At 46.2% G+C, this 66,399-nt stretch overlaps 19 protein-coding genes across 19 annotated transcripts in view; 6 read left to right on the top strand and 13 right to left on the bottom strand.

Annotated features, from left to right (window-relative positions):
- The window catches only part of AGABI2DRAFT_193494 (hypothetical protein), a 1,481-nt gene extending 629 nt beyond the window's left edge, over window positions 1–852 (bottom strand). The window contains exons 1-2 of the mRNA XM_006462195.1: window positions 650–852; window positions 1–598 (exon numbers count right to left, since the gene is read on the bottom strand). The exon at window positions 1–598 is cut by the window's left edge and continues 208 nt beyond it. Of these exons, the coding sequence (XP_006462258.1) occupies window positions 1–429 (429 nt within the window). The 5' untranslated portion in view covers window positions 430–598; window positions 650–852. The remainder of the gene's footprint in view (window positions 599–649) is intronic.
- A 672-nt stretch (window positions 853–1,524) lies between these two features.
- On the top strand, window positions 1,525–4,095 carry AGABI2DRAFT_119116 (hypothetical protein; the record flags this gene model as incomplete). Its single annotated transcript, XM_006462194.1, has 1 exon — window positions 1,525–4,095. One exon carries the CDS (start codon window positions 1,525–1,527, stop codon window positions 4,093–4,095), a length of 2,571 nt encoding a protein of 856 aa, XP_006462257.1.
- A 249-nt stretch (window positions 4,096–4,344) lies between these two features.
- On the top strand, window positions 4,345–7,080 carry AGABI2DRAFT_119115 (hypothetical protein; the record flags this gene model as incomplete). The annotated part of the gene is made up of 7 exons (XM_006462193.1): window positions 4,345–4,465; window positions 4,528–4,682; window positions 4,744–4,851; window positions 5,064–5,346; window positions 5,403–5,674; window positions 5,734–6,341; window positions 6,390–7,080. 7 exons carry the CDS (start codon window positions 4,345–4,347, stop codon window positions 7,078–7,080), a joined length of 2,238 nt encoding a protein of 745 aa, XP_006462256.1.
- Window positions 7,081–7,696: 616 nt separating this feature from the next.
- AGABI2DRAFT_119114 (hypothetical protein) lies at window positions 7,697–9,888 on the bottom strand (the record flags this gene model as incomplete). The annotated part of the gene is made up of 16 exons (XM_006462192.1): window positions 7,697–7,907; window positions 7,958–8,109; window positions 8,168–8,189; window positions 8,246–8,350; window positions 8,409–8,547; window positions 8,604–8,631; window positions 8,694–8,912; window positions 8,968–8,991; window positions 9,047–9,066; window positions 9,123–9,128; window positions 9,190–9,199; window positions 9,252–9,346; window positions 9,422–9,536; window positions 9,589–9,661; window positions 9,723–9,804; window positions 9,855–9,888. The coding sequence occupies 16 exons, from the start codon at window positions 9,886–9,888 to the stop codon at window positions 7,697–7,699; spliced, it is 1,335 nt and encodes a 444-aa protein (XP_006462255.1).
- Window positions 9,889–11,208: 1,320 nt separating this feature from the next.
- Window positions 11,209–12,212, top strand: AGABI2DRAFT_193492 (hypothetical protein). Its single transcript, XM_006462191.1, has 5 exons — window positions 11,209–11,287; window positions 11,527–11,533; window positions 11,599–11,745; window positions 11,801–11,939; window positions 11,998–12,212. The coding sequence occupies exons 1-5, from the start codon at window positions 11,285–11,287 to the stop codon at window positions 12,044–12,046; spliced, it is 345 nt and encodes a 114-aa protein (XP_006462254.1). The 5' UTR covers window positions 11,209–11,284; the 3' UTR covers window positions 12,047–12,212.
- A 101-nt stretch (window positions 12,213–12,313) lies between these two features.
- Window positions 12,314–13,682, top strand: AGABI2DRAFT_137035 (hypothetical protein). The gene is made up of 3 exons (XM_006462190.1): window positions 12,314–12,377; window positions 12,431–12,777; window positions 12,833–13,682. The coding sequence occupies exon 3, from the start codon at window positions 13,233–13,235 to the stop codon at window positions 13,614–13,616; it is 384 nt and encodes a 127-aa protein (XP_006462253.1). The 5' UTR covers window positions 12,314–12,377; window positions 12,431–12,777; window positions 12,833–13,232; the 3' UTR covers window positions 13,617–13,682.
- A 391-nt stretch (window positions 13,683–14,073) lies between these two features.
- AGABI2DRAFT_143900 (hypothetical protein) lies at window positions 14,074–18,332 on the bottom strand (the record flags this gene model as incomplete). The annotated part of the gene is made up of 8 exons (XM_006462189.1): window positions 14,074–14,707; window positions 15,237–15,355; window positions 15,395–15,413; window positions 15,586–16,550; window positions 16,942–17,767; window positions 17,822–17,895; window positions 17,948–18,137; window positions 18,163–18,332. The coding sequence occupies 8 exons, from the start codon at window positions 18,330–18,332 to the stop codon at window positions 14,074–14,076; spliced, it is 2,997 nt and encodes a 998-aa protein (XP_006462252.1).
- Window positions 18,333–20,596: 2,264 nt separating this feature from the next.
- Window positions 20,597–22,449, bottom strand: AGABI2DRAFT_186255 (hypothetical protein; the record flags this gene model as incomplete). Its single annotated transcript, XM_006462188.1, has 3 exons — window positions 21,781–22,449; window positions 21,541–21,630; window positions 20,597–21,492 (listed from the first exon to the last, which is right to left on the bottom strand). The coding sequence occupies exons 1-3, from the start codon at window positions 22,112–22,114 to the stop codon at window positions 20,597–20,599; spliced, it is 1,320 nt and encodes a 439-aa protein (XP_006462251.1). The 5' UTR covers window positions 22,115–22,449.
- A 376-nt stretch (window positions 22,450–22,825) lies between these two features.
- On the bottom strand, window positions 22,826–23,273 carry AGABI2DRAFT_70769 (hypothetical protein; the record flags this gene model as incomplete). The annotated part of the gene is made up of 2 exons (XM_006462187.1): window positions 22,826–23,067; window positions 23,147–23,273. The coding sequence occupies 2 exons, from the start codon at window positions 23,271–23,273 to the stop codon at window positions 22,826–22,828; spliced, it is 369 nt and encodes a 122-aa protein (XP_006462250.1).
- Window positions 23,274–29,186: 5,913 nt separating this feature from the next.
- Window positions 29,187–30,670, bottom strand: AGABI2DRAFT_206525 (hypothetical protein; the record flags this gene model as incomplete). The annotated part of the gene is made up of 4 exons (XM_006462186.1): window positions 30,358–30,670; window positions 30,024–30,302; window positions 29,855–29,968; window positions 29,187–29,800 (listed from the first exon to the last, which is right to left on the bottom strand). The coding sequence occupies exons 1-4, from the start codon at window positions 30,428–30,430 to the stop codon at window positions 29,187–29,189; spliced, it is 1,080 nt and encodes a 359-aa protein (XP_006462249.1). The 5' UTR covers window positions 30,431–30,670.
- A 1,814-nt stretch (window positions 30,671–32,484) lies between these two features.
- Window positions 32,485–33,337, bottom strand: AGABI2DRAFT_206522 (hypothetical protein; the record flags this gene model as incomplete). Its single annotated transcript, XM_006462185.1, has 3 exons — window positions 32,485–32,746; window positions 32,798–32,949; window positions 33,002–33,337. 3 exons carry the CDS (start codon window positions 33,335–33,337, stop codon window positions 32,485–32,487), a joined length of 750 nt encoding a protein of 249 aa, XP_006462248.1.
- A 706-nt stretch (window positions 33,338–34,043) lies between these two features.
- AGABI2DRAFT_193487 (hypothetical protein) lies at window positions 34,044–35,852 on the top strand. The gene is made up of 4 exons (XM_006462184.1): window positions 34,044–35,058; window positions 35,129–35,220; window positions 35,344–35,617; window positions 35,674–35,852. Exons 1-4 carry the CDS (start codon window positions 34,051–34,053, stop codon window positions 35,707–35,709), a joined length of 1,410 nt encoding a protein of 469 aa, XP_006462247.1. The 5' UTR covers window positions 34,044–34,050; the 3' UTR covers window positions 35,710–35,852.
- A 545-nt stretch (window positions 35,853–36,397) lies between these two features.
- On the bottom strand, window positions 36,398–37,438 carry AGABI2DRAFT_119105 (hypothetical protein; the record flags this gene model as incomplete). Its single annotated transcript, XM_006462183.1, has 3 exons — window positions 36,398–36,659; window positions 36,711–36,862; window positions 36,914–37,438. The coding sequence occupies 3 exons, from the start codon at window positions 37,436–37,438 to the stop codon at window positions 36,398–36,400; spliced, it is 939 nt and encodes a 312-aa protein (XP_006462246.1).
- A 1,655-nt stretch (window positions 37,439–39,093) lies between these two features.
- AGABI2DRAFT_179086 (hypothetical protein) lies at window positions 39,094–41,609 on the bottom strand. Its single transcript, XM_006462182.1, has 14 exons — window positions 41,487–41,609; window positions 41,295–41,409; window positions 41,091–41,239; window positions 40,967–41,041; window positions 40,852–40,912; window positions 40,679–40,795; window positions 40,572–40,624; window positions 40,464–40,519; window positions 40,362–40,413; window positions 40,178–40,308; window positions 39,917–40,123; window positions 39,573–39,860; window positions 39,354–39,525; window positions 39,094–39,288 (listed from the first exon to the last, which is right to left on the bottom strand). The coding sequence occupies exons 2-14, from the start codon at window positions 41,389–41,391 to the stop codon at window positions 39,157–39,159; spliced, it is 1,590 nt and encodes a 529-aa protein (XP_006462245.1). The 5' UTR covers window positions 41,392–41,409; window positions 41,487–41,609; the 3' UTR covers window positions 39,094–39,156.
- A 306-nt stretch (window positions 41,610–41,915) lies between these two features.
- AGABI2DRAFT_119103 (hypothetical protein) lies at window positions 41,916–42,968 on the bottom strand (the record flags this gene model as incomplete). Its single annotated transcript, XM_006462181.1, has 4 exons — window positions 41,916–41,924; window positions 41,987–42,648; window positions 42,704–42,813; window positions 42,874–42,968. 4 exons carry the CDS (start codon window positions 42,966–42,968, stop codon window positions 41,916–41,918), a joined length of 876 nt encoding a protein of 291 aa, XP_006462244.1.
- An 819-nt stretch (window positions 42,969–43,787) lies between these two features.
- On the top strand, window positions 43,788–47,162 carry AGABI2DRAFT_119102 (hypothetical protein; the record flags this gene model as incomplete). Its single annotated transcript, XM_006462180.1, has 7 exons — window positions 43,788–43,879; window positions 43,931–44,028; window positions 44,077–44,507; window positions 44,558–45,059; window positions 45,107–45,706; window positions 45,757–46,187; window positions 46,245–47,162. 7 exons carry the CDS (start codon window positions 43,788–43,790, stop codon window positions 47,160–47,162), a joined length of 3,072 nt encoding a protein of 1,023 aa, XP_006462243.1.
- Window positions 47,163–47,965: 803 nt separating this feature from the next.
- On the bottom strand, window positions 47,966–50,112 carry AGABI2DRAFT_223509 (hypothetical protein; the record flags this gene model as incomplete). The annotated part of the gene is made up of 8 exons (XM_006462179.1): window positions 47,966–48,151; window positions 48,212–48,333; window positions 48,393–48,778; window positions 48,835–48,961; window positions 49,015–49,219; window positions 49,276–49,576; window positions 49,632–49,854; window positions 49,906–50,112. The coding sequence occupies 8 exons, from the start codon at window positions 50,110–50,112 to the stop codon at window positions 48,139–48,141; spliced, it is 1,584 nt and encodes a 527-aa protein (XP_006462242.1). The 3' UTR covers window positions 47,966–48,138.
- Window positions 50,113–52,857: 2,745 nt separating this feature from the next.
- Window positions 52,858–53,068, bottom strand: AGABI2DRAFT_119100 (hypothetical protein; the record flags this gene model as incomplete). The annotated part of the gene is made up of 2 exons (XM_006462178.1): window positions 52,858–52,965; window positions 53,021–53,068. 2 exons carry the CDS (start codon window positions 53,066–53,068, stop codon window positions 52,858–52,860), a joined length of 156 nt encoding a protein of 51 aa, XP_006462241.1.
- A 7,651-nt stretch (window positions 53,069–60,719) lies between these two features.
- AGABI2DRAFT_206507 (hypothetical protein) lies at window positions 60,720–62,665 on the bottom strand. The gene is made up of 3 exons (XM_006462177.1): window positions 62,289–62,665; window positions 62,177–62,229; window positions 60,720–62,121 (listed from the first exon to the last, which is right to left on the bottom strand). Exons 1-3 carry the CDS (start codon window positions 62,653–62,655, stop codon window positions 61,942–61,944), a joined length of 600 nt encoding a protein of 199 aa, XP_006462240.1. The 5' UTR covers window positions 62,656–62,665; the 3' UTR covers window positions 60,720–61,941.
- Between the last annotated feature and the right edge of the window lie 3,734 nt (window positions 62,666–66,399).

Below are 66,399 nucleotides of genomic sequence, written 5' to 3'. Positions count from 1 at the left end.
CGACATCAAAACCATGCTTGTCACATTGATCTCCAGTCCCTTTGCCCATTTGACTGGATCAACCTCAACTGCGGTCCCTTCCGGTCCACCAACTCCAACATTATTGATGAGAATATCGAGACGACCATAAGTAGCGAGGGCGGTGTCAACGATACGTTTGCAATCGTCCTCTTTTGATACGTCGGCCTCGACAGCAATAGCCTTCTCGCCAAATTCGCGAGCGATCATCTTAACTGTGATCTCTGCCCAGGAGATATTCAGGTCGACGCAGACAACCTTTGCACCTGCTTCAGCGAGAAGAACTGAAGCCGCGCGGCCGTTGCCTATCCCATTGGCCCTCGATCCTGCCCCGGTGACGATCGCCACTCTTCCCTCAAGAGATCTAGAAGGTCGGGGAGGATTCTCTGGGTCGTAGGTTGGTGCAGACATAGGGAAAGTGGCGGTTATTGGACCTGCTTGATTGCCGGAAATATATACTCCCACTGAATCAAATCAGGTGAACTCAACTTTGAGTCGAGTCAAATGCCTGATTGAGTATATGTGAGTCTATGGTGATTCGCACCGAGTCAGTGATATGGGTCAGAAAACGTCAAAGGGACTTCGAGGAATATCAGCCAGGGTCAGGAGCTAAAAGCTGACTTCACTTCACCTCGAAGCCTTCAGTAGCTTTTGTTTCTACACGTGCCACGCAGGACGGGAAAAAATCTCAATCTTCGGAATGTCAGACCACGGAGGAACTTCCCGGGATAAGCTTGGTACACTAGCTATGGTTGATGGTAGAAGTTGAGTTGACCTATCGAATAAGTTCTTCAGCACCATAGATACGTCAGCTGGCAACGTAATGTACGGGACTGAACCAGGAAGAAAAGTGGTTATGTAATACAAATTTGGGCTAGTGATCCGGTCCACGGTTTTTCCTTCCACTCCATGACCAAAGAACTTACTCGGGGAGGACCTCAGTAGCCTCTGCCTGTGTTGCAGCCCGCCTGGTTGCCGCCACGGAATGATTCTCGAACTACATTCTAGTGCGGGCTTGTCTGTCTAGCGTTACATCGTCTCGGTCGGATAACCCGAATCTGTTGAGTCGGAAAGGAACAATCAGTCAACGTTCAAAAATCGCCTCCAAATTATTTCGTTGCACCAGTTTGATTCCGCTCCAAGGCCGGGACGAAATGGCGTAGGGAGCGCTGATGATATATATAATGTTCATCATTTGAACGCAGGCTGAGGTTGACACTATTGCGGTGACTGCTAACAGATACTGCCTGCTCTCTCTTCGTCTCTTTCTCCCTGGGATACTTTATTCACATTTCGCTGCTGGCCTCTCCGCGCCTGAAATCGGCCGCTCTTTGCTTCTTGACTCTCACAGGTGTCCTTCGAAATTTTAGCCTCAGATCTTTCTGTGCATCATCCTTCGACTATCTAAGGCTCTCGTCTTGGATTCGTTTCATTTCTACTTCAATAGTCTCGGTTTTCTCTTGAAAGGATACTTCTCGCCCTCATACTTCGGACTACGGGGTCGTGATGCGGGCCGATAATGAGAATTCTCGTCCACCCCCACCGAATTTGGTTTCTACGCATGCGCTTACACCTGTGACTACAGCTTTGTCCAACGATCAACATTCTTCAGGCTACGATCAACATTCTTCGGGCTACGATCCTCAGTATTCTGGATCTTCTATGTCGGTCGACGGGGATAGTATTCGTGCACATACGAGTCTAGATTCCGCTGAATCAAGATTGAATCAATCGATAGTCACTGCTTACAGCAATACGAGTACCACAAGCACAACAAGTACGAAGAGTACCACGAGCACTAAGAGTACCACGAGCACCTCGAGTTTGAAAAAATCTCGTGACGAAGAGGAAGAGGAGGAAAGACTTGAATACGCGAGCGCGAACGGATCTGGAGTGGATGGCGATAGAAGTGGTAGTGCGATGGATTTAGACGACTTCAATCAACTTTTCGGACTCGGAATCGATCTTGACATCAATGATGTTGGTGCTGGCGGTATCGGTCAGCCACTTCCAATCCAAAATACATCTACTATTACTCCCGCTCAATTACATCTCAACTCCAACTCGGACTCGAATCAATCGAATGACGTACACGATTTCAGTCATGATATGAGTGGAATTTCACTTCCCTCTCAAGGATCAATGGATCACCTCCATTTATTGGATCAATATCTCGATCTTGCGCTTCATAATTCGAAACCTTTCGGCTCTTTTTCGGATTTTTCGAGCCCATTTGCTGGTCTGGCCGGGGACGAAAGTGCAGGGCTTAATCGATCGATAGAGATGAACAGTGCGAACATGCAGATGCGTGGAAGGACATTAACGGGGACGAATATTTTTTTGGGAGAACGCCACCAACAGGATGGTGGTATCGCTATCGCATATCCTCTGTCTTATTATCAACATCGATCTCAACCTCTCGCTACTACTTCTTCACCTGCCGTACCTCCGATACTAGAAGCTCATTCCCTCACAAATTATCGTTCGACAAGCCTACTCGGATATCCATGTAATACAAGTGGATCAAGCATTGGTGTCTCTAGTATTAACGGAGGAGGAACTTCGACCACACCGTCAACAAACTCGTTTGTACAGAGTTCGCCTGAATTTGTACCGCCCTCCTCCGTTTCGCCGTTGACGTTGCAGTATGATAGCAAGGGAAGGGTGGTTGTTGACCCGAATGGGAGCGCTAGTGGTGGGACTGGGGAAGGGAGTTTGAGCCTTTCGAATGTGGGGTCAGACGGATTGTCATTTGCGTTTTCTGAATTGAATGGCTCGGGTGGTGTTACGAGTGCATCTAGGCCGCCTTGGATCTTTCAGGGTGACGGTGGTGGGAAACTGAGTCGTAGTCCAGCGAGCGGGACTGGGGCGTCTAATCTTATAATGAGGAGGGCGACTAGCACTTTGGTTGGGTCATCGAGCAAGTTGGGGTCAGGACGGGGAATGAGGAAAGGTGCGAGAAGAGGAAAGCAACAACAAGTGATGGAGATGTCAATACCTTTACCGATACCGACGAGGAGCAAGAAACCTTCTTTGATTGGTTGGGAAGGTAATAGTTTGGCGACGATGGTCACAAGTACACCTGCTTCTCCTCCTCGAACGGCTTCTACTCGAGATATTCTTCCCGTACCGCCTTACGTAGTCTCACAAACGTCATCAGAGAGTAGAAAGAGAAAGCGAAGTCCCGAGTTGGATTCTGATGACGATGTGATAGTGAATGTTGAAAAGGTTTCGAGAAGGGAATTGTTAGGGTTGAGAAAGATTAGTAAAGATACGGAGAAGAAATGGGGAGAAGAGGAAGAAATGTCGGGAGGTGAAAGAAAGAGAAAGCGGAGGAGAATTGGGTCATTGTCGGGTCCGCAGAAGAAGGAAAAGGGAAAGGAAAAAAGGAAGATTGTATGGACCAGTGATGACGATGGTTCTGATGATTCTGACGATGAGGATGCGTATTTTCCGTCGAGTGATCCGTCTTCTCCTGGCATCAATGACGAACCTGGCCCTTCATCTCGTCCGCTCAAATCCATGAGTAGACTCACAAGCCTCAGCAGCTCATGTACCAAGAGCACTTATAGACGAAGCTCAAGCGCAGTAACCCTCAAGACTCCCGATTCAGAGATTACGAGCATATCCCCGGATAGTAGCAAGGATGAAGACGATACGAAGCCTTATGGAGTGGACAAGCACAATAAAGGGAAAGCGAGGGGTAGCGCGGCACTTGCTTTGGCTAAAGTGACGATGTTGAGTGGGAAACCACCGACGAGTGTTTGGGGAACCTACGTGCCTTTCCCGTTAGATGATGATCCTGGTGAAGTTATTATTCGTTCAGGACGGACACGAAGAAATGGTCATATCCCCCTTCCTGTGCCAGTACCCGATTTGATCAAGAAGAGTCGTGGACGAAAGGTCCCTCATCAAGAATCGAAGAAGAAGTTGGACTACGATGATTCTAAGAGAGAGTTTATATGTGAGGTCCTTGGATGTGGCAAATGTTTCGTTAGAGGAGAACACTTGAAGAGACATGTACGAAGTATTCATACTCATGACAAGCGTAGGCTTTTGCTTTTATTCTTTGTTTAACAATGCGACTGACTGATTTGCGCAGCCCACCCATGTCCTTACGAGGGCTGTGATAAGTCATTCAGTCGTCGAGACAATCTGGGCCAGCATGTGCGGATTCATCTGCAGTCGAGCTCGAGTTGATGTATTTTTGGATTGCTGATTGTCAGGTGGATATTTGTAGATATTTGTTCTTGATGTAAAATATCACATGGAACACGGATTCTTTCATGTGCAAGTCGTCGTCGCAATCTCCCTTCAACACCCACCATGTCCAGCACAAAAGACCCCGTCCTCGGCGCCACACACGACGACGAGAGCGCCCGTGTCGATATCGCCGTAAAAGCCCTCGGCGACATGCGGTCTCGTGCGGCCGCCCCTGCAACCGAAGGTAGATTGCTCTTATGTTCCCCCGAATTCACGGATCACGGTCTTAACATTTGACTATTTAAGCCCGAGCCTCGTCACAGAGCAGTCGAGGACCAGACCAGGATGATCTACAGCAATCATCATCAGCAGGACTTGTCGCCCGGATGACTTCGTTTCCACTTGTTGGAACGGCCATACGAGCTTACGAACACGGGAAAGCCTCATCACGGGTTGTTAAAGTGCGTGTCTTTGTTACCTTGTGATTTTTTTGTATTGATAATGATGATGAATCATAAATAGTATAGTGCAGAGATGGTCGAATCAAGTGTGAAGACGATATCGAAACCTGTTATCAATCGACTACCTGTCAACCAGCTTGATGAATTTGCTTGTCGACAACTGGATAGAGTGAGTCATCAAATTTTTTATGAAAGGCGCTCGTAGTTTCCCGCCAGCGTTACAGCGGCTCCAGCCCAATTTCACATGTTTGCCCTGTGCAGCGTGATTTTTCGACTCCGCCACTTCCTCCATTTTGCTGTTATCTGATATCCATCGTGTTGCCTCAACGTTTTACCCTTTGCCACTTACATCTCCATTAGTACTAATTTTTTATCCCCAAGCTCGATAGGTACAGACGGCCTTCTATTGGGCCGGAGCCCGTCTCGCCTCGATCACCCGATTTCGAACAACCCTCCTCACGGTGGCGATCACCAGACGTTACCGCTGCGGGTTCATCAACAACTCTGCTCGAACAAGACTCCGATAGGGGTCGATTAAGGTTGAGAACAAAAACACTGGATGGATCTATCGCGCCCGAAGGCGAGAAAGCATACCTGGAAGACGAGGAGATGAAGGAGCGGTGTTCTGCCGGCATTGATCAAAGCGTTCCTCTCTGGATCAAATGTGGGTATTGATCTTGTCTATTTTTATACGACCTCTCCCCGACCTTCTTCTATTAGCCACACATTCTTGTTCGTCTTCGGCCGCACCGTCATCCCCAGACTCTAGAATTGGTTCTCCTTTACCTCTTGATGAACGGTATGCTCAGCAGTCGAGCCCATCCGTTTCTCTCCGACATCGACATTCCAACGCAGAGGTTTCTCAAGATCCTGAGCGACAAGTAGCTCAGCGGAGTCGATGGCAAGCCATGTTACTCGAAGCCGGCGGACTAGGGGTAGCCCTGAGTGATGAAAACATGCGGCGGTTGAAGTATTGCCTCAATTGGTTACAAGTGTGTGATCATTTGCACACCCTCTTTTGATTGATTGCTCATTTACACACATAATATAGTTTGCCACAGCACACATCGATGCTCAGATTCTGGTTCTCCGAGATTTCATTGAATGCTTTCAGCCCATTCCACGAGATGCCCATCCTCGTCGCCCGCCAATCTCAGAAGAACAACTGAGAAAGTTGACCGAGGTCAGAAAGGACATCGTTTCCACCATTCGACAAATGGTGAACGTCGTAAGTAAATATGCGGGAGGAGCGTTACCTGAACCTGCTCGTGGCAGGGTTCGAGGATTCATCTTAAAATTGCCTCATCGTTGGGCTTCCAAGACCGCTGCCTCGGGGGTTCCTACGAGTGCTATCACTGCACCGAGTAGTGCAGCCGCTGGAAACGGCGAACGTGAGCGCGAAACTGTAGCGGCTGCTGGAAGCAGTACCGGTACACTTCGAAGAGGTCAAGGAAGGGAACGGCGTGCGGCACAACGCGAAAGGGGTAATGCTTCTCGAGCAACATCGCCCACACCTTCGGAAGTACATCTGCAACAGCCAATATCTCATTCCCACGCTTCCGCCACAGCACAACGTATCTTGAATCTTGCAACTGAGAGTTTGGATATGATGCGTAATGTTACGGGAGTGGTAAAAGACAGTTTAGACTGTGCAGATGCGTACGTATCTCCTCATTTTTGTGGCTAAAACTGACAAATCATTGATAGTTGGGTCAACCGCCTCCGTATGGTCGGAGTTCAACGTGGTTCAGGAGGAAATCGGGAAGAAGAATCACTGAACCAGGACCTGGGACTTCCACCTGTTGGATCATCCTTCGAAGGTTCCCGACACACTGGTAGCAAGTCTGCCGACTACGGGTCTCCCTTCCAAATACACCGCCGCACCGGAAGCTCATCTTCTGTTCCTGGTGAAGACGAAACATTATTTTCAATATCAAGTTCGGCCCCAGAATCGCCGTTTACGACTGCGACTACTCTCAGCTATCTATCCAATTCTTCATCACAACCGACTGTGCCTTCTAGTAGTATGCCGTCTACTCCTACAAATATCTCGTTCGTTTCGCCATCAATATCATCGTCGTCATTATCACAAAATCATCCACATTCGCATCGTCACCATCCTCATTCATACGCGCTACCGCCGTTATCAACATCGATATCGATGAACAGAGATGTATGTGGCAGTGAAGGTGGTGTTGCGAATGCACCTAGTCCCGGAGGTATCTCATTTTCGTCGATGCATATTACTTCCCGATTCAATACGCCTAAAATGGCTGCTGCTGGACTTCCGGAGGAAGATAACGACTCGAGGAATATCCTTGACGATAAATCAGGCGTTTTAGGAAAGAGGAGATCGAGTTTACAAGTTCATCAGCAGATGGATGTTGATTCATCGTGACACCCCCCTCTCATTGATTGATTTTCTTTTCCATTCATCCGATTCATTGGGCTTTTCGTGTGTAAATATTATGCAGTTTGGGTTCTTGCGTTTGCCATGCTTACTTCTCGCTATTACTCATTCAGGTTACTACTATCCCCCGTTCCTTGTTTAAGCGATAATATACCTTCGTTTTGCTTTGTACTATTAATACATCCCGACCTCTTTCATTATTTTCCAAGAGTGATAGGTTATATCAGATAATAAGCGTGTTAAATCGAGGCGAATGATATGTTGCGATTCAGCGTAGATAGGAGAGGTTGAAGATTTGAACACCGGACGATCTTTAAGTTTTGCGTACCCGTGGATATTGCGTCTCGCTGTCAGTCACATCTAGAATTTTCCAAGGTTTTTGAGAAAGATTGAATGATCCTCTCTTTGATATAGAGGGCTGATATTATGCGGAACGAAGACAAACAAAAGTTGACAGGGACTCGAATGAGTATCTACTAAAGCTTTTAATAGTTTCGTTCAGTATCCATCATTGTCATATTCATTAATTTTTCCTATCTCCCTAAGTTCTACTATCTCGGTCTTTATTAATTATTAGTCATTGTTTTGTATCTCGCATAAAACATTATTTAGTGACGTCGTCCCAGCTATAGCTTTCCCAGAGTTCGAGTTCTCTCTCTGCATCAATGGCATGCTCGAGAATCATGGAGCGAGTGATTTCCCTTCTCGGTACCAGCTTATAGGGTGGTGGCGCTGGTGATCCAGGTCCTCTATGCATCTGGCTTGATGGCTTCGTGATACTTTCGAGCGGAACAATATCGAACGCCCATAACATACTGATTTGATTATGAACCCAAATTCATCTCCCATCATAAAACACACTCACCGAGAAACGAATAAGAAGAGTTGATCAGAAGCGATATGTTGTCCAGGACAGATCCGACGACCAAAGCCAAATGTTAGATTATAATTCTTGAATATTGGATCGGTATTGTCAATGAATCTTTCAGGCTTGAATTCTTCAGGCTCCGGGAAGACCTAAAGCACCGTTACGGCATCAGTATATAGGCGTTTCAAAGGTGGGTGGTTATTCTACCTCAGTATCTCGTGTGATTGCACTGAAATGCGAGTGTCACTAGGGCCGTGGCATCAATTCGATTTGGAAAATACTCACTAAATGTTCCCTATGACTGTGCTCCCAGCCGGAATGAACATCCCTTCATAGACATCATCTTCTGTTGTAGCATGCGCAATACCAAGAGCGATAGATGGACGCCAGCTACCACATACATCATACTTGTAAGAAATAGCTTTCAGTAAATTAGATGTGAACATACCGTAAAGTTTCTTTTACAATAGCGCGGATGTAAGGTAACGAATGAGAGTCCTCAAAATTGGGCATTGTGTCATCGCCAACAACGGAATCAATTTCTGCTTGTGCTTTCTTCATGACTTCAGGTTTCAAGAGAACCGCCGCTTTATACAAAAACATGAGATCTATATCAGTATATATATCAAAAATAATGGCTCACAAATGAATGCGTCAAAGGATCCACGTGTCTTAAGTCAAGCAAGTTAGTTGGTTCTAGAGAATCCAGTGTAAGGTACCAGAAGGAACATACTGTTGATACACCAGCAATGTAGGGAGACGAAAGTATTCCTGCAATTTCGCTATTACTCCAGCCGAATCTCTCTTGTTTCCCGAGGGCAGGGGTTATGGCTCCCAGTACGCTTTGACCCCTATCAATCGCTTCCTTCGATCGGTTAAAGCAATCTGAGAAGAATCGCTCTTCCTTCTCGCCTTGTTTTCTCGCCTTCATTCGGAACCATTGTAACAGTTTCTGAAGCATAATGATATGAGTATTGCTTCATGTATTTTGATAGGAAAAGCAATACCGGCAGTCGAAGGAGGATTGGGAACTAATGATCAACCTTGATTAGTTTGTAATCGAGAAGGGATGCTGGGCATGCTTACATGGTCAACGAGATCTCCGCCTGGCAATCTGAAGCGCATTTTAATGGGGTTATGTTGGGTTGAAAATAGTACTTACGAGTATCTAAAAGAAAGAAGGGTCGTTCACTGCCAATTTTAATTGATATATATAAGAAAGAACCTACTGAAGGAAAACTAAAAATAAATCGATTAGCATCAGAGGATTCAGCAGCCTGGATACGCCTACATTTTTCTGAGCTGGTGGAAAATGCAAGATGCTTTGGACCCAAGTGATCGACGCGTGTACCAAAAGCGGAACATAAGGCAACCGAATGCAAGGCCCTGTAGCAGTTATCGGCAAAGACTCTTTTTAATGGGACCACGTCCTAAGGCTCTCTCACCTCTGCATAAAAGAACTATGCTTTCCACTGTCATCTTCCAATATTAAGTCGCGCAACATTAATTTGTTCTCAAAATCCTCTAGCGATCTGAAGCTTTTGGAAGCTTCGACGCCCAAAGCAGTGTTCATGATCTAGAAAAAAAAATTGGAGTTAAAAATTCAAAGATTGGGAATCATTGCTCACAGTTCGAAATTTCCTGAAGCGATCTCCTGCGGGTTGAAGAGGTCCTTTGAATCCCCGATAACAAATTTCGCCTCTATAACAAGAGTCACATCGATACAATTCTGATGAATAGTCTATTAATATAGATTACTTACGCAAGGATATTCCTTGGTCGGCTGGAGTATATACTTCCTTTCTTGTCGAGTAAATCCAAGGCAGCACGTACTGTGCTTAGCACTAGGGATATTGTTAGGAACGCTTCGTACATTGAATGTGTTCAGCCAAACCGATTGTTGGTTCCCCGAAGTGTGCAAAGTCCATTATTGACATTATCCCCCCTTGTAAACCTCATCAGCACATTGTTCTATGAGCAACAGGGACGGTGCTCTCACCATAAGTTTGACTCCATCGTCTCAATTTGACCGCCATTGGCTCGTTACTTTGTCTGTCAAGTATTCTGGTAAGAGTAGATGGACCAGGGGGCAGTTTTTGCTTGAATAAGAGGGAAAACCGCGCAGCGATGAATTTGCTGACAATCAAAGCACATAGAATAAGTGGTAGAGCTGTGGCTAGTACCATAGTGTCAACGGTAGTAGAGAGCAGAGATGAAAGAGGTATTTCGTTGTCTAAGGCAGGAAAAGTGAAGAAAGCCAGCTTTGCTTAAGCTCTCTTATAAGTCGACTCAGCGTGTGAGCTGGTTGTCTCTCATCCGGCGGCAGAAACTTTGGGCCCGAGAGTTCGGATAGCCGGTAAGATTTAACAATGGCCCCACAGTGCTTTACTCATCCCTTATTAGCGGGGTAACTTCCTAACTTCCACGCTCGTTAATATCTTCGGTCATCCCATGCGCGTGAAGGCTCGATGGGGAAGGACTATCAACGAGTTGATTCCGAACTGATTTCCATTCGGAAATTTAGATGCCAGATCCTGGATTAGTCAGCTAATGAAATCGAATTCTCCCTTTTCAAGTGTAGCGCCTCCTTAATCTACTTACCTTGTCCGCGTGGCTACTAAGACTAGGATTTGTTGCTGGATATCAGACGTGACTAGGCTATAGAAGCCGGACTGTGCCTCTCAATGGCATACTAATGTCATTGACAGTTTCCTCAGTATTCCTAAATGGAGCTTCCGTACTCCGAGTCCTCATTGTCGTCATATATATTACGAAAGTTATTCTTCTTCGCCAACAAGCAGCACACATCACTAGGGTGTACGATGTACTTTACTTCACATGACATAAAGCCTCTCTGAAAAAGTTTCGCTAACTCGGGTGCATTTAGTTTGTTTCCCTTCAAAAAGATATTACTGTACAGCTTCCATACGTTTCTAGAGTCAAATTTCAATTAGAAAGTTTACATGGGCCTTATTAAAGCTGTACTTGTGCCAGGAAAGTTATCGACTCATTTTGGCTCTTCCGTCTCAGTTTCTTCTCCGTCTCTTTAGGCTATATTGAATAGCGTCTACAGTAGTATTTGGTGTAAAAATGTACAAGCAGTGAAAAAAATTACCGCCGTTCGCCTCCACAAAAACACGCCTGGAGTGATATAAATATAGGCAAGATCGAGATACGTTACATAAGTGAGCCAGGTTGCTTTGCCGATTAACGATGCTATCATTCTCACGGTTGGCATTGGGACCTAATAGGTATCAACAAAGACAGAACACACACGCCAGTCAACACCGTCCCCGACAGCAACATCCTCAAGATAACGACGAGATGGTGAGTCTGAATCTATGCCAGATTACTTCGAGAGAGGGTCCATGGGCGTCTTGGAAAGCTTTTTGGCAGAGATAGTCGCTGTTCTAGTTGGATGCAGTTGGATGGCGTTGGATGATGCGGTTTTTAATGGAGAGATATCTGGTCTGGGGATTTGCGTGTACCCCATTTTCAACCTTTTGTTTATCAAGACTGGTTGCTGACTATGTTCTCTCTATCCTGCATGAATAATTCTCCAATAGACAAAAGGTGCGATCAGATACTGTCCTCGGACTGTGCAAGCATTAGTTCTAATAAGTCATATCCTTACACAGGTACCTCGTCCTTTGGGTGCGTCAATCGGAGACTTCGGTCTATCACCCGCGAATTAACTTCGTTATTTGCCAACAGTAAGCGACGCACCAAGTCCCACACCCTCTGCACCCGTTGCGGAAAACGTGCCTTCCACCGGCAACACAAAAGTATACATCTATCTATGGTACATTTCTACGAGGAAGGCTAATTTTTATTATTCAGCTTGCGCCTCTTGCGGCTACCCCTCGGCTAAAATGCGCTCCTATGAGTGGGGACAAAAGGCGAAGCGCAGAAAAACTACTGGTACCGGCAGGATGAAGTACTTAAAGCATGTGTCAAGGAGATTCAAGAACGGATTCAGGTAAACATTATCTTTTGTGTTCCCATTCAGTTTGATGAGGCTGACTTCTGTACCAAAGAGAGAACACTGTAGCAAAGAAGAGGACTCCGAAGGCAACAGAGGCATAAATAATTACACCCCTTTACCCCCTGCTCCTTTCAGTGATAATGCAGTCCATGCTTTCCTCCTTCGCATCATATAAGACATATTGGTGATCAATGAACTCATGCCCCATGCAATTGCGCTTATGCTTACCTGTGACCTTTTTAACAATGAGAATGCCTCGTCATTCCTCGCGTAGTCGGTGTGAGGGTGTCGCCATTGACTTTTTGATCAACGATGCCGCAATGAGGTTGCAGGGAGGTCAGGACAACCTTAATTCTACTCCCTTTCAGCATGACCACCATCACAGACCTTCCCGTGGAAATCATTGACAAATTTGCTGACGATTTTGCGAAGGTGGGCGCAAGCCAAGTGATCACCTCCGGACCTTGATTCTGAAGCCACAATAGGTCCAAGATTTGTGCAATGCTCGCTTGACCTGTAGACTTTTTGGCAATATTTTTCGCCATCGAGTCTTCAGGACTATCGTACTCGACTTCTCTGACCTAAAAAACATCCCTCGTCTTATCGAATTGGCCAATGGGCCTAGTGATATACACTTTTACGCTAGAACGCTCAAAATACGATGTCTTGCGCCTGCTGGCAGCGGATTTGTTCTTCAAATCCGTTTCGAAGCAAGAGGATCTTGGGGCTACCCGCAAGGGTCAATGCAAAATGATATCCACCGAGCACTGCGAACTATTACTCGATATTTACCAAATGGACTTCGACACTTCCACCACTTGGAGAACGTATCGTTGAGTCATCCTTCTTTCTTTAATTCGGCAAAAGTTCTCATGTGGTTCGAGCAGATGGCGAACCACTGGCATTGACATGAATTGCATGTATGCACCAATTATGGATCTCCTTTGTTCGCAAGAAAATCTCTACAAAGTCCATATTGACATGGCCTCGGACCTTAGAGTACCTTATCCCGATTTCAGTCGGCTCTCCAAGCTTACGGAATTCTCCGTCGTTTTCCCCCGACGCCTTATCCCATCTGGGCCATTGTTTCGTGGAGTGGCACAAGTTTTAACTAATTCCCCTGGCCTCACTTCTCTGCGACTCGAGATACAACCGAATCCTACCCATCCCGATTCGATCGAATTCGATCATGTCTATGAATCGATGCGCTCACTCTGCAACCTCGAAACACTCTCACTCGTCATACCCACTATAACCAGCTTGAACGAGTTCGCAGTTTTCGATAATATGGCTCGATTAACTACGTTGGAGCTACACCCGACAAACCATACGAACGGGTGGGATGAAGTGTGGAAATATCTACGAGACCGCCAAATTCATCTGAAAGTGATCGCCTTCAACATCGTATTCATGGAGATGAATTTCATCGATTATCTTGAATCCTATTCTGGAGCCGAGGAGCTGAGGCTCTCTAATAATGAAAAGCTCTGGGTGGATGATTCGATAGATCGAACGGCATTAGGGATCGCATTTTTTGAAGTGGTCGAGGAGAAACATCGGGACAGCATTCTTGTACTGGAAACATCGTTCCATTTGAAGCTCGATCCTTGGAGGAGTGTGAAGCGTTCATACGCTAGATTCCCCAATCTAGAAATCATGTCCCCGATGTAGTGGCATCTTTTGGAGTTGGCATTTTTTTTCTTTCTTTCGTTCTTTGAACTTGGAACGTGTATGTGTATCGAACGATCTTTCGCAGTCACTGTGATTCTTTCTCACGATTTATCACGTCCTGACTATACCCGCACTCATGTAAGGCCGCAGCTTACAGAGTCCACAAAGCAGTTCCGCGCGCTCTTTCTTAGTGTGGTAGTCCTTAGTTGGCGACTTTCAACTCATCTTTCTTGGCGAATGTTTTTTTCGGACACTCAAGCTTTGTAATGGTTGTATTTTACTTAAAAATCTAGGACAATGGCATGAAATGTGTCGTCGAGTCTGTGATATTGTAGCCAGCTATAATTACAGATTTTCAAAGATACAATGCGTTCAAATGTTACAGTCATATACTCCTTCCGATCGACCCTACTTGGCACTTGAAAAGTTCAAAAGTTTTGCCATGGACCAAAACGGCCTATATTTCCAGTTCCCAATTTGCGTTCATCGTTCCGTTTGTGTCTGTGTCCATTCTATACTCCTCTGGTCTGAACTCCAAATTTATTTCCGAGTTTGACCGGTTAGCATTTGGTGGTTGTGATAAAGGTATATCATGGTCGGTAACGTGCGTTTGTGGATTGCTATTCCCGCCTGACTGGAATGATCGTTCGCCGGAAGTTTCGACATTATCAATCTGCGATTCGAGCTTTGATTTTATAAGAGGGACAACTTGTATATCGGGAGCTGGCGGAGGATGCGTCGCGATCACAGCGGCGGGGGGAGCGCAAAAGTGAGCTTCGTTACGCGTGATGGGAGGGTCGGTGGTCGGAGTCGAACCTGTCCAAGTATCATGACTGCTTGAAGAACCGATTGCTTCGTAACGACGACTGAACGATGGGGGTATCCGCTCATTTGTTTTTCCTGGGGATGACGGAAGGCTTTTCAAGGGAGGAGGAATAGCTTCAGGTGACTGAGATTCGTTCATGGGGGGTGTAGTATAATGTGACGAAGGGTCGATATAGCTGTTCGCGGAAGATTGTAGTTGGGTGGGCGTAGGCGGTATAACGGTGGGTGTTGGAATATCCACCGATGATTGGGGTCGATGGTGGGGGCTGGAAATTTCCATCGGCAAGTATGAATTCTCAGGAGACAGATGAAGAGGAGCTGGGGAGGTAGAAACAAGTGTAGGTGAGGTGGGAGCCAGCGGAGAGGCCGAAGCAGGGGGAACTGAGAGTCGCTCAAAAGCATGTACGTGAGTCTGAGGTGGCATCGGAGAAGGAGAAGGGCAAAAATCATAGGGCTTCGAATTGCTTGTTGTTTTTGGTTGTTTCTCTCTTTGAGAACCTTTGCCGCATGTACGACGGTCCCAAAACTCTCTCATACGACGATTCCACGCCTTGTCCATTTCCGCACCATAGTGTCTCAAGGTACTGATGATGAGCACAGCGTAGGCCAACCCGAGACCGAGTACGAGGCAAACGAAGAGTCGGAATGTCAAATCCAAATTCGGGCTCACGTCAGGTATGTCGTGACCAGGTCGAACTCGCCACATGAACGCCATTATAGAAATTAAAAATGCAATAATGGACCTGCCACCTAATCATGAGAGTGTTGTTGTTTAATTTCCTCTAGACTACGCACCAGATCAACCAAATGATGGGCATTGCCAACAAGACGTATACATTCCATATAAGAGATTGATCACTGCATGACGCCTCCAAAGGGATTCGTAAGTGACTTTGCCTCAGATTTTTGCAATGCTGGATACATACAAATGCCCACTCAACTCCTCTACTTACCCTACGCATGCTCCCAAACCTGATGATGAAGAAACAACCGTATATCAAACTAATTAACGCGCAAACCAGCGAGCATAATGCTGCGTAACGCGTGATTGGTTCAGAGTTAGCTCCCTCTGCTTGGAAGATACTCAGGATGCCACTGATTTCATATTAGCCTCTGTAATATCGAGCGGTGACTATTAACTTACGAAAGCAAAAGGCCAGAAATAATATTGAACGTTTTCCATTCTCGCATAAGGCCGTCAATAAACATTTCCCAATTCGCTTTCATCCTTGCATATGACTGTTTGGACGAGTCACTGAAATCGGACATGCTTCCATTCGCTCCAGGTTCAGCGCCGTCCATGAGCGTCAGATTCTCGAAATCTTTCAGGGTGATAGTCGAATCCTGAAAGATTTCATGTACCCGGGAGAGATACAGGTAGGGAACGCGGAGAAGACCATGGAGGTAAATTTGAGGAAGAATGACGCGGACGATCAAAATGTAAATACGTATTTTGAGGGGCTCTTCCTTAGGAATTGTTGTAGGGGTGAAGAAGAACTGGGGGTCCTCCTTATGTTGAGGAAGGAAGGACCTCGAGGGAACCCCACCTGGAACAGTAAATGGGAATGGCTGCCGGACAGCAGAAGGAGAACGGCTATTTGGGGGCGTTGAGCGAGGACTTGCAGAAGTCGTGGACGACGCGTAAGCATTTTTTAAGGCAGGAACATTTCCGCTCTGCCCAGCCAGGTAATCACCGTGGTTTAGAGCTGTATCGTGTTGAGCTTCGTCTCCCCTCGGCCAGCTCGCCCTGTTATACCTTCCTGGTGGATGCAGAAATTGATTTCTTTCTGGGCGTCTACCCCGAGCAGTCACCACCGGCGCTTCGCCACAACTTTGATGGTGGTTACCAGCATCCCCTTCACAGCACCCCCACGACTGCCTATTAGAAGGAAAAGCAGCCTCCAAGTCGGTTTCTCCTTGAGGAGGTCCTTCCTGAATGAACTGAGATTCATTAACAGGATTGTCACCAACAGAGCGTGTCTTCTTTAGTCGTTGGCGTTGGTAGTTCTTGATCTGAACAGTAAGTGAGGGAGAAAAAGGATCGATGAGTTCGGGAAAACAAGTTTCTTCATCGTTTTGTGGAGTTTCTTCGTCTACGGAATTGATATTCTGATGCAGAAAGACAGGCATGGCCGAGAGGGGGTGAAAGTAAGAATACAAGCAACGTCTGGGCGCTTTTTCGAATTTTGATCTCACGTCGGAAAAAGCAGAAAAAGTTCACAGGATGATCATGAGAGAGACTTCTTCTGCACGATTATGAATTGCTTCCGGGCGAACAAAGGATCGTGTTTTGCACATGCTATGATATTTTTGATCCAGATAAATGTTAAAATTGGATTAGAAGAAAATGGGCATAATGGGATTTTCGTCGTAAGTCATGAAAGTCACTGAAACTGGGCCGCAATTGGTGGGGAGCTTGTCACGATGAGGGGTGAGAGGTGGTGGATAGGATAGGATGAAAGTCTTCTCTCAACTGAGATCTCGGCTGATCTCGGTCAACCTCCACAACTTCATTATAGTCCGCGGGACCACCATTCCGGGAATAGCCTGCCTGAACCACTATAGTACTATCGGAATTGGCTTCCGTTGTTGCACTATCAACAACACGTTGCCTCAAGTTACTTTCAGGTCTTCCATCTAATCCAGATGATGATATCGCCTCCTCCGGATTTTCGCCATCTACATCGAAAATTAGACCCAAGGTTCCGGCACGTGTTTCCGGTGTACCAGGAGCCACTTCTAGAGGACGATTGCGTGGACTTTGGTTGGGAGTCGATTCTTCAGGCGTCATAGGAACGGGCGATGCAGAAAATGTGCGGTGTGCGTTAAAATGGCCAAAATTACCCCTCGGAGATGGCGGATTAGAAGAGCCTCGTGGGTCGAGAGTTGGCGGCGGTCTGGGAGGGATGAAAGGTGCTTGCTGATTAGCCAAGTCCGCAAATGACGATTGATTCGCTGTTGCTGGAGGTGAGGATCGGGGTGCTTGCCACGGAAGGGAAGATGTTAAACGATGCAGTGTCTGAGGCGGAGTGGGTCCGACAACCTGCATATCAAATACAGGCGACAAGGGATGTGTTTGCGGCGTCTTCAGCGCCTGTTCCGAACGAAATTGAGCAATACGAGTTCGCCAACTCTTATCCATCTTGGATCCATATTGTCGAAGGGTGTTTACGATGAGGAGAGCATAAAGGACCCCAATGCCCAACACACAACAAATGAAGGCTTTGAAAACGGTTTCTGTGTGGGGTCCGAGTGTGGGTTTTTCAATATCCGGATGTACGCGCCACATGAAGGACATGATACAAGCGATATATGCCAAGATGGACCTGGGGTCAGGTTGTCAGCTGTGGAAAAATTCACGTGTAGTCGTAAGTACTTACCATACTAGCCAGACCGCCGGCATTGCTAGCATGATCCATACATTCCAAAACAAGGCCTGATTTCGCTGAGCTTCCTACAAAATCAGATTCAGACGAGCATTGACCAAGCGGACAAACAAAACTCACTATTGCCCACTCAGTCGCCTGGTACACTCTTCGCATACCAGAAAACCGGATAATGAATATACATCCGTATAATAAACTGAGAAGAGCAGATATAAGGGACCAGAATGCCATATAACGCGTCACAGGATCTTTCTGTGTCCCTTCAATTTGAAAAATTGTTAAAATACCCCTTCCAGAAGTTAGTTTTTCGCTATAATTCATTCGAAATCACTTACGAAAGCAATAAACCAGAAATGATATTCAACGTCTTCCATTCCCTCAACAAACTATCAATAAACCTTTCCCAAGTCTTCTTCAAACGTGAATACCCCTTTGGTATCTCCGGCGTCACCTTCCCATCATCGTCATCTCCACCACCGCCATGCACACTAATTTGTAACGCCATATGTTTCATTTGTTCAAGCGTCAAATTCGCACTATCGAATATTTGTTCCACTCTCGAGAAATAGAGGTATGGGAGTCGAAGCAAACAATGGAGGTAAGCTTGATGAGGCAAAACATCCGTGAGGAAAGTCCAGATCTCGTCACGTACCGTAGAGTTTTCCTCTAGAGCTGCTCTTCCTCCTATGCGTGGGGAACGAAGCGATTTAGATGGTGATGAAGCGCAGGTAGTTGGTTCAGCTGTTTCTTCGTCAAAAGGAGCGTGAAGGAATGAATCAGAGGAGCCAGGTCGGTGACGGAGCGTCATAAATGAATACAATGCATTTGATCGTTGATGGGTATCTGCCGCTGGTCCCGGAGGATGATGAGCAGAACCATAGTTTTCACGGTTAATTGATGGATATTCATAAGGAATCCGAGTTTCCTGCATAAAAGTCGATTCTTCATGTTGAGTCGATTGGTTATGATGAGAAAAACCACGTCGATGCCTCGTCCTCGTCTCCAGTTCAATTGCACTCCCAAGAGGCCCGCTACTTTGACCATAATTTTGGATTTCGGTGCGAGTCTCCATTGCTACACCAACTCGACTCCTCCCACTCTCCAAAGAAGACCTTATCCGCATCCTTCCATCCAAAGTCTTCCCATCCTCCCCCCTCTTTGAAGCTCGATGCGAAAGGGAAGGTGGCAACGAAATATCCTCAACGCTATTAACCGTACTCTGCCTCCGGCTATTCCGAATTTGAAGCGAAATTGAAGGAGCGAAAGGATCTAAGGACATGTATGGATGCATTCCTTCTCCATGGCGCTGAACACTAGTGGAATGAACTTCAGGAAGGCTATTCTGCCTGGTCGGCATAAGTGAGAAGGGGAAGGAGAAGGGTTGAGCTTGATTCTCTCACGGAAGCTTTCTTTAGACACAGAGAAGCGCTGGTGGACCCTTTCGTGTGGAAGTGAGTGCCGTCTGTGTCAATGAAAAGCCCGCGCAACATGCTGAACTTCTTATGGCCAAGTTAATAACTATGTCAAATGTACATTGTAGGAGCATACTCACAAGAAAAACCTGTCTTCATCGTAGAAGTGGCAAATGACCGCGCACCGAGCTGCAGCCACACATACAAGTATATCCCGATGAAGGCGGAGACTAGGGTGAAATTAAAATCTGCGCATGTGACACCAGTGAACATATCTTCATGATCATCTGTTACATCGTCGAAGTCCCGAGAGCAATTACTGATGAAGGTTTGACGCGATGATCATTGATCATAATCATGAACTGCCGGATTAACGTGTGGATCGAACATTTGTAATCAGCTTGTAATCATGAATGTCACAATCTCCTGCATTTAAAATCCTATTTCAATCTTCACCATCCTCTTGTTCACAAACATGATTTCTTTACCAAATCCACCTAATGGGTGAGGTTACATTTAAACATCGGTACAGCAACCTAATACCCTTACCCTTATCCACTTTTGACAGCGTTGTCCCCGACGTTTTCTAAACAATTTTTTCTTTAACAAGAGGGCGGAGCCATCATCGGCAACATTTGAAGCTTGAACATTTGAATAACGATGATGCCGTGAATCTTATCAAACACAACGAGATTTTTCTAGGTAGAAACCGCGCACCCGTAAAGTGCAACGGGCATATACATTAACTAGAAGCGGTGTTCTACACAACCTCGAGATACAATATGTAGTGTAAGATATCACCAATAGAAACGGTCCCAGAAAGACCAGAATAATAAGTGAGTAGGGGGGTGGAAGGAGGAGGAAAAATAGGTGAGAGACAAGGGAAAGGGAAGAACGGAGTAGAAGGAAGAAGTATAGGTCAAAGGGGTAGTATCTCTAAGGGAAGTAAATAAAGTGAGGAGTAGAACGCGAGTACAAAGTATAGTCATCGAAAGCAAGCAAGTAGACAAAACATCGAATGGAAAGAGCAGAAAGAGATGGGAAAATAGATAAAACAAAGCGAAAAGTTAATAGAATGACTCGACCTTTGCTCTCGAATATGTCAGCGAAGAGCGCAAACAAATCGCGAAACAAGGCCAGCAATCGAAACCCAAGTCGTACGATAGCATATCCAGCAAAAAAAAAAAACCAAAACCGATAATAGGAAGTCAGGCCAACGCACATAGGATATAATCGCAGATGATGCGAGAACCAAGGAGAAGGCATATTAAACTATACAAAACGCGTGAAAAACCAAAATGTGGTCCATAGACAAGGGCCGAACAAACAAGTGAGCGGGAACCGCCCTTCACGCCAATTAATCACGAGAGGTTTCTTCGACGATAGGCCACACGCTCGCGCGAGCGCGTTCTGGCTCACTAGAAGCTACAACAGCCTCCGGCTGGGGAGCAGATTGAGCTTCGGGCTGAGTGGCACGCTCTTCACGAGCCGCTTCAGGTTCCCGGGCGGGAGCATCTTGAGGGGCGGAAGGTTGCGCAGGGGGTGCCATGGGTGGTGGTGCTTGTTGCTGAGCGCTTCCACCGCGCATCTCGTCAATTCCTCTTTTCAAACCAGCCATAACACGATCAGTCCGTTCTAACAACTCCTCCATCCGTCGTTTTTGTTCGCCAAGTTCTATATAGTGGCGCTCAAGCTCGGGAAGTGTTGGCACGCCCATACTCATAAGATTGCCGACTGCCAAACTGAAGTTAATCATTCCCATATCAGGGGGATAGAACGGAGCACCAGGTGGAAGAGGATAACCCGTGGCGCCGTGGCCAAGCGGTGAATGGGTGCGGCTGGGTGCATTCGACCCCGAGCGCATGTAACTCGATTGCGCATTCAGAAGCGCGGCGGCAGCTGCAGAATTACCGAGAACTGCAAGAGAAGGGATTTCGAATCCACTGTGGGGAGAACCTGTTGGAGCGAACGGACCCGGTGCGTTTGGGCCACGGCTTATATAATCACTTCTCGAGGGTGCACGATTTTGAGGGGATACAGATCGACCATCCCAAGCGTTTCTCTTCCGATTCGAAGCACTGACATGCTCCTCATCGCCTTCCATGGGTATATCTTCATCTTCCTTTTCTGCGGCACGGGACGCCCGGGTGCGGCGTGTACGCTTCCTCTTTGGTTCTTGTGCCTCAGCGTCGCTTTCTTCTCCGTTGCCTCCATTTCCACCAGCATAGCGGCCAACGGCTACGAGGGCTTCAGCTGCTGCCTGATCAGTCATGCGAGCAGATGGACTAGGACTGGCTGCACCTGCAGCAGCGGGAACGCGCTTTCGCCGCTTTATTACAGTCTTCTTCATTGAGTTAGGACGATGGGTGCCGTGCAGCTTGAAGTATAGACCTGATTATCAGATAAGAGTAAAGATGAGTAAAGATAATCACGAGACATTCGAATAAAAAGGGTTCCCGCGTGGGATTATCTCTCACGCGCAGCACCGTTGAGATGATGGAGAACCAGAAATAGTGACGAATGAGAAACTAGTTCACTTACCACAAGCATTGCAGATATTGTTGCCCACATCATCCCTTCGCCATAAGGGAGTCGTACTTGTACCACAGTTGGCACAACACAACGCGCTTACGGCAGCCCGAGGGCGCTTTGCTGTACTAGTGGTTGTACTGGTATCAGGTTCGTTCACTACAGGAGAAGCAGCCTCAGGAGCAGCCTTGGCAGATGTGTCAGCAGGAGGTTCAGCTGTGCCAGCCGGTGCCTCGACACCCACTCTGCCAGCAGCAAGAGCGTTGTTGTAGGTCGGACAACCCGAGCATGCAGATGTGCCACCGGTTCCGTCGCAACGACCATCACCAGGGCAGGTGCCACTCATCTTGGACGGATTCGAGTTTGATGGCGACACGGGCTTGGCGCCTTTTGCATTAGGGGATGTAGATGTGCTGGTAGCTGCAGGGCCGGGCGGTACTCCTGTGGCGTTCAAAGACGGAGATGTAGGAGGGTTCGCTGGTGGCGGAGTGCGACCAAGATTCACGGGTCGGTTGGTATGCCGTGTTTTTTGGTAGAGACCTGGAGGGGGATAATAATCCGGTAAGTCAACTGTTCGAGACGGAAATATAGATCTCGGAGGGGGATGAGAAGGAGGTGAATAGGGCGAGTATCGACGAGAACGAGGGAGGCGACTCCCAGATGAGGAGTCTTTTGCGTCCATGCCCGTAAAGATGCCAAATAGATAGATGAAAGAGAGCTTTGTAGGGCAGTTATGCAGTGATCAAAGGAATGTCGCGAGGATAGAGCACTGGGTAACAGGGAACTGCCTGCGCGAGCTTGAAACTCAACATCTCGATCATCTGCCGTGCAGAGATGATATGGCGAGATTTAGCGTACCGATAATGCTAATGTATGACTGATGTGGTAAGTTCGTTGTGAACCGATACCACCCAGGAGACGCATGGCGACAGTGCATGTCGAGCCATAAGCGTGGAGAGCACAAGAGATGAATTCGTGCACAACAATGGTGTCATAGACGAAACACAAACGCGAATTTATGATTGGGGAAGATTGGAAGCGAGAGGGTAAGGGAGGGTTATGCGCAGTCTGAGCATTCTGTGACCACGTGTATGACGTGGTTGAAATTGATGACGGCGCTTGGACGGAGACCGGAGGAAAAGATGAAACGGGAGAGGCAGATTAAGAAAAACTCACCACAGGCATTGCAAACGGGATTTCCATCTGCATCACGCCTCCATAGAGGGGTAGCAGTCGTGCCACAGTTCATGCAGGGCGAGCGACCGGGGGCCAGCACATTAGCATTTGAGGTTCCGTTCGCTTCTTCCGAGTTGGCTATTGTACGCGATAGGTGAGACAGATCCGAGACGAACATGGCGAAAAAAGAACCAACCTTGACGCGTCTCTGAAGGGGGATTCGAGGGCTGTTCTGACTGTGCACTGGGAAACTGCTGTATACGTGCCATGGAGCCAATGGAGGCATTAGGCATGTTGATGACGGGGGTCTCGAGTACGACGGGAGACATTTTATGACGGATAGAGAGGTTAAGATAGCGGGTTGTATTACACGAAAGCACCGCGAGGCGAGATTAGTCAGTCGCAGCAAAGAACAATAGGTAGCGGCAGTGGCGGGCGTAGATATATGCGCACAAAAAGAGATAGCGTAGACGGTGAGGAGGGTAGGTTGGGGGGTGTCGACGGCGGCGGCGTCGTGGTCAAAGGGAAAGCGGGGAAGGAGGTGGGGAAGCAAGATAAATGGCTGATAACATCCCCGGGCCAATCACATTTATCCAGTTTCCAATAGATAATGTTTCATTCTCCGACAGGCGGAGTTTAAATCCCGGCTCCCGCCACTTGCTCGCTTAAGGTCGCGCATATACGCGTGTCCATGGACGCATTGTATTAGAATTATGCTTGTGTGCGCCAGCGATAGCGTTGAGCGTGTGTTTTCCACGGGACACGCCCGCGTTTCGCTAAAATTTCCTGACCCCGTTACGCTCAGCCCAAATCTAATCTGAGCGAACCTGACGTGGTGATCTCCTGTCCGGGCTTCTCCCTTGTCCTTTCTCAGCCTGCTCAGCCCCCCTCCTGGACCTGGAGCCTATGCTCCTCCCCGTGCCACACGCCCAGCCCACCGTCTAATGACGTTTCTACCCCCAGTTACGGAGAAATAATAACATCATAAGTTTTGCGTGGTCAAAGACGTTCTTTTCTGCAATCAACACAGACCAGGGTGATCCGATCAGCTTGTCCATCACTCTGTCAAAGCACATCCAAGCAAACCGGATCCCTCAGTCAATTCACACCAGCTAATCTCCGCTGCCATCGACGCGACGCTCGGTCTCTCTCTGCCTTCAGACTTGTCGGGCTCGTTGCTGTGCTGTGCTTCCACATAAAAGTAGAAATAAAAATAAAAAATAAAAATCTACAAGCCGTTTTATGGCGGCGCCTTAATCGCATGCGCCCAACCCAAAACACGGGCGTCATCAGGTTCGCCAACGGTGCCAACCTAACTATCCCTTCTTTTGGGATCTCTCACGCCCCTATAGGTCAATAAAATTTTCAACGACAGTGATTACTTTACGCAAATCAAGTATCCAATTATCTATCGCGAGATATGAGATATGGACCGATCTAATCTAGCTAGCCTCGTTTCATACGTTCAAAAAGTGTACAAGCGAACATCCGGGCTCCGGTCTTCCGGACAGTCGTCTTGGTTCATAGGGACGACCTGATAGCCATCCTCCCTTCTTCAAACGCTCGCCGAGAGTTCCGAATTTCATGAACAACACCCAAATGATAAACGATAACATTGACAGCTTTTGCGCTTTCTTCCATCATTCAAGATGATACCTAGTCTGCTTTATGCATCATTCATGCTGTGTAACCATATCATATCCTGCTTGATATCATCAAAACTCTGTCAACCGCCCAATCAAACATCACATCAACCAAAGTTCTCTCAAGGTATCCCACCCTGCAAAATTTTATCACTCAGTTCGCTATTACATATACGTAAACTTCGTCCATGGACCATTAAGCTCCCGTCATCGCGCCGCTTTTCTTCATTTCTTTTACGTACGCTGACCTGACTCTTTTTTACCCTTGCCTCACGCGCACCATCCGCTCGTTATCCGCCACGTATCATCAAAAGATAACTCCACTCAATCAAAACCTGATACAATATGCCTTGATCATCCATGATATCAACGCCCATTCCTCCAATCTTATCGCTATCCACCACATAGTATACACACACATTGTCGAGACTTCAACGGAGTCATCCTATCTTCTCTTTTTTTGTATCATTCAGAGTGAGTGTTTGAGCCCCACGATTTTTCCCGCCGCTCATCAATTATATACATCAAATATCAATACAATCAAACCTAAGATGTGTGTACAACGTACACAACGCCTCACGCTCCCCACGCATTTTCGCCGAGCAAAATGAGCTCATCGCCGCCTCCCTCCATTTCCGATAGGGTAAGAGTCAACAAAACAAACAAACAAACGAAAAGTCAAATCCTGCTCTCTTCACACGCCGCGTGGTTCACCCCGGAATCCTACGTTCATAGAATGAACGAACGTCGAAATCGCTTCTAACCCAATATCTATAATGAGCCTAAAAAGTACCGTCGGCAGTCCATCCCCGCAATGTTTTCATCTTATCATCACAACGGCTAAATATATATGAACAATAAACTCAAACTAAAAAGTCTTTGCTTCCCTTAGGCCATTCTCAAGAAAGTCTAGACTTCATTTCCTTGAGTCAAAAAAAGTAATCTAGAAGACAGAGAAGGTCTCTTTATCAAAGATAATCAGGGGACTTATCACAGCGCCCATAATGATAAGATTGAACTCGCCAAGAGTGGCCTTCGCGGCGAGAATGTATTTATGCATACTTTTTCTTATTCGTCCCGAATGATTTCACATACGATTCAGATATAGGAGTGTGTTAATCATGTTGTCTTGAACTATGAGAATACATACCCCGAAACGTTCTCTTGGGTAGACAAGTTGTATTACACAAGTTTTTATGTTCCTGGTTCCTAATCATATGGCACGCAACCACCACATCTCTTTATCATAAGCTTGGGTGAATGGATGTAGATCAACGAGTTCATTATCCACTCTTATCGCAAAAAAGAAAGACAATACAAAAGAAAAATCAATGTATGTACATGAAAACCGTTTTCTCACAACTGTAAACTAACCGCCTTAATCAGCCTAGTAACCATTACACTGACAAATGTTCTGCCACCAACTTAGACTTAGTTACTGCCTCTCACGGCACCTAAACCCATTCAGGAGGTGACACGTCCCTTCGTTCCATCGGGAAGTTGCGGTGGAGTCTCGGTTATTATGGAGCCTAGCGTAGACGAGTGCTTGTTTGTACTTGGCTTGTACAAAGCTCCGTTCTCAAAATCGCAATTGAGCAACATCACAAGCCATATATGGTTAATTGAAGTATGTAAGAAGATCTCCATTTTCTTCCGTTCGAGTAAAGACCTCTATTGAATGTTAGACTTTTTCATTCGTCGTTCTTTTAACCTGGGTCCTAAAATCCAACCAACATCGGTCCAGTTTTCGTCAGTAAATCAGACGATAAACGTCCTCAACAAAAGTTATAATTCGTTTCTGAACATAGCTCGAAATCCGTCAAACCTTCATAGAAAAACTAAATTCTGGGGAGCCTTTCAAATGTTACCACCGAGAAGTGAACTCCATGGAGAAAATCTCAAAAACACAAAACAAAAATGATTTAAAATAGGTCCCTCACGGTGTCATGGAAGGTCATGGACCACAAATCAATCCACATCTATCCGTGACCCTGTCTTTCCCTATTTTTCGGTTGTTCCGAGCTTCCGAAGTTCAAAGTTCAAACAACCCCTCATTTTTTCAGCTGCCTCCACCCCAATAAGCTTCCATTCCGCGGCCAGTTCAGCAGGAGATATCTATACCATGCATATTTCAAGAATCGTCCATCCAGCATTTCAGCCACCAGGCGCCATTGTTGTCACTTATCAGTTATCTCTTTTTTCTTGGCCCGTTGAGTAATCACCATACAAAGCAAACGGGGATAAAAAGTGTTTGTTTTAGAACATACAGTAAACTGACTAATTCATGCCAACATGTAAGTTGGTTTACTTAAACATATGACAATTCCACCCGAGTAACTCAGGGTTAGATCATAAAAAACGTTGGTATCGCGTTTCATAAGGGAGTTCGGCAACACGGCGGGGAGCAGAGCAAGCGAACGGAATGTGGAAAGGCGGGAAAAACTTGAGGAACTTTAGCCTCCACGTTGACGGGGAATCCCGGTCGAGGATCCAGTGACTGTCTACACCAAATTTGCATGATCTTCAAAAAAACGCGTGCACGCCGTCATTTAATGCCGTTCGCCGATGACCGCCGGATATCACGTCTCGGATTAAAGATTAATGCTCTCCGAATCTTTGAAGATTCTCGGTTCTCAGTCACGGTATGCGACGTTTGGGCATCGGACTCTGTAAGTAGGCTAATCGTTGCTTGCCAAGGGCTAGAGCATCCTCAGATGCCATTTTCACATGCTTTAATCGGTTAGTCAGCGACACGGTGAGTGTCCGAATCAACAACTTGAAGCGCTTGTTCTCTTTATTGCTTTCGGCGCCTATCTTTTTTTCTTTTGATGCACATTGATTTTGCGACCTTCAAACACGGCTAGACATCTATACACCTACATTTAGTCGTATCAACGCTTTAGTAAACAGCATCATTAATTGGGGATTGCGCCTCAATGAACCGAGCTCGTCGGCTGGTATAATCCTTGGATATGATGTAATTTTGAAAAACATGAGGGTAGAACACGAAGGCATAATGTGGAACGAATAGTTAAGACTCTAGGTATACATGACAATGATTAAGGAGACAATGAAATATGAGACATAGAAATAGGAAGGTGAGGAAGGTGAGGAAGGTGAAGCCCCGACGCGCTGGTGGGGCCTTTGAGCCATAAAACAAGCTCGCTCTCCTTTGAGAGACTGAGGGGATTCGCCATTGAGGTACATGAGCCCTTAACGAGCATCTAAAGTGTTACCAGCCGAATATCGTCTTTGATGACACCAGTGGAGGATCCAAGCCAGAAATAGACACTCTATAAATAGGCCTGCTACAACACCAATGGAAAATTGGCCGCCTCTCAACCGCATGCATCGGTGGAGTTGAATGACAGTAACTTTGCAGCTAATGCTGATGTCCGCATAATTGTGCATTCATATTCGATAGCCAATTCCGAGTCTTCGCTACTACCTGTCGAGTGATATCAAAGTCCCCCAGATTTTGGCCGTAGTATTGCCTCAGATATCAGAAGGCTCGGTATCTCTACGTGACAAGATAAAAACTCTTGACAGCGAGCACATTAATATTTGAACTGTATATTAAAACGGATGTAAGCAGGCTACCCTAATCGGCCTAGTAACCGTTACACCAAAAGGGACATAACAGAATATTATATGATATTCTGCAACCGACTAGTATATGTGCTGTAAGCGCCATGCTTACAACGGAAATGACAACCTCGCAATAGAGTCCGAAAGGTAGCTGATATCAGGTAATATGGAGCCTTCAGTGTTTCCTGTAAGTGTGTTCAGTGAGCGGTCGTTCCTGTAGGCATTCTTATATCCATTGTCAGGAGCCTTTTGGTTCCCATCTGAATGTAACTCCAAACCGTGTGATTAGATTCTTGATAGTGACTCCATTGGTCAAGTCAAGGCAGAGTCCTAATGATAATAATAATAATATGTGTAGTAAATGTAATTCACGACGCAGAGCTGGTTCGACACCCGTACCTGTGGTCATGGGGGTACCGTTTCCTGGAGCTAATCATTCTTTGAAGTTAGTAGCACGAAGGCAAGTTGGTGAGCCTTGACGCACATAATCCTGCATCAAGACAGAAATTAGAATTGGCAAGACGAATAGCGGCGGGACCTAAAATCAATTGTCACAGCTGACCAGTTATTAGAATCTGTCATCGAAATCTACTTCAGCTATCAGTCCAACTGTACGTCCATTCCTTATATCTGGACGACAGTCCCATTAGCCTGGACGTTGCCCCGAATGTCAACACACTTGTTGGAAGCTATGGAGGGATGTAGAACCGTCTGTCCAATGCCAAAGGTGGAGAAAACTAGAGCAGAGACACAAGTAAACTTCATCGTTGTTTATGGAATTGACTAGGGGGTGATGAAGCGAGGGTAGAAACTGGCATTCGTACTGGCCTATTCCTGTTATGTCCTTCAGGTCTGGCAATGTACACCCGGAAACACGAACCAGGTCTGGAAAATTGAACCGATGAAGTGGGAATTAAGGAATTCGTAGTTTGTATTTGCTATTACCGAAGTCTGTCAGATGTCTTGTGATCGTCGAACTGTCCGCACAAGTAAATGAAAGACGTGTTTCTATTATGTGAAGTGTTTCTCTATCAAGTCCAGAATTTCTGGTTGGTCATCGTCTCCCGCCATTCGAGCAAGGTAAGGTTCTGTATGTACACCGTCCGGTTGAACAAACAGTGTTACATCCTTGTGATGACGTTCAAGCGCCGCGGCGAGATTCATATTATCGTCGCGCAGACATTCCATTGCGCCTGTCAAGATAGTGAACTTTTTGACCAACCTATCCACCCCTTTCCACCAATCTTTTGGCGCCTTCACAGCTTCAAGGTAAGGTCTACCATCATCAGGAAGTTCCTTGAGAATAGCACTGGCGAGATAAGCCCAAGTTTCGGCCGGAAGAACATCGCTTCCGCTGTTGGCGGTAAATGAGAGGGATTCCGTCGTGAGTGATACCCAAGGAGACATCAAGAATGCGCCACCCAAAGGGGCAGACAGTTGAACGACGGGTATGTCTTGATAGGGATGGAGTAGATGGGAAATAACCTGTAGTATAAGGCTTCCACCAGCGGAATCTCCAACCAGATAAATATCTTCGGGCTTGATACCATTGACGTTTATGAGATGTGCGAGGCCACTGATAGCTTGACGAAGTTGGATAGGGAAAGATGCTGATGGGTAGAGCGCTGAGGACGAGAATGTTGGTGTAATTTCATAAGATGATTAATCTAGACACTCACAATAACAAAGAGCTACCAAATCAAACTCTTCGCCAATGCGTTCCTTCATCTCACCCAGAACAGTGATCCAGTAGTCAGGAACATATTTTTGCATAGGTAGCTGGTATGTTCCACCTGAATCAAAAGTCAACACTACTCTTTTACTTCGGCATTCGCGTTTCAAATTTACCATGGACATAAAAAACCACTTTCCCCGTGGTCTCGCGTTCAGTGAACCACATGAGATTTCCGTCCTCGTCGAGATAATCGAGCAGAGTTTTCTCGCTATACTTTTGGACCCATTCCAGATATACTGAAATTGTGGATACCATTATGTATTGCATTTGATTGACGCGAAGCCGAGAGCTAATGAAGCGGAATGACTCGTCACTGACGATGCGACGCCAGGACCTATGACGATCATAGCTACGGAATGGCGAGAGTAGGAGTCGGAGAGTCATTGCTATTGCTGCGTATAGGCCCGTGGTCAGTGGGAGATCGCGACATAAAGAGTCAAGTCTTACGCCAGCTGCATAGGACACAAATAAGTAGAATTTTCTCCCAGAGGGTCACTTGAGCGTAGTCGGGAGAAGGCATTGTACTCGTCTCCACCGCTGACGTCTATCATTGGAGTTGTACAGGGCTATAACTTAATATGATGCCGTTGTTCCGAATTCAACCGCTGAGATGGTTATCATCATCATCATAGCCTCGTATCAGCTCGTATCTCGTATACAATGAATTTCCATCAGGCTCAGCTGTTTTCTTTCCGTGGCAAGCGACGCAATAAGTTTGCCAACGGCATCTGGTTGAAGCATAGCAAGGAGCGGGTCCGATGGAGTCGTTGAGAATTGAGGTACATTGAACTTTGTATTCTGATGTGGCCGACGGTATTTGCCGAGAAACTCCAAAAATTTATGTAAGTACTTACAATCATGATCAGTATCTGATAAAGTTGTAATGTAATGGAACAAGTCGTCAGTATCTGTTAAAAGCAGCTCCAAAGATCCTAAAGACATACCATGACCTGGGAAAATAGCCCCTTCAATGTGCTTTCCTTCTTTCGCGCCATATGTATATAACCAGTGCGGCTAGGGTGCCGGCATTACATGCTGTACAAGTTGCAGCTAATAATCACGAATGTTCATTGTCCCACTGTCTGTTAACGTTCAATGCCGGTGACTTGGAGATGCCACCGCGATGTGACTCTGTCGGAGTTACTCAGCCAGGTTGAAAGCTTGATCTCCGTCTTTGATACTCTATTTTTGTGACTCCAACCATCAATAATTCAATCTTTGAGAATATAAACAGTCTAAGGCATTCACAGGCTAACGTGCGAGTCTTCACTAGAAGTTCACTCATGGTTTGTACCGACTCGACGGCTTACAATGGATGCCTTGGATCTTAAATCCAGCGTCGGGGTACGCATTTGGTACTAGGATTCCGGATTCCGGATGGACATCCAATACATAAGTCAAACGTTAAAACGTTAAATTCCGACCCGGCCTTTAAGTTCTTGTAAGACTGACAAATCATTTAGGCGAATAGCGTTCACACCGGCGAGAGAATAATGTAAACACGGGTCCGTGAGGACGGAATGGTCACTGCTGTGGAGCCTGTGGCAGCTGGTAAGATTCAAGTGAGTCAAGTCCACAAATCTTCGGTTAGGGATGATTTTATATGCATTTTGTATCAATAACTGAGCATTAAGCATCATTAATTTGGGTTATAGTGAGTATCATACACTCATCCGGGTATGAGAATCTCGATTGTGAATATTGACTTCCGACGTCGCAGGTTACATGATTTCTTTCGGATGGCATGTGTACGGTTGAACTAGTATTATCAACAAAGTTCCGCCTCCTTAGGAGGCTTGAACCTTAAATTTTATGATTTATGTTGAAACATATTATTCCAGAGTTGCGGGCTCTGAATGATCAAATCCGTCCTGTAATTTGAAATATTGAGTGATATCTGACAGAAGACGGGCATATGAAGGGGTTTCGAATTTCAATATCATTAGTGGCAGGTGTGGCACCGAATCATTCAACTCACTCAATCCATCTGATCATCACTGCTACATGAGTGTTATCTAGTGCCAATATCGGATACCATGTGAGGCTCCGACTCGGGAAGGCCTGAAACAATACTTTAAGAATTAGCATGAAATAATTCTGATGTTCCAATTAATTTCCTTCGTCATTGGATAGATTGACGCCTCGAAAGACACTAAGACAGCCTAGATTATTCAACGGCTTTCGGCTCGTGTGTTAAATTTTTTTGGCGTTAAATTAGAAGAAATTGTACACTTGTGTACTTCTTCAATCGGCGGGAGAAAAAGCCCAACACGGACAACCGCTTAAGGAAATGAAACAACTGCTGCCGATCATATTCTAGGGCATGGTTCGCCTTGGCGTTTTACGGTGTTCTCGGTACAGCGCTGGGGAAAAGCAATTTGAGAAATGCGGCCATAGAATTCAAACTATGGCTCGATTATGAGAACAAGGAAGAAGTAGGATTTCGGGGTAGCTAATTACTGGATAGTTGTAGAGGCGAGTATAGATCATAGCACACGATATAAACAAACGTACGAAGAAACCAAAAAGTATGAGACCCATAAAATAAGTAAACGCAGGTCTGTTCAACGAGATCTAATGAATGCCTAGCTCCATGAGGCGGTATCTCTTCGCCGAAACATGGAAAGGTATATAACCAGACCAGAAGAGCAAATAGTCACCCTCGGCATCGTCTCTACCTTTGAGAATTGCTAAGGTCCGGCGGTGAGATTCGGCGACGCTGTCGGAAAGTGCACGCAGCTGGTCGAGTTTCGACCGGTCGTTTAATTTTGCTAATAGCGAAACAGTGTTCTCGTCCTCTCCAGCGAGCTCTTCTTTATAGAATGACGTTATATCACTAAAGCCCCGTGAACAAAGATCTCTATAGAAGTAAATACCAGGGACTTACTTGACGTAGTTGATGATATCCTCAAGTTCTGGGAGGGCATGAATATACTGAGCGGCACTGACTGACGGCCGAAAAATGAAAGTAGCATAGGCCTTGGATATTCCAGAAAACCGACGCAAATAATCGGGGTACCGTTTCGCTTGTGAGGGAATCTTTGACATTGGCGTAAGTCAGTAGAAGTGAGGAAAGAGAAATATAACTCACCTTAGTTCCAGCGGTGATGTTTTCGATGACCATAGCGTTCATGAATGAGAATGTAGCACACATTATCAGATTTGTGGCGACAGGGTCAAAGAAGGTGGAGGTCTCGGCCAGTAAGTCCGCAAGGTTGTTGAGGACGTCAGTGGGATGACATTCGCCCCTCTGGTATCGTTCCATAAAGCGGGCGATGCCATCGGATTGAATGTCGAAATTGTCATCGACGCAAAGCAGGAGGCCGGTATAATATGCTATGTAGAGCCTGAGTTCAAAGGACTGGTAGAAATATGCAGCATTGGAGACGAGGATTCCGACCGGGAGATGCTTCGAAAGATAGTGCATGTCGTAGCCGCGGCGGTCAGCCTCAGCCCAACATTCCCGCTCAAAGACGAGGGCGTCAGGTTGCTCCGGGGCTTTGGGTGTCTGGTTGGTTTTCAAGAGAAAGTCGCTGATGACGTCGCGAACGCCATCTTCGAGAGCCTTGTGCGAAAGAGGTTGGTTAGAGAGTTGTTCAATGGCTCTCATGGTAGTGAAAAGCAGATACAAAAATCTGGTGAGGAAAGCAGAGGTCCATCGTGTGTTTTATACTGAGTCCCGGAAGGTGGGTGGTTTGTAAAAACGGGTAATGGTTACGAATTTCCGCCGAATCTAATGAAACCATTTAGACATTCCGTGATGCCCATTTGTCTCTCCTACGGTCACATCGTACATTTTCAGATCCAGTGCGTTTCGAGATCCGAGATTCCCAAGAGATTCCTTCCGAGATATCAGATAAAACGCCGGACTTTGATCGTGATCACGTGAGTGACATGTTTTATTTTTTTTTCCCCGAATTCCGAATTCTTTCACCGTCGACGCAGTCAGAGGATTGCACTCTAGCTGATGTATTGTTGTCTGGAGTAACGGAGCGACGGGAGACGGAATCCACATTCTGCGCGAGTTCTGCGCCTTGCAGAACGGGTAGAACGTTGGAAACATTACTAGTTTACACCAAATGGCACAAAGTGCGCTATCCAATAGAACCCTTTCTTTTCTGAATTTCTCTTCTGATCCCCATGGCCCTCGTCTTTCGTCGCTGGGCATCTTCCACTCCCTCGAAAGCTCATTTGCACAAACCTCTGCCCGAGAACTCGTTTCCAATTGGATACAAGCTCACTGGGATACACGTTGGTGTCAAGAAAAATAAGGAAATACTCGATTTAGGCGTTGTTCTGTCAACATCACAACACCCCACCTCCGCTGCTGCATGCTTCACGCGGAACGCCTTCAAAGCTGCTCCGGTCATCGTCTCAGACAATGTGCTGGCTCGTAACGGGGGTAGGGCCCGTGGTTTCGTAGTCAACAGCGGCTGTGCCAACGCAGTCACCGGTAAACAAGGACTAGAAGATGCGTGGGCCATGGTCAAGCATACCACGGCCCTTCTTCCATCGCAAGCAGCAAAAGAAGATACCGAGCACGATGCCCTCGTCATGTCCACAGGTGTCATAGGCCAGAATCTCCCCATCTCCAAAATCGTCGCCGGTATCCGGCGAGCAGCCGACTCACTTGGTTCCGACTTCGCTGCCTGGGAGCGAGCAGCCAAAGCTTTTATGACAACGGATACTTTCCCGAAATTACGCTCGCGAGTGTTCTCTATCAAAGGAGTCGAGTACAGGTTAGCTGGGATGGACAAAGGTGCTGGGATGATTCATCCTGACATGGGTCCGCTTTCGACCATCCCATCCTCCCCACGTCAGCTTCATGCGACGCTTCTTGGCTGCATCTTGACGGACGCCGCCGTTTCACCACGTAGCCTGCAGAGCGCTTTGACATATGCCGTGGACAGAAGTTTTAATTCTATTAGCGTTGATGGTGACATGTCAACCAATGATACTATCATCGTACTCGCCAACGGTGCTGCCGCTCCTATCCGTGATGGTCGTGCTCATGAGATTGATGAAGAAACGGATCGTGATTCATACGAGATCTTCAAAAAGGAGTTGACCGATTTCGCCGTGGACTTGGCTCAACTGGTTGTCCGAGACGGAGAAGGTGCCACGAAATTCGTCGCCGTCAAAGTACAGGTGCGTACATACTTGCTAATTGTTGTTTTCTTTCTCTGATCTATATTTCGAATCGCAATCATATGTCCAGGGCGCTCCGAATTACAAGGATGCTCATGCTATTGCGTCAAAAATTTCAACTTCGGCTCTGGTTAAAACAGCTTTGTACGGCGAAGATGCAAAGTAAGCCTCTCCCGTACTCGCGCCAGCAACTCCTACTAATTCCCACTGCGTCTTCTCCTGTGGCTGCTCCTATATCTTTTCAATCCCAATCACGATTATGCATCTGAAATCGTGAACAATCAGTTGGGGTCGGATCCTTGCGGCCACCGGTTCCGTTCCTCTCTCTTCCTCTCCAAACTCAGAGGAGGTACCGGTTATCAACCCCTCGAAAGTTTCAGTAACTTTCGTACCCTCCGATGGGACCGCAGAGCTCCCCGTTTTGGTCAACGGCGAACCAGAAAATGTCGATGAAGACCGGGCGAAGCAGATCTTGAGTATGGAGGATATAAACATTGTCGTCGACCTCGGACTGGGTGGTGATGGTGAAGCGACATATTGGACTTGCGATTTCAGCTATGTGAGTAATCATTTGCATCTGCTCAATTTTGATGGTGCTAATAGAATGATGTGTAGGAATATGTGAGGATCAATGGGGATTACAGGAGCTAGACAACGTTAGAGAGTGGCCGCGCAGGCAATCGGATCTCAGGTGGCTATGCGATTCTGTATAATCTGTCCGTATTTCTCGAGAGTCGGTGCTTGCTTCATACCGGTATTAAATTACTGAGTCATCCAAATCGCCGTCCATCATTACTTGAGCAAGGTTTAGGACGCTTTCGTTTTGCTCAGTTCGTTTTGTCCTTCGGGCATCATTCTAAAAATGGCGTTTATGGGCATGGCGCTTACAAAACCTCTATCGGCAACATACAAACGTGATATCATATCCTCGTTTTTTCACGATATGTCATCTCTATGATCATCTCGTGCCGGGATATTATCCAAATGATATCCATGTCCATTGGGATATCGCTTGTTCGGCCAACCCGTTTTCACACACAGTAATGAGCCTCCATTGACTGCCGGTGTCGGTATCTTAGTAGAATCACCGAAACATGATGCACGAAGTAATATCACCCATCTTCGAAGCAGTGCAAACGGACTTTATCTTTAAACGGCGAGGTTCTAACCAGTGATTCTGGAAGGCCCCAAAGTAGTCAAATTCCAAAGACCACGTTTGTCTTTATGCCAATTGAAGTCCGTGCGAAAAAATTTGGAAGATTGTAGATAACACACGATATTATCAATGATCGTATGGGACCCATAAAAAAAAAGTAAACGATGCTGCGTTCAATGTGATCTAGTTAAAGCCTAGCTCCATGAGGCGGTATCTCGTCGTTGAAAGATGAAAAGGTATATAACCAGACCAGAAAAGCAAGTAGTCTCGCTCGGCATCATCTCTACCTTTGAGAATTTCTAAGGTTCGGCGGTGAGATTCAGCGACGCCATCGGAAAGTACACGTAACTGGTCCAGTTTCGACCGGTTATTTAATTTTGCTAATAGCGAAACAGCGTTCCCATCCTCTCCGGCGAGCTCTTCTTTATAGAATGATGCTATATCACTGAAGCCCCGTGAATGAAGACCTCTACAAAAGTAAATACCAAGAACTTACTTGACGTAGTTGATGATATCCTCGAGTTCTGGGAGGGCGTGAATGTATTGAGCGGCACTGACTGATGGCCGAAAAATAAAAGCAGCATAGGCCTTTGAGATTCCTGAGAACTGACGCAAACAATCGGGGTACCGTTTCGCTTGTGACGGAATCTTTAACATTGGCATAAGTCGATATAAATGAGGAAGAACGGTATAATTCACCTTCATTCCAGCGGTGATGTTTTCGATGACCATGGCATTCATGAACGAGAACGTAGCACACATTATCAGATTTGTGGCAACAGGGTCAAAATAAGTGCCGGTTTCGGCCAGTAAGTCCGCGAGATTGTTGAGGATGTCAGTGGGATGACGTTCACCCCTCTGGTATCGTTCCATGAAGCGGGCGATGCCATCGACCCGGGATTGAGTGTCGTAATTATCGTCGACGCAAAGCAGGATGCCGCTGTAATACGCCACATAGAGCTTGAGTTCAAAAGAATGATAGAAAAATGTAGCATTGGAGATAAGGATCCCGACCGGGAGATGCTTCGAAAGATAGTGCATATCGTAGCCGCGGCGGTCAGCCTCGGCCCAACATTCCCGCTCAAAGACGGGGGCGTCAGGTTGCCCCGGGGCTTTGGGGGTCTGGTTGGTTTTCAAGAGGAAGTCGCTAATGACGTCACGAACGCCATTTTCGAGAGCCTCGCGCGAAAGGGGTTGGTTAGAGAGTTGTCCAACGGCTCCCATGGCAGTGAAAAGCAGATACAAAAATCTGGTGAGAAACTCCGAAGAGGTTCATGGTGTGTTTTATACTTCCCAGAAAGAGGGTTATTTGCAACAGGGGTAATCGTAATTAGAACTTCCGCCGACTCCATGACGAAATACCGCCGTACAGCGGCAATGCCCTGGCATGTGTCGTTCCTGCGGTCACATCCTATATTTTCGGATATTCAACAAGGAGTTGACTGAACGTGGCCCAACTGGTCGTCCTAGACGTCGGAGAAGGTGCAACCAAATTTGTTGCCGTCAAAGTAAAGGTACATGCTGTAAGGCCGCGGCTTACAGCCTAGTCTCCAAGAGTATCCTGAGAGAGATTTACAGAAGTTGGGAACTGTGGCTCGGGGTTTCTTATTACATATCTTTGTAGTGCTTATACAGTAGGGCGACGAGTAGATAGTTAGTTCCTTTCAATCCTATTTCTGTTCGTGTTCAGTTCCGCGCGCTCGTTTTTAGTGTGGTCGTCCTTAGTTGGCGACTTTCACATGCCCCAAAGTACAAGGATGCTCATGTCATTGCCTCAAATATTTCGACTTCGGCTCTGGTTAAAACAGCTCTGTCATGATCACTACGGTGTGCAAGTCTCTCCCACACTCACGCTCGGAGTAACTCCAATTAATTCCCACTGCGTCTTTTCCCTGTCAAATAAAGCTTTAAGCGAATGGAAAAACACTTTAAGGATCTACAATACCCATAAAGAGCAATAAGATAATCAAATCAAAATGGTAAGCAAAGCATCATAGTAATAGAACGTGAATCGGAACATAGAAAGAGAAGCTGGCGTTGGAATGAGAGTGGTTACTGAGGCAATGGGTTTTTTGTGTCTCGCCAGATTTATTGGTATGTAAAAAGCCCATTGTCGATGCGAGGCATGCTAGTTATCTGGTCAACTCTGCGTTACATGATGTACATCACAAAGCATACGTTGAGATAGTCCCTGCAAAGCCTGGGAATTCTCAAAGCCGCTATTCCATTTTAGGGTATCCCAAGTCCCTCTGAAAAAGGAAATTTTGAGTGGGGGACACGGGTATACCCGGTAATAGAAACTGCTCGGCTGCCGCCCCCTTGATCTCGACTGCGGAATTTCAACTGATTTCCTTCGGCCCGGATTTTAACGTTTCACACTTCAAACTCCCCTGCTCACCTTGTAGCTCGTACTAAATGATTACCCAAACTTCATTTTGTTCCGGGGCGGCTTGGTCGGGCGTAGAGAAGGAGGCTACTAATATGAAAAAAGTGCGATGAAGAGGGAACTGAGTCCACATCACTTCCCTACGAGTATCTACTAACTTAAGTGACGCATGTTTCACATCGAGGCCAAATTCTGAATTCCATACGAGCCATGTGGTATCCGTGATGCTAGTCCACCGTCGTGAGTGATTCATTCACACCCACGCCCTTTGGCAATCTGGGAGGGGATTGAAAAGAATATATAAACGGCATACTATAGCCTGGACTCGATAGTATGCATCCATAAGGAACAAGTGACCGGTGACCGGCCATCGCATACGGTAAAATGGGGAAGATACACTGATCTTTTGGTCATACTAGTGCATAAAGGCGTGGTATTGAGTGTCCGTGGCCTCAATTGAGCTGTACGTGGAAAAGCCGAGAAGGTTGGCAAAGATTAGACAAAATCCATGGGTATATTTGATACAACAAAACACATTCAGCCATATATCGTCTTATCAGGTTTGTAGTTCTCCAGAAATTTCATGCCAAAAGTTGCAGCGGGTATCCAGCTCGTCACTTATGTCTTCCATGGCCACACTCCCAGGATGGAATAACATCCGCGGACTTCCAGCAGACGAGCTAGCAGGCTAACATAGATGAAAAAAAAAAACAGTCAAGATATTGCTTGAAATACTACGTTAATCTAACGCACCTCCCATGCCACTTCATTATTAGCTGAAGGGATTCCTGTCGTGACGAAAGATGTAAAGTATTCCCTCATGGCCTCAAATAAAGCTAAATCGTTTTCGTCCGCGTTAGAAGGGGGGTTAAAGAATGCTTGTAAATCATCTGCGTGGAAAGATCCTAGGTGAGGGTTGTCATAACTGGATATCATGAGTTGTAGTACAATGAGCATAGGCTTTCAACTCACTGATACTGGAACGAGGTGCTAAAGCGTGATGCACTTCCAGCAATCAATGACGCTGTACAAATGTATCTCGCTTCCCCATACATCTGTTGACCCTGAAGACTAAACGACCCATTGAAAGAATCCAAGGGATACAATTCGAAACCCGGATCGAGGGAAGCTTGAGTCAAGGTTGTATATTGGCCACGAATGAAGTTGAAAACAGTCTCTTCTGTAGCGTTTGGCATCGAAGTGTTAGCAGACGGGTCTGGGAGACCCGCAGACCAGAATGCTCCTTCGTTAGTATTCGACCTGAGAGTCACAGATCAACTTTGTGTTATTTCAAGAGTTGGGGAAAAGGAACCGACCCAAACAAAACTGGGACATGAGCAAAATGTCCAGCTTTGAATGCCTCGACTGGACGCTCGTTGATAATACTTCTATCTACGATAGGAGCAAAGAGGAAAAGCGTCGATGTTCGCGAAGCCAAAAGACGATTACTGGCTACGGCGAGAGTATCGATTTCAGCTGTACGAAGACAGTCCACTACATCGTTTCCTTGATTTCCACAACCTCTGTTTACAGACTCCATTAGTACGATGTTTGCCTGCAGAGCTAGCTTTACTTACGCAAAACCCACGTAATCGTCAAACAGCGTAACATCATAGTCCTCATCAAAGACGGGTACAAAGCTCAATGACGGACTATCTCCCATTGCTGCTTGAAACAAGTTTTCATTATCGCCTCCATTGGCAATAAGCTGTTTTATCCGTAAGTGAACGTTCAGTTTAAGATGATGATTGATTATCTTACGTGAAACATAGTTGAGCCAGCTCCAGCAGATTCTCCCCATATAGTCACTTTCCTAACGTATTTCTGTCAGCAGTATGCCAAAACATGTCAGTACAAACTTACTCTTTGTCTCCACCAAATTGAGATATGTAACGTTGTAACCAACGAAGGGCCGCGCGCTAGGATATCTGTAAGCATACTATCTCAGGCCTATAAGGTAAACTTGATCACTTGATCTAAGAACCCAGCGTTAAGATCCCCGTTATCGTGGATTTGATTCCCACCTATAGATAACCATTTGGTATAACTTTCATAATCGATTAGGGTTCAAGACCTACCGAGGAAACCAAGTGGCCCAAGTCGATACGCGAATGAAACGAAAATCATCGGATTTGCGCTCGATTGCATCATCATTTCGGGTGGTGCTCGGCTATTCCCAGATTGAAACCCGCCACCTATTTCAGGGCCAGGTGAGAAATATGAGAACACCGATGGCAAGCAAGGATCTCACCATGAAACCAGACCATGACTGGAAGTGCGTCGCTGGTGGTCGTATTGATTGGAACGTATACCTAGGTACGGAAACCCGTCAATAGGATATCATTTGAGGATCGTGATACACGAACGTTACCGAAGAGACAGTCCTCCGATGTACCTGGATTGACAGCAGTCTGGCCAGCATCAATGCAAGCATCAGCAAACTAAACGTGGAGTCAGTATATAGAACACGAAATTTAGAGATATATTAACCTCGGTAGCGTCGACGTCACCTAAATGAAATGACGGAGGTGATACTGGGGCTCTCCACCGAAGATTTCCAATGGGAGGGTCAGCAAATCGTACACCGCGATAATAGACAATTCCTGTCGATGAATCCTCCAGACCGTGGAATGTACCATCTATTGGGAACATGGTAAGCCTCGACTCGCAGACGAAGTTTAGGTAACAAGTTACAGTCGAGTTTAACGGTCGGCCCTCGAGCTTGAGGAGCCGCCAGTGTTGAAGATATTAGAGCGAAAGAGATGAGAGATCCGGTAAACATTGCAACCATAACGCCGTCCTTTGACTGGCTTATATATTATGTTACGGTCCGTCAGTTGACGACTCACACAGAGGATATTTTAGAATTACCTGACTAGACACATGAGCTTACCATTTGGTCAAGCTGGGTTCCGTGAGATAAGACTGCGCCCGCAACATAAGTGGATAAGTCGGAGTAGAAGACTGATGGAAAATAACGATTCGAACTAAGAGGATGCTTCTCTTGACTATTTAATCACATCTTCTTTGGCCGGCTGTGGTGCTGCGGGGAGGTGCTTAAAATGTGATGTTGGTCGGAGTATGAACATGAAGAATGATGGCATCAACTCGGAATGGAGCGTGGGCTCTTCCACGAAAAGTACCTGTCCTCCGACTCTTCTCTTCGGCGCTCCGAAAGGATTGACAGCTACACAGCAGTTTCGTCTGAAGTCGCTGACGGCGCTTCAATTGAACTTAGTATGAAGCATCGAATCATACTTGGTCCTTTCTACTCTTGGTCAAAGTTCAAAAGGTTTCGTATACAATTACAGTGCCTCACAATACCTGGTGAAGTTTGAGGTCAGTGCTGAAAACTATCAAGAATGTCGATGAGAATTGAAACATACAATTTGCACAGGTTTATGGGCGTATATAGTGTAATTCCTCCCAATCGTATTCGGCGTATTGTCACAAATTCGTTCAAAATCATCAATAATGGCATCATATTCTTCTTCGGACTCCGCGAATCCTAAACCTCCTTTGGTCAAAATAGGCGCCTTGAGGGCCCTCAAAAATCCAATTAGTCCATGACGAGCATGTTCTCCGTCAGATCCGGCCCACTTTCCTATGGGGTACTTTCCCTCCACGGATTGGATTTTAACGAAACCAGCGTCTTTCAACCATTGAGGCAACAACATGGCGGCTTGAATAACGTGGTCACTTGCTTCGTATGCGATTCGCGCAGCTGTGAGCGCCCTGTGGTTTGGATGCGAGGGACAATCAATTTCTGCACCTGCTTCACAGAGTTCTACCCAGCCGCCAGGCTTTGTGACGCGAAAGAGCTCGCTTATTGCTAAAGGCCAATCATTTGATGTGAACGCACTAATGAGAAGTCGTTGATGGACCAATTGGAATGCATTAGACCAATCTTTAGGAAGGTCCACTGAGGATGCCTCCCATAGTTTGACGTTCTTTGGAGGATTGATGGGAAAGAATCGAGTCTCGATATCCGAAGCGTAAAGTTCGATGTCTAGCGTCAAGGTCGTCGCAAAATGAAGAAGCCAGCTGCCTGCATCGCGAATTGGTCAAAAAGATAGGTCGGTTTGAATGGTTGTCACACATACAGGATCCTGCCCCGGAGTCGAGCACTTTGTCGCCTTTTGTGAGGATCACTGGAGATAGGACAAGTTTGTCACCGAAAGCACGCGTTATGCTCTGATGCTGGGTATCAAACCTACCGGCGCAGTGGAGGATTTTCAGCACAGGCTGCTGAGCTATATGTCTCACCACCCACCTGACGCGCTCCGACTCAGTTGTGGGAAGGAGGTACGTTGCTTCAGGCAATGACTTCTGGTGTTGTATCGGTGCGTTGGCGATGGTCGATGTCATGAGACTATTTCACGTATTCACAGATGACAAAACACCTGACTTGAGTTGAACAATTTCAAGAAGCTCGATAAACTCCCCTATCTTATGTCACTGTGGTTGAGATGATAAGTTTGGAATCGAATGTTGCCGGTCCTGAATCAGAGGAATTAGGAGGCGGGAATTCGGAGGCGGGAGTCTCTGAAGAAGTCGAGGCTCGAAAAACCCCGCTGTAAAATGATCTCAGAGGCGTCAAGAAATATCACTAGTGCTGCCAGGGTGTAATACTATACTAGTAAATACAGGTATTTACACCCATAGGTATCCGCGCCGAACCAACAGTAGAATGTTGCCGCCTGAGTCGCATTGACTACCTGGTGAGATGAGACTCTCGGGCTGAACCAATTGCGACTTCCCCGCTGGATGTTGTTTTTGAATAGACCCAATGTGTATGCATGCCTCTGCATGAAAGATAGATCTGGTGCTGTTTCTTGAGAAAATTGGATGACGACTGAAGCCGAAAGAAAAAATGCTCGTGTTTCGGGTGCAAAGGATGTCTGGGTTTACCTGAGTTTATCGACTGCGCAAATGACCCGACCGGGAGGTCCGAGATATACCCTCAGGAGTACACTTGTTTTTTCCGGAACCTCTCTTTCGACTTGATTAGCTTTGATACTCCATGTTCACAAAAAAGTGAATATCCTATCAAGTTTCTTCTCGTTCAAGCTGCCATTTCAAATTTGGTTGAGATTATGGCGCTTTCAAAGGGTTTTGTCATTTCGACGCATTAATATATGTTTTTTAAGTGTTTTTCCTTGGGGTTCCAGCCAAACTAGTGACCTCATGATTCGACGCAAGATTGCCTATTGCGGACAGCTCAAGCGCCTGCGCGTGCGACCTTCACCCTGCCTCGACCAGCCCAATTATCCAGAGAAGTGCGTATTGAAAGGTGTCTGATATCCCCAAGGGAAATCTGACTCAAATAGCCCTGAGGCCGAAGACGGAGCCAGAACATTCAACGTCATCGATTTGAACGCAGTGAATGTCCCGCACCACATGGCTGCGTCTGCCAGTGCGGACCCAGGTTCGTACGCCTCAGTGACTGTTGAAAGTCTAGCTCATTAGCATGTAGTGTTCCCAGCACACTCTTCAACTGTGAGCTTCCCGGCTTCGGAATCCCCATCACAGGCAGCAGTACAACTGCAGCCTCCGTCGTTGATTCGACCTTTTCGAAGAATATCTATGCCGAGCTACCCATCTGCACTCTACAGGAACTCAGTCGTGAGCGTGTCTTCCTTTCAGTCGTTCGCCGGAGCCGAAGAATTTCGACCCGCGGTATCGATTTCACCGAGCAATCCCAATGTTCGTCTTACCAAACACGTTCCCGTGAACGCGGGAAGAAGCCGACCACTCTTTATCGAATCTCCGAAGCGACACTCAGCCAAATGTAGCACCAACATCAGACCCGCAAATGATGCGAAAGTGCTGAAGCGAAAACAAGTAATTGACGAATTTTATGCCACTGAAAAGAGCTACGTCAACGGATTGGACTTAATTTATTCAGTAGGCTTGATTTTTCTGGTGATGACTACGACCTTCTCATAGCGCTGCAGCATTTTCTGACACCTGTTATTACCTCCCTGGAAACCTCAACGCCTTTGTTAGATCGCTCGTCCCTTACCAGCCTATTTTCTAATTTTGTTGACATCTGGAATCTCCACCAGTCGTTCTTTTCTGCGCTTGCAGAACATTTTGGACAGCATTCTGCTACAAACTCTCCACTTGCCTCTGTTTTACTCTCACATTTTCCGTATCTGTCTCTGTATAACCCCTTCATCACGGCCTTCCCCTCCATGATCTCTACTTTGTCCGATCTGATAACACCTCCATCACCGAATTGTCCCAACGTGTCCTATAGTCATGCGTTTGCAACCTTTATTTCAACACAGGAGCTCGATCCCCGCTGCGGAAAGCTAAAACTACGGGACTGGCTACTGACAATCGTTCAGCGATGCCCTCGCTACTTGCTCCTTTTGAAAGATCTAATTAAGTACACAGAAGAAGAAGACTCGGAATACAAGAGATTGGAATCTGCTCTCGCTTTGGTCACCAAAAGTAAGCTCTACACCTCCTAAAATGTGAAGTTTCCTAATCAAGCGTAGTCACTTCAACTCTAGATTCCTCTCTTCATACTCATGCCCAAATTCTCTCTCTCCTAACCCTGCAACGGTCGACAACGGGGCTCCCATTTCAACTTATTGAACCCGGCCGCGCGCTTCTCAAACGAGGTCCACTTCTACAAATAGAAAGTAAATCCGCTCCACGAGAACGCGAGTTCCTTTTATTCTCCGATTATTTCATTTGGCTCGCAAATGAAGAAACCGAGGGTACATGGAATCTTGGTTGGAGTACTAGCCCTGCCAATGGTTCTGTTCCAAGCTCTCCCGTCAAACCTACGCAGGCACCACGGGAGAGTAGGGGTGAAAGGGAGGCCCGATCATCAGACCCCTTCGATAACAATGAAGCGTCTCTGACGTCTTATGAGGAGCAATCAAATAGGGTCCCACCTCCTGCGAGGAAATCATTACATCCGCCGCCACCGGTACCCAGAAGGTTTGCGAGTACGGGTGAGGAGAGGTGGATTTTCAAAGGCCAAGTATCCCTTGTTGATATCGAGGCCACTCTGGTATCCTCTCGAGAACCAGGTGATGAACGGAGATTCGAAGTTCTTAGTCCTGAAGGCAGCTTCATACTCTATGCGAGTAAGTGTCTTCGCCTGTATAAGGCTTCTAGATTATTTATATCCCGACAGGCTCTGAAAATGAACGAGAGAGTTGGGTGTCTGAAATTAGACAGGCAAAGGTTCAGCGCCTCGCTTCATTGAACATGACCCACCCCAATTCAACTCTCACTTCATCTTCGTCGACAAATCACGTACGCCGCTCTCTGCAAGCTCTACCCTTTCACCCTTCAGACGACCGTATTGCTACGATACGAGCCGGGCAAAGTGTGAATGAGATCACTCAGTTAAGTAGCCAGGCAAATGAGAAAGCGAATGGCCAGGATGAAGGAATCAAACGAAGTGAACGGCGGAAGAAGGTAGATCATTGGGTACCCGCGATCTGGATACCGGATGAAAGGACGGAATCGTGTATGCGCTGTGGAATATCTTTCAATTGGAGAAGAAGAAGACATCACTGCCGACTGTGTGGAAGATGTGTCTGTGCTGCTTGCTCAGGGAGGGTATGAACGACTCTTGATATTCATATCATTCGCAATTACTGAAGTTTATTGTGCTAGACATTCTTTATTGCGGATCGTACTGCTAAAGAAATATCATCGAAACCTGCACGATCTTGTGAAGCATGTTACGAGACCGTGTTTCCCCTAGTCGATCCTCTACCTGGATCCGCAACCAGCGCTAACTCTTCTTCCTTCCTTTCTGCTTCCTTCCTTTCGTCGAGCACGAGCATGCTGAGCCAACCTTCTTCTAATGATACTATTTCATCCCTTTCCCTGCTACCTTCATGGCTATCTATGCCTTCCCTACCCACCTCTTCTTCGCGACCCCAGGCTTTGATGTTGGATATGAACCTCACTGGTAACAACGATAATACGCCAATTGCAACGAGTACCATACCAGATCCTGATATTAGTGCACAGATTACGGAGGGGCGTGAAATCGAGGAGGGTAGACGTGGACGGATTCGACTTAAATCACTTTCACGACCAAAGAGCTATCATCAAATCTTGGAAGACTTCCAGAATGTCCAGCCTGGTCGTCATCATGTACCACAGCATGTCCCTCCGAATTTATTGATCGACTCTACGATCGAGGAGAATTCGGAATCAGCGGCTTCAGAGGGTGGGGGAGGGAGAGCAAACGGTCAAAATGATAGCATTGATTTAACATCGACGCCAGTTATGAATCTTCAATCTCAAACACCAGTTCCATCTCCGACAAGGAGAAAAGAGGATACCGCGAGAAGATCGAAGAGGTTCTCGTTACCAGCCGTTGCACTGCATACAGCAAACGTCACTACAAGGGCTACGAGTGTGTCAAGCGGGCTCGGAAACGGAAGTGGTGGTAATGGAAATAATAGGACGAGTGGGAGTGGCGGTGTGGGTATCAGAAATGAAAGTGAAACGAAATCAAATCAAACTGGAGCGATGGGAAGGTTGAGGAGGCTCTCCTTGGTCCCAGGTATGCGCAACTAGCGACTCTCCTTCTCGGTATCCCGTCTTTAGCCATTGACGTCCTACGCATTGGTTGACGTCTCGAGTTAGTTGGTGTGGGATTTTTTATGCATCTATGGGATCCTTCGGTCTGTAACTTGAATTCAACTTTCCCTATTATGTTTTGTCCGATACTACTTATCACTGACCAGTGGTTCGGATATCACCGCCTGTTTGGATACGCCCTGGATACGCCTTTTTTTTCATTTCTCCATTCGTTTGTACTTCACTGTGGATATTCAAGTTCATATACCTTGAAGACTGAAATAGAGCCAGTTTTTCCGGGATAAGAGATAAGAAAGAGCTTGCGATTCTGATTTGAATGGTGTTCACACCCGCCGCCACGAAGTAAGTCAGACAATGAGAACACTGACGGCATCCACATGTCGCGCGTCCCGTTTACTCACTTATTTTATTACCCCGATGCAACCATCCGTTTGCTACAGGTTCATCGATATTCCTTGATTCTCATTGTTACAGTTCCTATCTCCGAGCAGAATATCGATCCCAGGCTCCTCCACAGATAAATAGAACTGTTATTTTATTTATAACCAGCCTAAAAATTGTTTGAAGGATATTCATATCGATTCTATTTCCATGCGAAGAGGAACATGAAGCACCAACAAATCGACGCGTAGTCCGGTTCGGTGGCCGATGTATGCATTAAGCGGGGTGAGAATACGCATTACAGCACCGCTGATGGTCCGAACTATTGGTGAAACCCGAACCATTGGTAGCTGATAGTACGTCTTGTAAAAACGTGTAGAGATCACAAGGAAGGTCGGCCTTATTCACATGAAATCCATTGGATGTCGGAGCAAAGTATAGTGTGCTCGTACGTACTCGTATGCCCAGACACTACAAATTGAATATATTTGAGAGCTTCTGGCGCAGTGATGGTAAACTTCTGGACATTGAGTCGGCAAGTCAGATGAGAAAAAAAGATTAGATGTGTGGTCTAATTTTTCCATCTGAGAGGGTGTAGCATAAGCAGTGAGGTCATAATAAGGCGATAAGACAGGGAGACGTACATTTTTACGACCTTGTCCCTTCCCCCACTTACCACCTTATCCGCGACGAAATCCACACAGTAGACCTCGTCCGTATGGCCGGGAAGGTCCAACTTAATCTTGTAAGTCTTAAGGTCCCAGATCTGACGGGATGACAGACGGTAAGCTTCGGAAAGAGAACGTGAAACACACATAATCTTACTTTGAGTGTGCTATCCTTGCTGGCGCTGATTAGCATTCTGCTATCCGCACTCCAGGCCAATCGATACACAGCACCAACATGACCACGTAATGTCGCAATGAATTTGCCTGTACGACCCTCCCACAAGCGAACACTATTGTCCCACGATGCACTTGCAGCCCATCGTCCATCTGGTGAGAAGGCTACATGGCAAACTTGACGTTGATGACCCGTGAGACGGGTAACAGGTTTTGTTGGATTCGTATTTGGCGTGGTAGATGATATTGATGGTGAAGATGAAGGGAAAGGAGACCACAGGAAGAGGGTGTGATCATCTGAGCCTGACACGAGGACTTCGGGGGTAGTTTTTAGGATATTATCATAACGTTGTTTTGCGATTTTTTGAGCTGTGACAATCCAGCTATATTAGAACGAATATGAGATAAGAGCAAATATCACAGACCTTCTTCGTCAGACATGGGTTTTTTGTTCGTGTGATCGAATGGACCAGTGCGAAGGACGAAATCAGTATTAAGGGCAAGGGTTGTAACCCAGTGAGCATGGTCCTTTAACGTATGTAGGGGCCGTCCCTGCCGTGAATCAGCTTAAGGTGGTATAATTGGACTTGAGAGATAGTTCTCACTTTTTCAGCATCCCATATTCGTACGGTGCGATCACTGCTAGCAGTGTATAAAACTCCGAAGGGACCTCCCGAACCTCCCCATTTCACAACGTTGACACTGGCAGTGTGTCCTCCAAGAGTATATTCGACTCTGCGAGTCCCTAAGGACCAGACGCGAACTGTACCATCTTTAGATGAAGAGGCTAAACGGGGACCTGACGGGTTGCTGCCGTGGCTGGAATAAAAAAGGGCGTTACGCCACAGCGGTGAAGGAAAGCGTACATGTGAATCGGTTCCCAGGCAAGTGAAGTAATCCATTTGGTATGTCCCCGAAGAGCATCGCCGATAGGTTTACCAGTCTTTGGGTCCCATAATCGAACATGACCATCGTGACCTCCACTTGCCAGCGTTCTCTCCAAGGCCTCCCATTCAACACAAAGAACCCAGCCATTGTGACCCGACAAGGTGTGTGAAGGTGTTTCGGTATTGAGATCCCATAATCGCACGTTGGTATCTCCAGATCCCGTGGCCAGAAGTTTCCCAGTTGGAGAGAATGACGCACAGAGAATCGGTGACGAGTGCCCTTTGAGACACCTTTGTCAATGACACAAGACCATCAGGATATCAGACAAAATTACCTGAGAGTGTGGATGAACATCTCGTTGCTGGACGAACACGGAAGACGCTTTGGGGAGAGCAATGGATAACAATAATATCCTCGGGGGTGAAGTGTCCAGAAGGATGATTTAAAACGTCCGCTTCTATTGACTTGGTAACAACTATCCGAGCGGAAGAGTTTTGACCGGTTTTCGAGTCTTCCGGCAATGTCACATGGAAAGAAAAAGGCACTGGTTCCTCATCCTGAAAATCATAATCAGAATAAATCAATCGACAAGAGAGTATCGAGTTGACCTCGGGTGAGATCTTATTCACGAGAAGCTCTAACGCTTCTCTCGTCACATTCGCAGGAATATTAACTGCAGGAGCCAACGACCTCCCGTCATCCTCAGACACGAATTGGACGACAATGTTCGGCACATGTGCGGGCTCTTCCTTTGGAGGTTCTGGTACACCATGGTACACTTTTTGACGTTTCGGAGGAGGAAGTAGAGTCGCCATATCAAAGTTAAATTGAAAACCCAAAACATAAAAAAATGATCAAGCATCTTGTTTGAAATAGAGGGACCAGCCAAATATTGAGCTTTGTTCTTGATCATGATCGATTTAGGAACGACTTCGGTTTGACTATGTACTACACGGAGGTACACGGCCAATGATTCTATCAGTGAGTTCAGCTCGAATTGACGGGACTCCGTGTTGGACATGAGTTTAACTTGGCACTACGCCAAGTTTGTGGACGCCCGCTCAACTTGAAATTCGCGATCTCGAGTCAACTTCAGTTTAGGGGTCGCGATATAACGGTCACAGGTGACATTCCTTTTCGGGATAAAATAATGAAATCAAAAATAAAATAGAATAGAATCCATTTCTCGTGTACATGCCCTACACAGTGCATCCGATTTCAACAGCTTTCTGAAAATGAAACCGAAACTCATGAGGGTCGTAAACACATGCATAGGAGTGAGAAGAGAAGAAATGACTTGCGAGGTACGTAAACAGCTGGCAGTGTTGCGCTGTTAATGTGGTGTAACTCTAGTACGAAGTTCCGAGTCAAGCTAACGTTTTCACTCAGTCTTGCCCTATGAAATGCATGTCAGTTGGCAAGCCAATATGCGTCACCATAGTACAAATACAGTCTAGTCTCCCTCCACACATGAATAGCAACTTAGTATGAGAATTATGTGGCGCTGGAGTGAGTTCTCCTCGCACATTTGATTGAAACATTGATCAAGATGAGTAATCCAAAGATGAGCCTTACCTCAGGTAATCATAGTCCAGCAAACACCAAGCGAACACCAGAACGAAAAGCGCGAGAAAGAAGCTCATCAAATGTCCGGTGTGAAAAGAGCTATGTACTGGTACAGTATCTGGGCAAGAAATGCCGGCATAAGTAAACGGTAATCAACTTTTCAACGGCATACATCAGAATTTCACGACATTGTCAATGTTTTAAGAGTGTGATTCCACCCACGCTCCCTTCTCTCGTCGCCGGAGGGACTCGTTCTAACTTTACCTACAAGAACATCCCTTGTGAATGTCGGGTAGTGCTTGAGTTACCGTTCCCGGCCTTCGCGTATGATATAGATTGACAACTTTTCTCGTTAGGAAGTAAGCTACTCCTGGATGACACTCTCACCGATCCTATCGACAAACCGCTTAGACCTACCCGAGACCAGAGGCATTAGATCTCCCAGTAGATGAATGTTACTCAAGGTACTTTACCCCTTCATGACCAACAGGTATTTGCCCTTGCACCCAAGCCGAAGCCATTCTCTCACATCTTTCCCCAGGCTGTTATCAACCTTCTATCTCCGTTACTTGATAAGCCTGTTTTATATCCGTGACATGTTTATTATTGGAAAAGATTCTCGGGAATCCCACAGGGATGTTGCTGTCAAAGTCAAACTTGAAGGTCAAAGGGTTTTACAGCGATAGAAGTGTCATGTTACAGGACCGACGATCCGATATTATTGCTATAGAATTATCAGATAATCGTATGTAGTAATCAAATTCCACTGTCAACGGAAGAGTCTGAATTGCATCCCACGCCGAAACAAAGGAAGTCTACCAATCCGATCAATGCAGCACCGCCAGCGACTCCTAGTAGCTACTCTCACACCAGTCACCAAAACCGAATACCACAGCCATCGCCGGAACCCTTTTCGCTCTCACGACTTAGACACTAGTTCAATTTATGGCACACAGGAGCCCCACCCCCCGTTTGAGCCCCAATTCAATATCTCTGTAGGAGAGACACGAATAATAAATCAGCGGAATGACATGCAAATGACGTTTGTATGACGTTTTTGAGTGAAATTCTCGACTGCAAACTGAGAATTGTCAAATCATGACATGAAGCTGAGGCGTCCTCTATAAGGCCCAATCATTGGCAATACGGCCACCTAACTTTACTACAATGTAACATTCGGCCGTGACTTGCCCTTTCCTTTATCATGCCACCGTTTCCCTCGGGGCGACATTGAATCGTCTACTACATCAGTCCTATTCTCGTAGTAGTATCTTCCCTCTTCGGGAGCTACGAGTCCCACAACTTCTATATTTTCTTCCGCTGATTGCATAGTGCCGATGTACAACCGCTCCGACGTACTGGTTCTGCAAATTTTTGGTTGTTTCTCATAGTTTAACGTTTATTGTCCAGAACGTGCACCCCGCGGGAGTTCCTCGGGTGCATTAGTCTGTCAGTTTGGTGGAACTAGTTAATGACTTGGGTCTATTCTGGAAGACTACGGTATGAGACCACGCCCGCGACGGAACCAGGAGTTCACCGCGATTCATATCTGCTCTCACAGTCACGATAGAGCTCCGAGGCTGCCAAAAGACTCTCCTGATTCGATGGGTCTATAAGTATAGAATCGCCTCTATATGGCATATGAAACTCTTGTTGCTCTCTACGTCGTAATTTGAACAGGTAGAAATTGCACCTTCTGGAAAAGTGATTTAATATTATGGGGCGTAACTTAAGTGGAACTTCAAAAGTTCCGAGTAGTCTTTCCATCAATGGGTTTTGCAGTTATTGTTTGATTTTTAGAGCGTGGCAAAGAGTTGATGGTGGATCGTGGAACTTAACAGGATTACTCCCACTCTCACACCATGCCGCTGGTTGACACCTTGAAGCGTTCATTTTTTTTTCATATCCACTCGTCTCTCACACTAGCGATACGAAAGGGTGGAGGGTTACGCTAAATGGTGCCAGGATTGCCGGTTCATGAGAGAACCATAGCTCTACTTGGGCACAACACACACACCGGGCTCGGGGAGCTCCTCGCGTTCCGATCTGATGATCATCGATATCGACATCTTTCCAAGGCTCGATAGCGGAACATTCGATGGCTAGATGGCGGAGAGAGATGGCCGAAGCCAGTATTGGCTATGATGGCTGTCACACTTCAACTTGGATGTTAATGTTCAACATTCGACTGCGATGTGTAGACATGAGACGCTCGATTCCACCTGTGTTTCCTCAGCGCTAGAAGCCTCCAGATCCAAAAGGGATAAACGAAACCAGACGTTTGATGGTGATGAGTCTTCTTTTGCTTTGCCCATTTTCTCAAGCCTGAGGCTGTTGGAGAAGTGATTAATGATCAACTTCTAGAAGTATAGAAACGTTTCTCAGTTACCTGTCTTCCTGTAGACCAAATATTCTTCGAGAATTGTACACCGGTGAGGATTTCGACCCGGATCGAATCGTCCCTGCGACGGCCCGGAAAGCCATCACCCCTGAACCGTTCCACCAATCACTCTACTACTCTAAGTCCGTTATTGCCGCATTTCTGCTGGTCTGCTGCTGGTGCCGAATTATCAACCTTTCCCATCCTCACGCTTGGAATTAAGTACCGAGGGTGGAGGAAGTGTGGACAACTTTCAAATCATCGGGTCAAGGCCATTGTCAATATTGACACTCTTCCTCCAACAAGACGAGGGGGGCCCACGTTCCCTTCCTTAAAGGCTTTTCTCTTGTCGCTGAGCTCACTTCATTATAGCAGAAAAACTGTAAATTGCACCTCCAGCTCAAAGAAATATGCATATGCCGTGGCCGTGGAGATTACGGACTACGGAAGGAGTGTTCCGAAAGGTTCCTCGTAGATGATAAACCTTCTTCTCACTTCTTCTCGCTCTCCTTACCGATACGGACTATTCAGGATATAGATTTCGTCACACGCATGGGTCCTCTCATCATTTATTTCAATAAAAGGAGTGTCCTGCAATATTTACTATTTTGGAAAACTTGTCCCCCAAGGCGATCAAACCCCAAACTAGGAAGAACATATGGATCATCAGCATACCATTCACACGGGTATCTCGCCCTCTGTTGATTTTGCTCGTTTAGGAATCCACCTTAGCCTTATAACAACCAGATCCGGAAAGGAGAACATGCTGCCATATGTCGCTATTACCATGGGCTGTCGAATAACCCATGCGTCTGGTTTCGTCGATGATCCATCTGACATCGATCAAACCGCGCTATGTCATTGCGTTTTCTTTTTCTCAACCCTACGACCGTTAGGTTTTGTTGTGCCTAGACTCTTTACTCTCACACACACGCGCGTCACCTCCTCGCCTCCCTTACTCCGGGAAGTCTGAAATTTTTGCTTACTATTCGTGATGCGAATGATACACAGCGTGTAAAGTTTGTTTGGGCCTGACTGGTGAGATGAGAAATCTATATTTGCTCTTTCGTCTCTTGTATTATATATATATACATATGGCATGACTTGGTGCGCAGTTAGTCAATGCGCTTAAGAGTGATCGTAGGGTTCAAAATCAAAAATATGCTGAGAGAAAGATGCTCGAGTTTGTCTGACATGGATTGCTCTCTTTATCAACCTCGCCTTCCTGTCCCGGCCTCCCGGAGAACACAAAGAGTCACGGTCATTGTATTGGAGTACAATTCCCAAGACATTAAACGAAGTTATACACAAAGACGACTATGAGCTTGCGAGCCTCAAGAATTGTATGTATAAAGTACTGCGGCGCACGACACGAATCTACATGGCATTTGCTGATGAAAGACCCCCGGGCATCCATGGAATTAGCAGAGGCTAAATGCAGCATTACCCGCACTTCACTACCTTTCAGGAAGAGAAGACCACCTCGGACATCCCAAAAGGCTGGGCCTCTGAAAAAGAGTATATATAAGAAGCTCAAGGATAGGAAATTAATGGATATCTGGGTAATGTGAAAGGGAAAATCAAGCTGAAGCTCACTCTTTAGCGATACCTTCGATTAATCACTAGTTTGGTACTGGTTTGAATCCGCGGCTTTTAGGACTTTGCAATCGCATCAGCTTTCTCCTCGCGATGCTTAGTCTCGTGCCCTTCGGTAGTATTCGCAGGACTCGCAGGACGAACCAATCGCACTTTCCCTCTCTTAAAAGATAAAAGCGCCTGAGATAAGTGGTCCCAGCCATCTCGAAGGTCTGGCCACTTGGAGGGATCGTTCTAGGCCTTCAGCGTGGGAAATAGCTGCTCTGAAAGTCAAGCGTCCTAATCAATGGTAGTATTGAACTACTATAGTCAGGCTTGTGAGCTGGACAACAGACTCACTCGCGTCGCATAACGTCTCAGTTATTTGAGTAGTACTGGTAACTTTCGAAATTTTAGATACTGAACTCCCTATCCACCGAATCCAGAACACTTATTCAGCGTCCGACAGGTCTGTTCCCTATATAGTTGACTGAAGTAGGTCTTTCAAAATAAAACGATTTCTATTGCTCAAATCACTGCGGCTTCCGTTCGTCAAACTCAGTGGAAGCTTGAGTTACTTTGAACATGTTACTTTTTACGGCTAGGAACATTTCGTTTCTTTCATTGTCGAAGAGTTTCTGCTCGAGTCGGACAGTTATTGTATCGTTATTGTATCGATTCATAGAATTGTGGTTATCTTATAACTCATGGGTGTGGCAACCTGCAGGCCAAATATTTGAACTCGACTTTAACGGACTTTTACACATAGACAGGCAAGCGATTTTTGTAACACACTACGTTCCTCGATTTATGGAGCTATCAAACCAATTTCTGACAGCAAAGCGTGTGCCTTCTGTATGACCTAACAGGCCAATTTTCAAGGATCATGATCACCAATGATAATGAAGGCGATCAGCTTATCTCCGTTAAAGTTCTAGCTGCAGGCAACGGGTGAGTTTCCGATATATCATCGGCGGTCGTACAATTTAGCTGGTTGAGTCTGTTTGCAAAACAATGTTGTCCCTGCTTTAACTGCTGTCGCTCGCTTCAATGGCTCGCTCATGACTAGTTGACTGCTCGCATGTAGTGAGAGACGACAGAATAATGATCTACTGATTAATGATTGTGGACGTTAAAGCTGTCATTTACTAGCGATGTTAGCATTTGCGTTTCATGATTCAGAGAATCAAAAGCAACTATCATTCGCCGTTAATGCATTGACGTTGCGCGCTTAGCGATGTGACAGAGAAATACAGTACACAACACTGAGTCGGTTATATGTGGAGTTTAGAGGGTAAAATTGACATGAGAAGTCGGTTGAATGCTAGATGGCAATTTAGAATTGCCTGTATGTCAAAGAATGATTTTCCACGGTGAAAAAGCATTTTAAATTTCGGCACACGGGCAAATTACACACCTTCGTTAGTTCGAATTTTTTCAGCGAGTGACGGTTGTCTTCATTTCGAACACCGCGTAGGCAAAAGTAGATTGGCTTATTTTGGTTGAGCCTTTCCCGTAGTATGCAAAATACCTTGATGTCATTCTCTCAAATTAACCCCTAGGAGAAACATCCATAACTTACCCCGTACTCAGAACTCGGAGATTCACCTACAATGCTCAAACTCGTTTGATGTTGCTGGAGACGCTAAGAAAAGGGCTTAACAGCCGAGCCTACAGCAGCTACGTCTCAGATCAGAAAGAATCAGATCAAAAAGCGATCCTGAGCATCGCTATCAATAGTCGCTAATTTAAAGTACTGATTTACTGTGCAAAATAATGCTGCAGTGTTAATCACTATTTTCCCTATCAAATTGTCAAACAGTGCTCGCAGTTTTGAGGTCATTCACTCAATGACAATACCTATCCGTTCCTGAGTTTCTAATATAACATGCTTTCTAACACCAGTGCCAAGGGATTTGACTAAGGGCTTGTTATTGAACACAAGAGCACCACGTTGAAGGACAGATAGAAGATGAACTTATACTTTAATACGCGAGACAAGTCGCCATCTTTCTCTACCCTCGCTGATGACGACCCGGCTATAGTACTTTTCCGAGCCAATCTAGTAAGCTTACTTCTTTCGGAGAAATATTCATATACATGGTGAGGGGAAAAAACTATGTATGAGTACTTTAATTTATGTAACATGCGATGGCAAATGTAAGAGTGCAAATTCTTGGAATCAAGGGAAAGTTAGGAGGGTGATGATGACACTTTAATAGGGCGTCGAGCCGAGTTGCGTTCGACTCGGTAAAGATGACAGAGGTGTGAAAAATTGTTCATAAAAGGAATTTTTCACACATAACCGGCGCATCATTTTTTTCTAGCGGACATGGATCAAACGGCGGTATCGCTGAAGTAACCAATATTGTAGGTATTGCCCCGAGGGTTTTCCAGAATTCAATTCTGGCCAATAAGTTTCTCATGGTTCGATCCGTAAAGCCGGTGAGTTCTATTTTTCCCTACCCTGCTGGTACTAGCCTTGGGAAATGTGAATAAAGAATATTAGATAAATGAACTTGCATCAGTTGTTCAGGAGTAAGGATCACTCGGCTACAATTTTTGTGGGAGAGCTGTGTTGGCACAGTTCCGGGAGCCCCGGAAATTCTCCACCGCTATCACAGAGTCGACGCGAAAATGCAAAAGAGATTTCCGAGTGTCGGACCATCATTCAAGGACCTTTAGTCATAATGAGGAATGGACTGGATTGACCGTCCGTAGACGGTGTAAAAGAATCCTAACACTTGATTATAAAGGTTATATTGATAGCAAGAAATTGAATCTGTGTCGGCACCGGGCAATGACCTTGTGTGACCGGATATGATGAATTCGCCGATGGCAAAATGGCTTTACTTTTTCCTCCCTCGATTTCGGCACTCGTGTCGGTGAAACTGCAAATTACTTGATTCAGTTAATGAAGGCTAAACGTTTAGGAGTGAAGTCACCAATCGGAAACCAAACCTTGCAAAGCAAACGTAGTATGTGAGGAATATCTTATGTTAACCTGGGAGGAGCTGAAGCAGCAATTCAATTTGCCACGATGGAAGAGTGACGGAATGGGGGAAAGACCTTGAAAATACTCTCATCCGAGTAATGCCAACATGTATTCAAGCAACCGCTGAACCATTTCTTGAAGTAGGATGATAAAGTTCTGAAGCGTGTCATGAGTCATCAATTCTGTGTACCCCAGCTAGAGCTTGGGACCAGCTCAATCATCTACAAAAACAATATCCTGACCATAATAATCAACGCCCAAGGAGTGTGACGCCCAAGCACCAGTTTCACAAAGACAATTCCAACGGCCGGGTCACTGTCAAGGATTCTAAGAAGTATGAAGCTTCTCTTGATCCCACAAAATGTCAAAAATCGGCGGGTCAACAAAGGAGAAGACCCGTGTGCAACCGAATCAAACCCGAATACAGTCCGACTCTATTAAATCATAACATCTAAACCTATACTTGTCAATGCAACTATTGTGACCCCGGAAGGCGATAGATACGTATATTGCTACTCGAAGTAAAAATAAAAACAGGGTTTTTCTTAGTTAGTTCTGGCTATGTTTGATATCGATGAGCCATACACGCGTCGTGCATCATGGTCGACTATTTACGCTACACTATATCACTCTAATCGTGGAGAACTACTAAACAGGGGAGTGTAGCGATCAGCGTGAGAGACTCGGACTTACTTGACCTTGGGACCAAGGCAAGCTATTTCATAGACTTAGCTTGGTACTTTGCCTTGTGGCTGCGCGCCACCGGGTAATTCAACGAGGAGGCCAGGCAGAGAGTCTTGGATAGCGCCACCAAGACACCGCAACCCATGCATAGCATACTGCTATACCTCATTTGGATTAATGAGGATACGAGATACACGCACTTTTCGATCGTGTTTATAAACGAGGCGCTTTCTTTCCCCTTTCATTGCTGGTGTTTGGGGAGATACAGTTGAATTGGATATTGATCAGAATAAACTCTCATGTGGACCTAGGACATCCACTGGCATTAAAAAGGTAACAGTAAAGGGAAGAAGAAAACGAGCCTCTTTATCGTCAAAGCACGAATTACAGGCATCTTGCCTCCATATAATACCATTTCCGAGGTATGAGTTCCGTAGACTTGTTTCCGAATAGCGAGTTTCCGAACAGCGAAATCAAAGTAATTTCAATGTGATCTCAAATTGTTGTAGAGACTGATTGATGCCAGGATGAGGCGCATTAAGTTTCATGGGAGATATCAAGCTGATGTCCCAACTTACTGATGTCCTGTGATTTTCGTTTGATGGACCGCTTGCGATTGAAGCCCCTCGCACTTACCGCACAAGGTCCCAACATCGTTGTGAACTTGCTTGATGGCGGCCAAGCTTGGCTGCCTTGGCTAAGTACAAAAGCGTGAGAATTTTGATGCCCAAGACTGGCTAAAGTATCATAGACTGCAACCCGGTGAGAAACGCTCGTCACTCCTATTCTCATCATCGCTTTCCCGCAAGCGATTCGTACGAAAGGTTCTCCATGCATATGGAGTCATCAATGGAGTAAAAGTAGCAGAGACAAATACATGCCTGATTTCACTAAACTTATAACAGCATCAATGGAGTAATGAAAGGTAAAATACAGCAACATCCAAACCCATCTATACATACCCCTGAAGTCTTATGTTTTCTGACACAAAATGCAGGGAAGACGGAGGATCGAGGATCGAGTACTAATACACTTATTCATGTATAATTTATTTTTCCATTGCCTCATGGTTTGGTACACTCATGGGAGACGCCCGCCCGGCCCCGCCGCCAAGAGAAAAAAGAGAATGAAAAAAAGGCGAAAGGATCAAAGTGTTGGCTGATCTCGTTTTGATTTTGCGGAACTATGGGAAAAAATGATAAAAGAATGCTGCGTGAGCCGGCGACTGTATTAACTTACATGCCTTTCTTTTGGAGGAACGATCGAGGCTTTGGATTGATATACTATCTAGAGGTAACTAACACCCAGTGGGTCAAAATGTTTCGGTTCTCGTTTCGATGCTTGTCTGAAGGAATGTTGAGACCATGAGGATATCTAATAATAGAGATCTCTTTCGCATTCAGTTCTCTTCTCACAGTTGCCCGGAGACTCTCACGCTCAGCATTTCAACACTTTTTCCCATCTCCATTCTCGCTAGAAGGCACGATGAAAGCCTGGGTTGATATTATCGATCAAGATATTGTTGGAAACATCTGTTGAACATCTGTTGAATGCGGTGATGCACAGGTTTTGATCGCTGGTGTGTACACAAAGACACGACTTGTGCCACTGAGAATTTTGGACTCATGCCAACCCTTAGATCGAATATTACAAAAAAAAAAGAAGAACGGGGTATGTATCCTATTCTGCGCTAGTCATATTCCGCTTTCCCAGATATTTTTGTTTAGCGCATGTTTATTCCCAACTGTTTTAGCACTCTGCTCATCCGAAATATGGGCTAGTGCTGCGGATTCCTGATTCGTGAGAGTCCCGGACCTCCGTAGACAGCGTGCCGTCCACGGACATGAGAGAGAGAAGTTAACGAGTAAGAGAAGCTGCTGTTTTTGTTTCGCAAATTCATCAAAGAGTCACAACTACCGCTTGATCACTCGTTACCCGAGCAAGGAAAAGATAACAGCGCTGGCGCTGGAAAACTTCCTACGATTGACACAGGCATCACGTTCACTCAAAGGCAAGCTCAAGCCAAGAAAATCCAAAGCGCTCCGATTAAGTGATGTGATACAATATTTACAAGAGGTTTTATGTAAGGTAATCGCACTGCCAGAGGAGTGTGAGCAGGAACGGCATGAGGGTGGATGAAAGACAATGAGATCGAAATGCAGATAAGATGCCTTGATGATCATGAGTGAAAGAAAAAGACGTTGTTGAGATGAGTGCGAACAAAGGAAAAGGAAAAGATAAGTAGAATTCGTTATTGTAAAATTAACGGTGAGAGAACTAACAGTAGTAATATGATGGGTTAATGTAGTATGAAAGGAAACGCTGATTGATCATGAAGAAGGATAATGAAACAGTAATCATGAGAAAAAAGAAACCATCAAGGAACAAAAAACTTCTGGGCGATATCGTTGGTTGGTTGGTTACTGCGGACGAGACAAGGATTGGCCCGCGTGTAACCCTATCCCCAGTGTCCCATCTTTTATCGAGAGAAAAAGATGTGAGCCAAGTAACCCAGGTTCAGCCAAGGCCACATGAAGCGCATGAAGAGTCCGCGTAGAAAGGTTGGGTGAGAGAAACAATGCAAATGCGACGCCTGCCACAAAGAAAGGAACAAGGGCGGCGAATACAAGGGGAAGAGAAAAGTAAGACATTGATGTGATGCGTATGATGGTGGGAGAGCGAGACAGATGGATGCGACATGCGTGAGAGAAATACAACGATGAGCGAGGAAAGAAAAGACATGCAGAAAAGAAAATGATCAAAAGCAAAGAGGATGCGTATTGTCCAAGGTGTGCTTGCGTGTGAGCTTGGATATTGTAACGTAAGGCGGATGGTGGGTCGCCTGAGAAAAAAAAGCAGCGTAAAGTTGTAATCTCGATCGAGAGGAGACCAGACTGATGCAAATATGATGTCGTGAGCCCTTGGCTTGGAGTGTGAAATGGCTAGGTGGAGGAGAGGACGAATGCAAAATAAATACAGTGGGGTGGTTGAGGAAGTCAAGAATAGAACGTCAAGGATCCGGTCCTCAACCAAAAGTGTCTACCTGACACGACCATGAGGCATCAGGGCCACTGGCACCGCGAGAAACCCATAGCACAATACCCGTCGTGAAATAAACACAATGGGGCCAAAGGGTCGCATCACTCGGGTCTCGTAGCGTGGGTGGACATCATTATGAGATAATAGTTGGTATGATTTGGTGGGAGGGCAATCCACTCGGGAGGAGCAATGGTGCGCGAATATGGTGCGTGCCAAAGGAAAAAAACGTCGCGTTGCGTGGTTAGAGGGAAATCCGTCGAGTGCGGTGACGGTGCGAATGCCGAAATTGCTTCTATAGTTTAAACACGGGTTGCGAGCGGCCAGGGCGATCCATTTATCATGTCAAGATGTTTACGTTCTTGTGTTGAAGCCCAGAGAAAAAAAAACACATGTTCAAGACGGCGCTCACTCGAAGGCATATTCCACAGCGGCGGAACATGCTTCGTTGGCGGTATCGTCTTTGCCGTGTTCTCGTAGACTCTGTTCGGTGTCGAATGTTGCATCGCATGCAGGGCATGAATGGAGTCCCAGGGAAGAGACACTCGACGGTCCTTGAGAGCGTGATCGTTTCGATGTTTGTGAAGCCTGATAAATACAAATTGAGCAAAAATGAATCCCTGCACAATATATTGTAACATACAGTATCGTCATCAAGTGACAACTTTCGCTTTAGTGATGAGGGGAGAGTAGGTTCTACATAGTCCAGGTCAATTTCGACTGCAGAAAAAAATTAGAAGTAAGAAAGTACCCACCTGATAGAGTGGCACTGAGGTGAGCGGAAAAGTTTTCACGCCACGACAGAATTCGTTTCATGCGGAGAGAATAAGTGTCGGGCGGGCAGGATCGAGTGTCCTGGACATCCTCGTCGTCCGAAGAGCAGTAAGACTCGCAGACAACTTCCTCTTCTTCTTCTGAGGCAAGTGACGAGGACTCAGAGTAGGATGATGAAGAGCAGTAGGAAGAGTCGATTGCCGAGCCAAGATTCCTCTGGGGTGGGGCAGGCGCCTCTACGAGCTGGATGATCTGAACGGTGTGCTGTTGCTGGACATAGACTCGATGGTCGTCGAACTTGTCCTGGGGAACATATTTATGGGCGATGAGCATGGGTTGGTCGAACATGGCTGGGAGGGAAGCTGTGAAGCGGGCGAGCTGCTGAAAGTAAGCCATTATATCGACCTTGTGTCACAGAGTCACGCCCCATTTATGGCAATCCTCCGCAGATCGATCATCGCCAGATCAACCTCCGAAGCACTTCCCCAGGCGAGATCCATGCACCCGATCCCGTTCCCACCATATCGAGATCTCCTGTCACTGTCACATTTTACTGCCACACTGGTCACAATCCCGTCACGTCCTGTCTTCCCGTCGTGGGCGGCCTCGTCGTCAGCTCGCACTCCTTCAGCCACCTCTCCTCCGGCGCTACATTTTCCCCTTGCGGACGGGACCAAGTTCAACTCGTTTCACATCAAAACGTCACATCCTCTTTCACTGCCAACTTTTTATCCTCGAATTCCGAAAACAGGACACACAAACAAATCGATTCGACGTCTCAAATAAAACTCTTCCCATGGTCTTACCCCCATTCCACACGTCTCGGGTCCACCACGTTCCCTCCCACGTCCTCCAATTTTGCATCTTACCTCGCTTTCCGAGATGGTTCCGCGATAGCGATAGCAAAGCTTCACTTAGATTCAGCCACCGCCTCGCACAACAGAAAACTAACTCCACTCCACCCAAATCCCAAAAAAGAACCACCTTGTGTTAATGACCTCACTACTTTCACGGTCTCATCGGCGCGAGCCAAGCTTCCGCTGCCTCGAACTGGTCAATCAGTTCGCGTAACACCTGTCCTTCCGAATGCAATTGTCGCATTGCTGTAAGAGCCTAGTAAAGGCAATCATTACCAATTTTAGTCAGCAATCAGCCCTCGCAAAGATAAGGAGTGAAAGATGAAGAAAAAGAGCAGAAACGAAAAGAAAAATCAATAAAAATGCCACTCACGATATCCCAAAACCTGAACCCGCGTTCAACCTCCAACTTTGGGCCCTTCACACCAGGGAAGGTTTCTTCACAGATTTCCAAAGCCAGTGCTTTCGCCTCTTTGACCCCTTCTGCGTTAGGGTCCCTCACACGTTGTTGCTTATTGATATGCGTTAATGCATCCAAATACACCTTGGCTAGCACTCCAAACCCTGTGTTTACCTCTGTCTGGAAGGGCAGAGATAATGAGATATCCAACAAATCATCTCGGGGTCTACGCGTATCACCGCGTAAAAGCATATTCAATGTTGTCACCTCCAAAAGTGTGCGTAATGACCTCGTTAGAGATCGCACAAACGAGTTAAACACGAGCAACTCCCTCGAAAGTGGTGCCGACCATGGTTGAGGCTAAAAAAGTAAAAATAAGTCACGGCGAAATCAACATCAGATTTGGTTTGGTCGTCCCACGTAAAAACGTCAGTTGTCAGCCCTAGATTACCGACATGGGTAAGTTGCTCACCAAAAAATTCAGTGGTACAATACTTAGCACCCGCATCACAAGGAGCATGCAAGACTTCTCATCATCTACAATCCGAGTCGGCATGCCACAGAATCCCACGAAAAGACGGTTGTGATAAATCACACAGGAGAACAAGAACGTGAAAAACCGGAAATCAGCTTCTTTTGTCCCTCGACCAAGATAACCGCGATGAGAAAACTCTCAGCGGGAACCACACATACCAGTTCCGAAACTTGGGCCACCAGAGAAAGCTCGATTGCTCCATAAGTGCCCATGCATTACTCCAGCCCGTACCAGTTCTAAAAACAGATACAGTGGGTCTTGGAATTTGTCGTTCAACCTTGCTTGTCGTAATGCAACATACATGGCACGCGCCAAGGGTGAATGCATGTGCGTGTTTAATAAGAATCTGAAAATTCATTCGTGTTCGTTAATCAAAGATAGATTTCCCGTGAGATGAGCTACCACCCACCCTCTTAGCTCCAAGAATCGCCAGATCACATTTGCGACGAGTTCGTCCTTTTTCTCAAGTGGAGTGCTGCTCTTCATCTTAGTACGCTGGGCATACTTTTCAGATGATGTCGCTCCCAAACACAACGCAAAATCAATTGTAGATGACTGGAGATTAAATCAACCACTTGAGTTATCTCACGCAGACCGAGTTCAAGGAGCAACCTACATTTTGTCTCCGCAATTCATCCTCGACGATCGGGTATGGAACATTCCACCCCGTCACACGTTCCGCCAACTGTGTCGTCTGAGGCGTATTATGCCCAACCGCCTTTTGCGCATGAGGTGAAGGTTGCTCAAACCAGAAGTGTCCAACCACAGGCCTTTTCCCCCAAAAATTATGTAAAACGCTACTGATCAAAGCCAAAGCGGTCGCTCTAGGCCCAGTTTGCCCGTCCGTGATAACCTCCTTCACGAATCGTTTGAATTCGTTGGTTTCACCATTGTCTAGGGGCGGATTTTCGACAACCTGGCCCGCAGTAAGCCAGATGAGAGCCTGGGGGCCAATGAGTCCTCGTGAAAGGTAAAAATAAACTTCATCTGGGAGACGGTGGGTGAAGACCTCATGGAGATCGCTGGGAATATCAGCTGCTGTGAGATGGTGTTGGCCGTGATGGTTACCAGTGCCACTTTGTCCAGGAGGTGCGTTATTGAGAGCCAAAGAGAGAGGTTGAACGGCACCATCCGAAGTAAGGACTAAGGAGCACTTGATCAAGGCACGTGTACGTGCAAAGTGGTCGGTAAATTGTATGGCCTTGACCGCAGGGTGTTCGGAAAATGCGGACACAGTGGCTTGACCAGTCTTGTAGTGTTTCACCATGTCGACGGTAGCTTTAAGCGCCTGTTCATGTACGGAGGGGGGGAAAGGGGGGAATTGATCGAAGCCAACAAGAATGCCGACGTCAAGGAATTGATCTTCGTTTACGCCAAGTTCTGTAGTGACAGAGCGTTTGGAAGCAAATTGGAAAGTGGGCGAACTAGCACTCAAATCTAGCGAAGTAATGATTTTGTCGACACCAGGATACAGCATCGTCTCCGTCGGGCCATAGATTGAATGAATGTAAGACTTGGTGTGACGTTGAAGATAAATCAACTAAAGGGATAACCAAACACACGATACGGAAAATGAATAACAAATCGTGCGTCGATGAAATTTAGAATGATACTAACCTGGGCCCATGCAATATATGGAGCGATGATGAACTCCACGTTCCGATTTCTGAAAATTCTCAAGACCATACGCCATAAATCCCACTGCGCGAGTCCATGACGGCCTTCAAATAGTTTTGTCGCTGCCTCCTCCTGGCCACTCTCATATTTAGTCCATGCATCCCGCCGGTCTCTACATGCATCCATATGCTCTGGGGGCTGATTCCGTACGTATTTTTTGATTGGTTGCAAGCCCGGAAATACAAAAACAGGTTTGATACGCGATTTTTCAAGGACGCGTAAGTCAGCTTCAATACGCTGCGCTAAAGCGAGGGGTAGACCACCCGTAGCAGCGAGAAGCGGTTCTTTCGAGCTGGGACTCTCCATTAGTTGTTGAAGATAATATGCGGCATCAATTCCGAGCCGCGAGTCTGCCAATACACTGAGTTGAAGGGTTTGTAAATGTTTCCGCTCATGGAGGTGATCTGTCGGTCAAAGTGGTATCATTCAGAAGGAAATTCTCGGAGAAACTTAGCATTGATCTTACTTTCGAGGTGCTTAATAGGCATTACAGGTTACAAGGGGATGGTCGTTGTCGGCGACGATGAGCGGGGATGAGTTACCAGCGCTGCCAGCACGCGCAAACAACAACTTCGATTATGTAATACCCATCTACACTTGATCATCATGAACAGTTACAACAC

The sequence above is a fragment of the Agaricus bisporus genome, assembly GCF_000300575.1.
Source record: "Agaricus bisporus var. bisporus H97 unplaced genomic scaffold AGABI2scaffold_6, whole genome shotgun sequence".
Lineage (NCBI taxonomy): Eukaryota > Fungi > Basidiomycota > Agaricomycetes > Agaricales > Agaricaceae > Agaricus > Agaricus bisporus.
Note: the sequence above shows the minus strand (reverse complement) of the source record. Positions and strands in the feature narration are given on the sequence as shown.

Excerpts from the sequence above, each read along its gene's own strand:
- AGABI2DRAFT_137035 (XM_006462190.1), top strand. The coding sequence starts at position 13,233 with ATGGCTCGATTAACTACGTTGGAGCTACACCCGACAAACCATACGAAC.
- AGABI2DRAFT_179086 (XM_006462182.1), bottom strand. The coding sequence starts at position 41,391 with ATGGTTGCAATGTTTACCGGATCTCTCATCTCTTTCGCTCTAATATCT. Across the intron at positions 40,913-40,966 it reads AGGACTGTCTCTTCGGTAAC|GTATACGTTCCAATCAATAC; the intron begins GTTCGTGTATCA and ends TTCCGTACCTAG. Across the intron at positions 40,124-40,177 it reads GACGATTACGTGGGTTTTGC|AGGTTGTGGAAATCAAGGAA; the intron begins GTAAGTAAAGCT and ends GTCTGTAAACAG.
- AGABI2DRAFT_206507 (XM_006462177.1), bottom strand. The coding sequence starts at position 62,655 with ATGTTCGACCAACCCATGCTCATCGCCCATAAATATGTTCCCCAGGAC. Across the intron at positions 62,230-62,288 it reads CCTCAGTGCCACTCTATCAG|AACCTACTCTCCCCTCATCA; the intron begins GTGGGTACTTTC and ends TGGACTATGTAG. Across the intron at positions 62,122-62,176 it reads TGTCACTTGATGACGATACT|GCTTCACAAACATCGAAACG; the intron begins GTATGTTACAAT and ends TGTATTTATCAG.
- AGABI2DRAFT_193487 (XM_006462184.1), top strand. The coding sequence starts at position 34,051 with ATGGCCCTCGTCTTTCGTCGCTGGGCATCTTCCACTCCCTCGAAAGCT. Across the intron at positions 35,059-35,128 it reads TCGTCGCCGTCAAAGTACAG|GGCGCTCCGAATTACAAGGA; the intron begins GTGCGTACATAC and ends TCATATGTCCAG. Across the intron at positions 35,618-35,673 it reads GGACTTGCGATTTCAGCTAT|GAATATGTGAGGATCAATGG; the intron begins GTGAGTAATCAT and ends AATGATGTGTAG.
- AGABI2DRAFT_193492 (XM_006462191.1), top strand. Across the intron at positions 11,746-11,800 it reads CTTCCACCGGCAACACAAAA|CTTGCGCCTCTTGCGGCTAC; the intron begins GTATACATCTAT and ends TTTATTATTCAG. Across the intron at positions 11,940-11,997 it reads AGATTCAAGAACGGATTCAG|AGAGAACACTGTAGCAAAGA; the intron begins GTAAACATTATC and ends TCTGTACCAAAG.